Raw genomic sequence first — 72,089 nt, forward strand, 5'->3', positions numbered from 1 at the left:
ATAATGTATAAAATATGTATATTTTAAATTAATAGTCAAACTGTTTTCATGAGTGAATATTTATCTTTTCATTCACGAATGAAAATGAACAATCCCTTCTCTGGCACCAGAATTAGATGTTATAGTGAATTATTTAAAATTTAATTTTATTGAAGTTGATTTAATTAATAAATATCGGGATCGTCTTTCTCTAGCCTGACAATGTGTTCGTGACCATTTGTTGGCTAAAATAGACCTCACACTCCAGTCAATTCCCGTTTTCAACCTCTGGGTTGCAAAGTAGCTCAATGGTTCTTGGAACAGTGTAAGCACCTTTGAAAAAGCTGCCCCACTCCACAACAGTAGCCACTCTCCACATGCTGTAACTACTGTAGATACATACAACATTTAAATACATATTTACATATTTCAGATTGACCCAGCTGAATGTAATGACTCCCTAGGTGCCTTTTATAGTCTATTAGGTAAATAGTAAGCATCTTTGAAACTGCCTCTTTTCTTTACACAGTAGACTGTAATGTACATAGGATTTGAGCTGACTAGGTTTGTAGTGAGTATGTGCACTGTAGTTTGCTTTTCATGTTACTGTAAACAGTTCTTCCTTTTTCTCCGTTCCAGATATAGTTCTGATGTTTTTTCAGTTTTTTTAATGCAGACCTTTAGATTCTCAAATACTAAATAAAAAAGTACTATCTGTTTTCAAGTTCTTCCCATAATTTCTGAGGCAGTTTATATTATTATATATACATATAGATTGGCTGCCATGAATATGCGCAGTATTAATTTGGTTGATAAATCACATTTCTTAATTCATACTCATCTTTTAGACTACTTTGAAGATGACGTGTGAAGGATATTTCAAAAATGGACCGAAGGCCTTTTTTGATGCTTTATGAGAAAGGGCTTGTGGACTTTTTTGTTTTCTAAGAGATTTTTCTTTTGCTTGTTTTTTTTTAACAATACCAGCAGTGTTAAGTTTGGTTTTCCGTGGCTTTATTGAAAGACATTTAGGATGATTTAAAGGATCTATTCTGTGCATGCCTTAAATGAAGAGTTACTAAGTCTTTAACAAAGATGTTCTTTCTTCAACCTGTTCACTAGTTATTGATATTAGGTTAAAAAAACCCTACAACTACATTTTTTAAAAAACATCTCTACCAATTGCTGAAGCTTGCACTCTCTCGATTTTTCATTTCACTATTTTTAGTAGTTCTCCAGGTATCACACTGTCTTCTAGGACAGGTAAGACTTGAATGTCTAATGTATATAACAAGCTGAAACAAAACTGTTTAGAAAATAAAAACAATAATTCTTTTCAGGTCCGTCTTATAAATATTAAAGAAACAAAAAGGAGTTATATTCCCAATTTTATTTTGCACGTCAGCTTTTGATCTTAGATTTTTAAAAATGGAGCCCAAATAAATACTATTCATTTGGATATGAGTAAAAGATGCATTTGAGATTTTTGAACCAAAAGGAAAAAGGGCTCCCTCCAGATTTAACACAAGCCAATAAAGGAGATTATATTGGCGATATCTCACAGCATCTGTTTAAAAGTCACTAAGAATTAGATGTGCTGTGCAAGTCCAATATCTGAGAGAAAATCAATTTAATACTATTAAATAACAAGAAATAAAGGATATAATCAGACTAGTTATAGACTCAGTAATATGGGACATACAACTGTGAAGTTCTAAGACAGAGTCCTTCCCCTGTTTCTTCTATCATCTTATTGAATCAGTTTTTTGTTAATTCATCCTTTAGAGATTTCTTGCTGATTTTACATCTACCTCTGCAATGGCAAGGTGGAAATGTTTTCTTCGAAGCTCATTGGCTAAGGACAGGCTCTGTGGCAAGGTGGCTGAAGTGCAGAAGATTGATTTCTACAAGTAGCTGCCTTCATCCTTAATAGGAAGGTGTAATCTACAGACTGTATAGATTCCAGCACAATGTGATCTCTTCTGTTTCGAGTGGGTAGGACAGATTGCATGCTGGGACCTGTTGTGTACCTTGCACATGCTTCCAGATTGAAGATGAGACTGATTGCAGTTGGATTCATGATGCAAACAGTTTGGCCTTCAGTCTGCTCTCCAGTCATCAGTGGCCACAAAGTTGGACAGAAGTCGGTGTCAGTGGTCCATCTGCCCTCCTCATTATGGGGAGCCGGAAGTTTATGGAGCTAACTAAACTTCTCCTGGCACAGCACTACACAGAGGGGAATGCTTGTCTGTTCGATACGTATAGCAGATGGATCAGTGAAATGTTGTACTTGCTCTGCAGTTTTCTGCTCATATTAGAATAAGAAATATAAAGGTTTCTGTGCACCTCAACAAAAAAAGCCTAAAAGCCCGAAAGGGGAAATTACCCCCATTAAACACAGACTTCATAGCAATGTGGTAAAGGGAACCCAAATAATGCAACCCAGGAGGACTACGCAGCCAAACGTGAAGAGAAACAGAATAGTTTTGAGTCTCTTCGTGAAGAGTGCCACCAAGGCCCTTCAGTATTTGTTGCCGGGAAAAGAACTCCCGTTCTTAAATTGTAAATTGGTCCCCACTCCTCCCACCTCAGCTGCTTCAGTGGGACACAGGGTTTATTTTGTTTTGTTTTGTTTTGTTTTGTTTTTTTGGGGGGATGGTTATCAGAAACACTAGCCCTGTATTAATTAAGGCTTTAAATATATAAAGTAAAACCACTTGCTGGACACAAAAAAAACCAGGGCAGATCGCAGAGCAGAGGTGTCAGTTTATTGATGAAGACCTGTGAGCTGTCCTGTGACCATGTTCCACAATAGCTACAACTTGCAAGCTGATTTCCAGGGCATATATAGACTGAAGCACATTGTGCTAGCTCTGCTTAGGGACATTGAAATGTGGATCATTGGGACTAAGCCCGTGTCAAGAGGAAAGGTCCAGGATCACAGAGAGGGCAGTGGAAGAATTAAGAACAGAGCCCTGAACTCTTGACTGCTGTTAGTCACAGGGACACTTAGTTCTCATGTAGAGCTTGTCACCACGGTTGCCAATGTTCATGCGGTAAATAGGCACCCGACTTTCACAATAAACCCAAAATCAAGCTAACCCCCTTTCAAAACTAGGTTAAAACAAGCCAGTCCCTAAGAACCTCAACACTCTGTGTGACTAGATTCCCCCCGGCCTGCAGTCTGGGACTAGGGTGGGCCCACTGTGCACCCCTGGCTACAAGCCCAACAAGGTACAAGCCAAAAACTAGCCAGCAAACAATTCACAAGCCAAGTAAGCCAAAACAAATCCCAATTTCTGCATTTTTTTCACGGGTTTGGCATGTCTGCTTTTTAGCTATAGAGTTGAGCATTTTCCAAAGGAAGAAAAGCATTGACTCGATTTAATGAGAGAGGAGACTGAGCCACAGAAAAGTGAAGTGACTTGCCCATAGTCCCGCAAATGGTCAAGGACAGAGAACTGAAGTCTTCTCTGTCCCAGTCTAATGTAACATCACTAAATGCTGTTGCTGCCCATTTCTCTGCTCTAGCTGAGCCTCCAGGTGCTTGAAATGGCCCCTGAATTTTGTATTTGGTCAGCCTGATTAGCACAAACCTCCTCAGGGCAAAGATCTCCCCAGTGTTTGCACTGTCTCCTCACATTGACTACTGCCTGCAACCTCAGTCAGACTGACTCACTATACCCTGAAGAGAATCAATGTAAAAGAGATGCTTTGGACCACACCGGTTTCTCATAGCTCCACCTTAAACTTTTATGGTGATAGAACTTAACCCTCAAAAGGCACGGTGTGGAAGGGACCACACTGCTAATGGCCCATCACAACTGATTGGCCTCGGTGCACTTCACTGCAATCCCCCACCTTATCTCTAAGCCAGTGGGTTAGGTCCACTTATGATCAATAGTGTCATAAACATAGTGCCGGGGCTGTTTGTTTCATTTAGTGTTTGGGTGGCTGTTTTGGTTCGATTTGGGGTCTCTTTTCATGCTTTGTTCTGATTTTTCTTACACTTCTTTGGTTTGGTCTCCAAGTTCTGGTCATGGCAGTTTTACTATTTAAGTTGGCTCCTGTGTGTACAGGGTGACATGGATAATTTTTGTAACTGAAGCAGTTATTCCCATGCTATATAATAATTTCATACTTCAATCATTCACTCAAAGAAGATAAGCTACTAAACAAACTAATGCCACTTCCATGCACTTGTGTAAAGCACTTCCAACATTTCTTGCTTTGTTTTAGATCTGCATGTTTAGGTTTGTGCTTCTGACACATCAAAATCCGAGATCTGCGCTCCTGCTCGAAAGGCACAGAATCACTGAACTCCAAATGTCAGCAGTTTGTGATGAAAGAGACTGTACTGCTTTATATAACCTGAGCCGATTCTTCCCCTAGTGTAAAACCATGTAGCTCCATTGTTTTCATTGGGATATGCTGACTGATGCCAGGTAAGGATTTAGCCAAAGGTCTCTCCTTTCACCTTTTTAGATCTGTGAACGTCACATTTATTGTATTTTTATTCTTTTTACGGTGTGCTAGCTGGCTAACAGAAAGATGGGGAAAGCCAAGGCCTGTGCCCCAGAGAGCTTACAGTTTAATTTTAGACATGATATAGGACAAAGATTACAGTAATAAGACCCCAGATTCTCAGTTTTGGTCTGTGCCCTTTGTGGGGTTCCATTGCAAATTAAATTCTGTAGGGTTTCTTTTGAAGTGAAGTACTTTTTGTGGGCAATGATGCAGAAGTGAGTTTAAAGGCGAAGAGGTTTCAGCAAGAATTTCTGCTGTAAAACCCAGGATGGATGTCACAGGAACTCAGGATGAGGCGAGGGATCTGATGATCACGGATGCAGGATGAAGTGAGAGGTGCAGTGACTGGGAACATAAGCTATGTTGAGAGGTATGGTGACAGGGATACAGGACAAGGTGACAACTGTGGTAACAGGCACATGCCGATGTGACACTTATAGTGACCCTGGGCTATAGAGTGAGGTGACACATACTGTGACCAGGGGTGAGGTAGGGCAAGGGATCAGGTGTAGTGTCTGGGTGTGTGTGAATGCAAGGCCTGGTAACAGGTCTGGTGAGCTGGTGGGTATGGAGTGAGGGGATGGGTGGAGTTACTGGAGGGATACGGGACATAGTGTAAGGTTGAGTGTCTGGAGCAGAACAGGGGCTGATGGAAGACAATGCCGGGAGTATCATGGGCCTGCTGTAGTGCAGTGTGAATGGAATGGCACCGTACATTGATTTGCTAGCAGGCTTGTTTCCATTTGGAAAAATTCTAGAATGGAAGACAGGAGAGGAACAGTTTGATCCTAAGCTCACACGTTGCAGTAAAAACATGAAGTGAAGAGGTCTTTGCTGCTGGGAACATACATCACCTGCAAAGGATCTGTGCTTTCTTGCTTCCAATAATCACTAAATTGAAATAATACTGAAAAAAAAATAGCATCTGGAACTGGAGCCGCGATGTGTGAGGTGAAGGTTTGCGTTTGTACTGGGACTTTAAGTTTAAAGATAAAATCCCTCCACTGGACTGCTATGTTCTCCCCCTCACCACCCAAGGAATAGTTCACTTTGGTTAGCAAGACTTTGCATATGGGAAACCACATAGGAAGAGAATGGTCCTTGAATTTGCTTAAGAAATAATTCCCAAGAGATCAGTAGTTACCAACAATTAAGTCCCCGTGCTAGGTTAGCTTCTGAGACAGGAAGCTATAATGCATCAGGTATTAAACCTGAGGAGAAAAGCTTGTGTTCCTGCTATTAAAAGCCATTGTCAAGAGCAGTATGTTGTTTGTCTGTGCTGTGGAGCTAAAGGGCAGGAGCCTCGTTCTTAGGGGTCCTTGCCGCCTTGCTCCTATTCGAATGCAGGACACACTTGGCTGGACTGATAATATTTATTCAAGGGCTTGTTAAGGGACATGGAAAAATGTGCTTTTTCGTCTTGAATTTATCAGCCTCAGCCTGATAGCAAGAGGGGATCCGAATGCAGTTCAAAGAGTAAAAATGATAAAAGAAACATGTACAGGCTTTTCCAGGTATTCTGTAAGCTGTTTCCAAGTAACCTTGTGCATGGTAATGTACTTTGTCCTGAGATTTTGCAAAGGCCTGAATAGTGTCTTCTGTGCAGATAGGGGCATGATCTGGATGCCAAGAAGTGAAATAACTTCCTTTGCCTTCCCCATGCTGGGTTTTCTACCTCTAGAATAATCACCACACTCTCATTCAAATCAAAATGAGTTGGTGGTTTGGGGATAGAATCCGTAATGTCTATCTGCTGCTTTCACTTCACCCGATGCAGTTTGGCCGATGACATGGGGGGACAGAAAGAGCTCCATTATTGTTGTATATGGAAATTTTTCCAGAAAGTTTCTTGTTAGTTTCTCAGCTTCCCTGAATGGTACAAAGGTTTTAATATTTTTTGTATGAGTCCTATCTCTATGCATGAATGAATAGAAACCCAAAGATCAATAGACGTGGGATAGCAGGATAGCTGCAGAGAGATGTACACCTAGCGGATATACATCACAGGTTCCTTAAAGATGTGCTGCAAAGCTTTTTAAATAAAAGATGTTTAAGAACCTAAATTACTAACAGGAGATGTGTGCAGGCTTAAAAGTTCCACCGACATACATATTTTGTAAAGGGACTTGAGTTTAAGGTTCTGTGCCTCTTCTGTGAGGACTTGTACCTTCATAGACATCTAAAGCAGTGGTTCTCAACCAGCAGTACATGGGTCCCTGGGGGTACATAGAGGTCTTCCAGGGGGTACATTGACTCCTCTGGATATTTGCCTAGTTTTAAAACAGGCTACATAAAAAGCACTAGCCAAGTCATTACAAACTAAAATTTCACACAATGTCTTGTTTGTACTGTTCTATATACTATACACTGACATGTAAGTACAATATTAATAATCTGATTTATTTATTTTATAATTATATGGTAAAAATAAGAAAGTCAGCAATTTTTCAATAATAGTGCACTGTGACACTTTTGTATTTTTATGTCTGATTTTGTAAGCAAGTAGTTTTTAAGTGAGGTGAAACTTGAGGGTAAGCAAGACAAATTAGACTCCTGAAAGGGGTAAAGTAATCTGGAAAGGTTGAGAGCCACTGATCTAAAGCAGTACAGGGCTTGCAGGGGAGTACTCTGTTTGGGGTGTGGAGAATGGCCCATTAGGCTGAAGATATCAGCCCACAAAGCCATTGGGAGCAGGAGCTACCGCACAGCAGATTTGATAATTAATTTTAAAAGGTTGTGAGCTTCTGTCTTTGTCCCAGCATTTCTAAGCTATCGTAGTTTGTGCAGTTTGTGTATTCCCCACTGGAGGATAGCGGGGGAACTGAAAACAGGGAGTATTGGTGTTTGGGGCAAGCAGCTTGTTTATACAGCCCACTACTGCTAGTGTGAACCTGGTGGCTTTATTTCTTTTACTCTTTCATGGGTCAGACTGGCCTGTCTTCTGAAAAGGTCAAACCACTGCAAAAGTGACACGTGCAGCGGCAGTTTCTTAAGGTCTGAATAAGGCTCTTAGCAATTTAGGATCCCACACATTACAGGATTGCATTAGTGCTTGAGAATCAGAAAGTGAAAGTGACTCAGATTAGACCAAACCAGCTTCATTGCTGAGGGTGTGAGTGTGAAGTGCAAAAAAAATAAGCAAACCACATCGGTATTGGGAAGCGAATAACATTTCTCATATTCTTTGTTTTATAATCTGGAGTGATTGTAATAACACAAGTAAAAGTATTAATCTTTTTAACTAGTGTTTTTATTGTTCACTTTTTGTTTGTTGTACTAATTATTTGTGCCTTTCCCCTTGTAAGCCTTGAGTTATTTGTCCAGTTCATCCTATGCAGATGAATAGGATTAGTACAGGAAAATGGGAAGAGTTGTGTGTGTGTGTGTCCCATACGAGTGGAGTGAGGTATACTGTGAATTCCAACATGCCAAGAGAGAACATCCCTGTAAAATCCACATAGGTGTCACTAAGTATTGACACTTGTTCAGATGAAATACCACCAACATGGATTCTTGTAAATGGCCGTTTAAAAGTTGTCTAGCTGCATTGTGCCTACTCAGGATGCCACAAACAGAGGCAACATAAGAATTTTGAATTAATTATTGAATATTTGATCCATAACTCTTAAAGTTTCTGCAAATAAGGATCATCGTGCTTTTTTCTAATCATTAAAATCTACTATTTGCCTATTTATCTGTCTAGAATAGATGCCTAGGTATGATGAATTTAGTCGCAGAAGCAAAATGGCATAGTCATTTGATGCAGAATATATTCATTTTCTGTCCCTTGTAAACATTTCAGAATGCAAATGCAAAAATGTTTAAAAATACAATAACCCAAAAGGAGTCTTGAAGGGAAGAGAGAACACTTTCTGCAGCAAACTCTTTCCTTGCACGTCACTGGAATGTCTTTTTGCGGTATCTGTGCCCTGAAAATATATGGGGTACCGTTTCTGAAGAAAAAATAGAAGGTGTTTGCAGTGGAGTGGGTGCAGTTCTTGCATGAACTGCTTTTCAAAATCCCGCACATTCTCAAGAAATGTAGAGTGAAAAATTTCCTCTCTCACTGAAGGTTTGCCTGTCAGTGATCAGGTGTCATGGAGACCAACACTCGAAATGTATTCTTATTTCTCTCTCTCTCTCTCTCTCTCTCTCTCTCTGTCTCTCTCATACACTATATGTATATTGTATGTGTTTGTATTTGTGTATGTATATATATACACATACATACACACAGGATCCAATTTGCCCTCAGTTGTACCTTGGCCCCTTGTGTATATACATTGCAGCTGTGACCATCTGAATGAGAGATTTAAAAAAAAAAACCATGACACACATACACAAATCTTTTTTCAGAAGGGGAAGTTTAAAACTGCCTTCAGATTAATCCCAAAAGAAGGAATCTCTCTCCCCCTGAGTAGGACTTGGCAGGTGCATGTGTGATTTTTTTCACACACACACACACCCAGTAGGAAAATACTTTGTGTGTATGTACCGTGTGGGATATACTGTGCTCCAGGGACGGATCTTGAGAATGTTTAAAGGAGAAAATTTCAATCAAGGACTCTGAAATAAACCAACAAGTTTCAGTGGGTTGGATCCCTCAGCAGTTCTCTCCTGTCTGCATTCATTTCAGCATGTAATGTATTTTGAATGCTGTAAGGAAGGACTATTACCAGAGCAACTCAGCCATCTGGAGAGAGGCATGTTAAAAACTAAAAAAAATAGAAAGCTGTTGCCTGGGTCGCTGGCCACTGAACAGCCCCAGACAGGATGTGTGACTGTTGCTTAAAGCAGGGGCGTCACTTTCTTTTTCTTCCTCTCCTTTGTAATAATTCTTTATCCAAATACTTGTAGTAAATGAAACCTGCTGCAGTGAAAGGTGCATTATCTATTCTTGGCCACTCCTCAGGTCCTTGGTGGTCCTAATGTCTAGTGTGTTGAGGGGTAAATATTTGGCCACTGTGCTAGCCACTTCTGCACAGCCCCTGAGTGACCCTGCATTCATTAGCTGGGAATTTCAGGGCTTTGAATCTGATTGAATCAAAATATTGTTTTTACAAGTTGATGAAGGCTTGATTGATGTGGGTCCTGCTGATTCTTTAAAGGATTAAATTGTATGTACAGATTACAGACTCCTGTCTGTCACTGCTTAAATGGGAATTGTTTTTAACAAAGCTTTTAAAAAAAAAGTCCCATAATCTGGTGTGTGTGTGTGCGTGTGTGTGTGTGTTGTCTCTCTCTCTCTCTCTCAATTCCAGTCAAACTGAAAGTCTCCTTTTCATGGGAATACCATCCCCTCTCCCTGAGCAAGGGCAGGAAACAGATGGAATCTCTCGGTTCCACGCTGGACAAGGCTGGGAGGAGACGGAGAGCACAGTTCACCTCTCGCCGAGATGGCTATCGGAGGCACTGAACTGTACAACTTTGCTGCTGACCCACACAATCCCATGGGCAATAGCAAAGAGCTATCAGGTCTCTAGCCCTCCCTCATGCAGAGAGGGAGGGGCAGACGAGGAGCAAATAGATATACTGAAGAGGGTAAATGGAGATCTGGGGAGGATCTCCCGCAAGGTACTGGTGCTGGCAGTTGACCAGAAAAAGCTTAAACTGTAGGTTATGTTAAAGAAAGAATTCAGCGGGCAGTTATTTTATAAAGAGAAGAGCACTGCAGACAGAAAGTCCCTTTCCTTCATATGTGGGACAGGTTGAGGTTTTTGTTTTTTGTTTTTGTCCTAGAGACTTACAAAACCATAATCTCATTTCGCTGTAAACCCGTGAAATTGAAAAATGGCTTGTTCCTATCACTGCTGTCCTGTATAATGAATCAAACCCAACAAACACCTAAAAGAAACAATCAAAGGAAAACAAAACTTAGCATGGGCCCTGCTGAAGGATGTACAGGATGCATCACTCTACTAGCTGTTTAAAATGTGCACGTGGCCACTTTCAGAATTACTGCTCTTCGGATTTACTGTTGCCACTGAGTCTCTTTGGGAGAGTGAGATATGGCTGTTGCCGCCCTCCATTCACCTGTGCCAAGGGTGAGCTCCCACTAAGACAAGGGCAAGGGAGGAAATAGGGGAGATGAGTGTGTTTAAAAGCCATCAAGGGAAGAGAGAGTAATATAACAGCAAGCACATCACCATAATTGCCTGACATTTCACCCAAAACACATCAAACACAAGAGCAAGTGATTCTAAAATGAAGAGAAGGAAGCAAACTTTCCGAATGAAGATCCAAGGAAAGCAGCCACCAGAGCCGGGCCAGGGTGAAATCCTCCATGGCAGTAGATAACGCTCCCCATCAACTGGAGGCATTCTGGCCACTTCTTGACTTTTTTTTTTTTTTTTTTAAACTTTTCCTTGAAAAACACGGCGGCCCTTGGTTGGTTTGTATATGGAGATGTTTTACACCATGAAGTCCTTCCACCATTGTCTAACATTAGTGCATGAATAATGGATCTCGCCCTCCCAGCCAATTCTTACTGCCAGGAGAACCATGTTTGTGGAAATAATTAAATACAAGTAACAAAAATATAAATGAACACTAAGCCACCAAGCCTCTCATGTACACAAAAGACTCTCTCCATTGAGGGGGAGCCAAGCATTTTGTAGTTAAGGAAAAAAACAATTATCCAATGACCTGCATTGCTCTACAATAATTTGTTCACAGCACAAACTTACAAATGTGTGTTGTAGTGTGTGATCCTTTCAGGATTGTTGTTTGAAAATATACTTTGGAGCTCTTCTATTTCATCTGTTTGCACGGGCTGTTGCAAAGAATGGCATTTGATGGTGGGGAGTTCTGGGGGGAGAGAAGCGGATTGTGTTCTGTGTTTTGTAGGGGCCTGAATTCTGTTGGCTGTCAGGGGTGGCTGCTGCTGAATTTTCTTTTTGTTTTTGTAACTGGTGTCAGGGCACCTAGATCTCGTGGCTAAGCCTCCTCTTTTGTTGTAGATATCCAAATAAACTAATTCGTGCTGTTTAGTGTGGACACAGGTTACAGGATATCGGCACAAAACAAGAGATTTTCTCTAAACCAGAGGATGTGCTGTCACCCAATCCATCCTAAATCAAAGGGCCTTATCCTGGAGTCATTGTCTCCGTATTGTAAATTTACAAAATTCTAGGCCAAGTGGGCTCAGAGTATGGCCTACAGCTGACCTCTGTAGCATAGAGCTGTAAACAAATTGCAGACGCCTTCATTCACTCCTGCCCTGACAATTTGATCTGAGTGACCAGGCTACAGAGCATGTTAAGAACTAGTCACTATGGTCGCAACTTCATACTACAAGTGAGGGCCCCGTAAACTGCTTCATTTTATACAAAATATGGATGTTCTTCGGGGGGGGGTGTGTGTATGTGTGTGTATAGTTAATGATATATTTTATTAACCACCAAAACCTCCTCCATATGCTGAATGGATACAACCTAGGTTTGAAAAATGCACTGCAATTTGTTTCTGAGAGATTGCGTTTTTGTAGGATTGTGAAGTACGGGGAATTGGGTTTTGCCTTCTGGATGAAGCAGGAGCACTGAGGCGTCTGTTACTTCCATGCTCTGTCTCTCCTTTGACATGGTATAGCATGAGAACGTAATAATGAGTTCATGGAATGGTTTCAAGAAACATTTTGTCCAGAAGAGATATGCTGTCGAATAATCCAGTCTGGAGAGCATCCCTCTAGTACCTGGCTAGTTCTGTAATAAAGAATTGCCAAGATGAAAATAGATTTCCAGGGATTCATCTTGGTGTTTAGCTATAAACTGAAGTTATCATCCTTTTACCTTCAAATTACAAATACGAACCGGTTAACCTCACACACCCCTCTGAGGCAGGGAAGTGGTTTTATCTGCATTTTACACAAAAGGAAACTGAGGGACCTGCCTATGGCCAACAAAGGAGTCAGTCCTGGAGCTAGGAATAGCACACTGGTATTCCTGGTTCTCGGTCATCTGCTCAGACCACTTGTCCACACTTCACACTAAGAATACAAAGTACATTATAAATGTCTGTCTTGTAACTATGTATAGGCTTGTGCATTTTCCCTACCTATGCCCAATTCTAATAAACTAACTGCACTTTGTTGATTTCTAATTCAAATTATGGCTCAACACAGCCTTCCATTTTTCCCGACAGAACTTTCTGATAGTGATTGTAGCAATATAATTTTATTGGTTATAGTTATTCTGTGGATAAAGCAAAATTATACTGGAAGATGTGCCAGGAGGCTGTTGATTTTTGGTTTTTCCCTCTTCCTGTTAATCCTGTTAGGAACTGGTGGGCTTGTTTAGCTTTATACAGCTCATCGGTCATCACCTGACTCCGAGGATGAAGATTCTGCAGAAACTTTGTCCCATTTTGGCATTTAAGTCCTCAGATTTTTTCCTCGCCTAGAAGACAACTGGACTGCGGGCTGGGGCTCTGGTCAGCGGGTTGCACACTATATCTCCAGTATTTTCTTTAATCTAGGTATTTAGCAAAGCTACTGAATTCAAACTTGTTCATAATGTACCCAACAAATAAACAACAGCACAAGATTATTATACTCTGTCTTTCTCCTGCCTTGTGGTGAGGATTCAGCAGCTATGGTGAGAAAAGGTTTTAATGTATTTTTTATCCTCTACATGTTTTTCACAGTGTCCAATAGATATATTTTAAATAGGTGTCATATTGAAATGACCCTTCCAAACTCAGCAATTCTGCTGCTGCCCAAGCCATGCATTCATTGTCTCCGACCACTTGGCTGATTCTGATGAGGAAACATATGCTCCTGTTCTGTCTTTTAACACTGGACTGTTACCCACAGGCCTCTCCCTAAGAAATCTGTTTTTCATTCAGTAATTTTGTGTAATAATTGTTCATGCTGATTTGAACACATTTTAATTTGTTTTTGGATATGAATTGGTTCAAGAAGAATAACATTTGTAACAAATATAGATTTTTGCCATGGATTTTTTTCATTTAGGTAATCACTCACCAAAAAGTGAAATCCTCCATTTTCTGTGTAAGAAGTCTAGATTTAATAACGTTGCACGTATTTCAGCATATTTTAATATTTTCTTAAAGTGTGTGTGTGTGAGAGTGTGTGTGTGCACTGAGATGTGTGCAGTATACAGTTATGCAAGATGCAAACATACTTTAATAACAAATTAAAGAGCAGTCTGTATTCATGTTAAAATAGCCCACAGCTAAATGCAAGTAAATATCTCTGCAGCCAAACTGAAATGTGCATTTATCCTCCAGATTACAAGTTACAGAATTTTTAAAGGGTTTTTTTAAAATACAGACTCATACAATGGGATTTGCTTATTACTTGTATGAATCACAGTTTTATGTAATACAGAAAATGATTCAGATATTCTTTTTCACTCATGCTAAGTATTTAGATTTCCCTTTCTGCCATTCTTAACTCAGAAAAGAGAAGAAAAATGCATTTGTAATTGTTTAAAATTGTCAGTAACATTTAATTTCTATCAAAAATTTCTTAATTGTTGCTTTAAAAAGCAAAGCTTCAATGTGTCAGTCTAAACTGCACTACAAAAGGTTTTTTAAGAAATCACAAATTATGCTGTTAACATTTACCAATTTCAGTAACTACTGATTAGATTAGAGATAATTATTCCTCATAATTTCACCACTGAAAAAGCTATATGTCTAGTCATATCAGAACATCTAAACGAAATTATAGAGAAACAATTTCTTTGCACAATGTTTGCAGACTTATTCAAGAATGAAAGATTGAAGGTTTTAATTTTATCCAGTATTTCTTCAATTAAAATCTCTTACAAATCTAAAGTTTTAGATCTGATTTGGCTTTTCTATTGCAACACACCACAATCTCTTTAGAATAATTTTATAGCTGTGTTCCTTAGAATAAATGTAAAATAAAATATATCTAATTTTAATGTATTTCAAGTTATTTTTCAAATCATTTCTTTATAAAACTGAACAAGGTATAACTAATAGTAATATCTGCCATTTTGCATTTCCCCCCACAATTAAATGAAAAGCAAATGATATTAATGGGGTGAAATACATATGCAGAAGAAAAGTGGAGAGATTTAAACTGTGCATCTAGTTTAAAATGGAAATGTAGGTGAACTTCTTTGTCGTGTTTTAAATATTTCAAATGAAGTCTTTTAACAGCACTGTGAAGAATGGCTTTAGCCCTAAAAAAGAGTGCCCTGCTTCTTCAACAAAGAGCTTTGACTTTAGTTAAGAACTCAGGACTATTATCAAAATTAGAAATGTCATTTTCTGCATTATTTTAATGGCAAGCTTACCTTTAGTAGGATATGTCCTTTCTGACATGATATAAATGTTTTAAAATAAAAAAAATCATTGAGGGAATCAGAGAAACATTTTAATCTTAATTATTCATAAATAGCTACCTCAAGTCCATTTTCACAAAATGTCAGTTGACCAAAAACATGCTTATTTTGCATGAGAAAAAGAATATTTATGCTGTAAAAGAATGCTAAATCAATGTATATTTAAGTTAAAATGAAATTTGCAAATCAGAAACAACCGTCTATCACAAAAGTCCATTAACAGCACAGTATTTGCCACAGAAAATGCAACAATGTTATGAATTTGTTAACTCTTTGGCTAACTGAGTGAAGAAAGCTCATGATAAGGGACCGTTATTCTTTAGCAAGAATTTGTCAGGAGGTCTTTGATAACTTTATCTTAAATATTTGGTAAAAGTCCAGTTGTTTTAAAAATATTTATCAGTAAAGTTCCAAGATGCAAGTGCAAGTCATGTAAATATTTGAGAAGCTTTATAATAATTTTCCTAATCTCTGCTCAAGAGACATGGACTGACAAACAGACATTTGAATATACTGCACGCTTCTAAGTTTAACAAATTCTGTCTATAGAGATGTCTAGAAAAGACTTCCTATTCAATTGCTAAATAAATTTCACAGCAAATGATCCGTTTGTTCTTTTAACTATGCAGATTAAGGCAATAAAATGGGAGTTTGTGAAGTTTTCAGGAGGAATTAATTGTTCCTCTCAACCGTCCTAGTACCCATGCTATTTGTGTTCATGCTGTCCTGCATGGCTGCTTGTATGTTTGTGTATATATATACAGGTTTCATTGCCTGGCCTAATTTCAGAATACATAATGCATGATTTTGAAACCAATTTGTTATTGTAATAAAATATTTTTAGAAATGCATGGAGGAACTTGAGAGGCGAATGTTAAATTATACATGCATTGTGGCCGAGTGCATTTATTTAGCTCAGTGTGCAGGTGAATCTCCCCATGACCTTGGCAGTTGCATGGTAGCATAGAATAACAATCAAAGCTAGGGCTGGAAATCCTACCATTTCCAAATATTAACAACTTCTTTCAAAGGAAATGCTGATTTCAGCATTTATGTTAATGGAAACATCAGTATCCCTTTGAGACCTTAAAAAAGAAGCCATGATCTTAATAGGATTAAAAGCCATGCTTTTTTATTTTCAAAATGCTAATTTGTTTTCTGCATTCTGTTTTCATATCAGGTCTTGTTATTCAGTAGGCTGGGATCTAGGGGACACTGAAAGCTGCCAGAAATGCATTGGTAATGATAGGAAAGCTACATAAAAGGTTTCTGTCAGAAAGGAATTCTATATTCTTCCCAAGCAGAGTTCCTCCATTCCTGTTAGTCGGTTTGAGAAACTAAATGCAGTGGTGCTGTTAGGGTGGGGTGTGTGGAGGAATTTGCTTTGTATTTCTCTCTGTTGATCCTTTCACATTAAGGAACAAACATTAGTTATTAGAGGTGCATTAATTGACACAGTCTGTGACCCATATTAGTGAGAAGAACTGATTTGTCCAGAGAAGTTAGGCTGTGAAATTCCGAATAGCCTGAGGCACCTGACATTCTGTAATCTGCTTATTTTTGCAGGCTTTCACAAGCAGCTCTCCCATCGCTGTTCATGCTGAACAGTGGGGTGTAGAGAGGAGGCCAGAACAGAGATAATCATTTACCATGTAATTTGTTTTGAGATTCCTTTGATAGATTTCAAAACCGAAGCATCCTGCAAGAGAACATAGCCCTTAAAACCTTTAAGTCAAGCCAGTTCTGTGCTTGGTGGTGGGTTATGCAGTGTCTCAGCGGGAGACGACCCTAACGAGTGGACACCCAAGGCACTGACCACTATCAATGTGGACCCTCTATTTATTTAATGGCTTTTAAACATTGCTTCTATTCCTTTTTCTCCTACAATGACTCTTATACTTAATGCTGTCAGTGTGGGAGAAGAACATTGAAAGTACAGTTCAGTGCAGGTTGATGAAAACCATTTGCAGCAATCAAGAGAGGCAGGTAATTTTCTGGACAGATTTGTTTTGTAAATGAAGTGTTCCATTTGTGGAGCTCAGGCTTCATGCTTTGCTGGTTAGCAGGTGTGCTGATGTACCAGAGCTTTCACATGTTCTGCACTGGTTAGGGGATTTCCTTCTGTTCACAAACTTTTGCTTCAATGATTCCACAAAGGCATGAAACTGAGGGATTTTATATTCAGAATATCAAACCTTTCATCCAAATGGGGAAAGGATCTGAAGAAAAAAGTAGTGGGTTTTGTATCTTCTTGTGATTTTAATATTTGTTACTTGGTCTATAATTTGTTTTCTAAGTAAAGAAACGTAAGGGAATTTTGTTAAAGAAAAACCTCCTGTGAATCATCCCCAGCTGCCAGCAGAAACCCGGGAGGCGATTTTTTTTCACTTTTTTGCTTTCAGAGAAGATATTTGCATTCTTCCCTCCACCTTTTCTTTGTTGTTGAACTGACGTTGTTTGCAAGGATCTGTGTTGCTTCTCGTGCTTAACTGATTTCTAAAAGTTTTCTTCCCATTTAGAACAGTTGTTTTTGACTGTTTTCCAGTTACAAGGAGAGAGAGTCACATAAAAGAAACTGTCATCTTTGCTTTGTTACTTTGTATGGTGAAGTGGTTTACATTTAATGTTTTTTTTTTGTAATAACCTTTGGATTTCTCACAAAACTCAAGGAGTTTGTCCAAATTCTGGGATAATTACCAGCTTCTCTACAGGTCACATTTAAAGGTATTTAGACACCTTACCATGCAGATAGAGAGCTAGTGGGATTTTCAAAAGCACCTAACTTCCATGGAAATCAATCCTGCTATATGCATATCTGCATCTTAAGGCACCTAGACACCTTTAAAATATGGCTCTGGGTCCTTACAGAGATGACATAACAATCTGTGGCCATGGAAGTCTTTAGGGCTATGCCTTTCACTGGCTATGGTTGTGCTAGAAAAAGCACAAATCTGTGGGTGAATAAAGCTTTGGAAAGGCCCCTTAAACTTATAAAATTGTAACTGAATAAGTGCCTGGAGATGACAGGTCAGGAAACTCTTAAATTGGATGTTAGTTCCTCACAGCAAACTCTGTCTCTTCCTCTTTGATGCCCAGCACAATGCCCTGATCCTGAGTGGGGCCTCTGGGTACTACCCTAATACAAATAACGCTTGTCATAACAAACACAACATGCTGATTTTATAATACATGACTTTTCATTGAGGGCTTAAAATGGTCTCAGAAGTGAGGTCTGTCAGAGTTGGATCATGGAATAACCCTAGTTTGCAACAGTTCTGCAAGAGAGATGGGGGTAAGCCTATTGAAATGCATTTGTAATACTGCTGCTTGGTCTGCCAGCAGGCTGAGAACAGAAGGAAGGTGGATAACAAAGTGAAATTTGCTAATCAGGATGCTGTATGACTTCAGTAGTCACCAGGAGGGGTGTGAGGACAAACCCAGACCCATAACGGGGCACAGCATGCTCTGAAATACTGATCTGCAAAGTGCAAAACCAAAGTCAGCAGACAGACAATGAACCAATGAGATTTCTTACAATTTGCACTGAAAGTAGAAGCCCACTTATGGTGCATTTATGTATCACAATGTAGTGTCCTGAGAAGATCAAGAATCTTACAGGAAAATATTCCTGTCACAGATTCAGGAGCTCTGCTCTATGCGCTGTCCTTTAACCAGTTTTCTAGGAGTCACCCTTTGATGTTCTGGACACGAAGGCTCCCCACTATTCCACAGCAGTTGGCCCATGGGTGCCACAACTCCAAGACATGGCCTTCAGGCTCCAGTGATTCATGTCTCTGGCTCCCTGCTGCAAGGCCAGCCAAGCAAGATGACTCTGGGAGATTTGTTCTACCCCTTCAAGGTGCAGTGCAGTGACACCAGGCAGCCTTTCAGAGCAAGGTAACAATTTATTAGTCACCTGGCATACAGAATCTGAAAGTATTTGGGTTAGCGTGAGAGAGGCAGACAGAGGATTTGGCTCCTGTTGGAGGAAGCCAAGGTTTTGCCATTTCTATTTCCCTGATGCCCATCCTTGCCCGCTCTGCCCCCTTTGTCTCTTAGTCTCTGTGGCTGTGAGCCCTGTTCTTATCACAGGTTTCTGTCACCACCAGGCCATTGTCCTTCCACTGTAAAGCCATGCTGAGTTCACATGTTCAGCTGCATTACGTGTCAATTATATAAACTGAGGGTTCCCACGGTGGTCCTGGTTCCTCTAGAGGTATGTGTTGCTTCTAGGTAGCCCTTGATGACTCATTGATGCTACTCCAAAGAGCTGTGTGACACACACATCATGCTTCCCCTCTGTCCAAGGGAGAAAATCAGTGCCCCATTCCAAGGGGTAAATGGTTCCAAAGGGATGGGTACAGATTCATATAGATCATTCATAAAATATTACAGAAAATTCCCACATTTGTCACAGTCCCAAAGTGGGGATGGGCTGTGGTGTGCCCAAATGGAAAGCAGGACTTAAGATTCTGTCCTTACCAATTAGACCCAATTCAGCATGTCTGGACCCCTATACAGCCCATTTCCCAATGGGCATTGGTTTCTGTGACTGAGCACATAGCAGGATTCACCAGCCCCAAGAACTGCTGTTAACATTTGAGCACTTTAGTTTTTCATACCCTGTGATGTGTTTTTAAACAACAACATCATTCTGTGATTAAAGGATTTTACTGATAATTGCAAAATGAAAAAAACTGCAAACTCCCCACCTGTTTCCCTTTGTTGAGCTGCATTAGGCAGCTGATGTAACACCCCACCCCCTCCAAGATGTGTACTAACAGAGTGATATAGTTTACAAAATCATATAGGAGCTACTCAAATCCCTTGTAAATATTCTTAGTGAGGCTGTCTCGCTCAGACCTCTGCTGGAGATGCTATGGAACTAGAGATACTCTACTGCATTTACCGTAAATTTCCCTACATTTCACTCTGATTTTTCAGGTTGAAAGAGGTGGCAATAGCTCGTTTAACATAAGGCAGCATAATATTTAAGAACTTTAAAGTTGAGCTTGCTGTTGGTGCAAATCTTTTTGGGCAAGAAGTGACACTTTCTCTAAACTTTATTCTTGTGTCTGACACCTGAATCCTTCCAGCAAGGTGTAGTGTTAGCAGTCTTCAGTCTTCCTTCTGGTTTTCTGAGAGCAAAGTGACTGACAAAACAGTTAGTGCTATCCAAGTGGAAACAGACCTTTATCTCTGGTGTTCACCAGTGGGCGTCCTCTCTAGTTTGTTTAGAAAGGATTTCTCTTAGAATTTTCTCATAGCTCTGTGTGGAAGCTACTCAATCCCATGCAATATAGAGATGCATTGATATTGTTAAGAAAATAAGTGCAAGTTAAAGGATCATGTAATATCATTTCAGGATAATTAGTTTACGACACATTCCTCTTTAATATGTCTCACTTTATAAGAAGTACTGGATGCTGCTGTATAGCAGAATTTTTCCAGAGCCATATTTTGTGTCATTGGCTTTAGAAATGGAACTGAATGGTTTACAGTATCTCAAAAAAGTCTCCTTTATTTGTGGAAGGATTTTCTGCTTATCTTTCTGTAATGGTGCAGTAGCTTTGCTAGGGGGTGGATTCTGAAGTATCACTTAACATCCATCCATTTCCTTAAGATTCTTGATAACATGGTTTGTATTTTGCCACTACTAAATAGGCCAGGTTTCTTAGCACGGCTTTAAAAAACAGTAAATGAGATCCTCTTAATTGGTCTGCATTTTTTTCTTTTGCAGGGTGCGTATTTTCTTTCTGTCTGTCTATCTGTCTAGAGCAAGCTGTGTTTTCTCTTCTTCCCCCTCTACTCCTGGTAGAGCATGTGGGTCTCTGCTAGGAGGTGGTTGCGTGTTGCTTTTGTCTCTTCCCCTTCCTGTATTATCCATGCCTGCTGCCAGCCACATTGAGAGTTTACACAGCCCACCACTGGACAGGTCAGAGCATCCAGCTGAGAACTTTCAAAACCAAACTGCCCAGACAGAGAAATTCCCAAACCAGGTGCTTTTCGGACACATTCCAGAAACCACACTGAGAGAAATATGGTCCCCAAAGCCCTGATACTGATTTGACTAATAGTTCATTTTACAGAGAAGTGTTTTACTGGAGTAGCATGTGACTGGTCCCCCTTAGATGTTAAAAATATTCCCACTGTGGCAGTGACAGAAGCAGAAATGGGCAGAGGTTTCAGTTTGGTTTCTCTGTTGTGTTTTAGGCTTTGGACAAGTTACCCTGCTGCGTGCAAGAGTCTCTTGCTTTTCATTTTTTGAAGCAGAAGTATAAGTCTGTTTCAGAATATAGAAGAGAGACACAAAGCTGCAGCTCAGTCAGATACACACAAAGAACATAGAGACGGATCAAATCCTCAACATATTTGAAAAAAAAAACATATTGAAGAACTTAGCACAATATGGGAACTTTCTCTCTCCATGAAATCCACTTTCTAAAATATAATAAATAAATACAATTAAATTGAATTTAGCAAATCAACACAAAATAAAGAACAGAATTTTTCCATCTGCAGAAAAGTATTGAAAATGGTTACGTCTCTCCCTTCCAAGTAACACACTCTGGGCCAAATTCCTACCTACTCTAATACCATTAAAGTAAATGGAGTTGTCTCATGCTTCACTTTGGCCCACTGGTGTTTTATGCACTGTGTATCCCAACTGCGTATAGCTGCAGCTCTGATTTGAAATTGTTTGAAACAAGAAAATCTTTTTAATTTTAAATTTGATGATATTTAGTTAGGGAAAAAAATGCAAAGGAAAGAGGAATAAGAGGAAAAGCAGCTGCTCTGCGGTGGCTCTTTGGTCTGGATGAAAATTGGGAAATGGCCACCACAATCTTGTGATTTGTTTGATTCTGGGTAAAATTGGGTCAAAAAACACAAGTGAAAAGAAGACTCTTGTTGGACAAGCTCTGAATTATGTACTTTTTTCCCTTAGGTCTTTAATAGATGAAATATCAAATGAAACAAGCCTTTTTAATTTTGTGTATTATGTCTCGCTTTTAATAACAAGGTACCTTGGAATGGAAATAGACAATACTGGTCTTATAAAATGTAACAGCCAGTTCCTGTTCCGAACACAAATCTGCTTGCAGGACCTTGTTGTGGGCTTAGAGCTGACAAGTTTGCAGATGCTACCGCTTGTTCCCTAATCAAAGTCAGATGCTATTCCTAAGCAACTTTCTCACTGTCACCACATCTCTTACCACAGAGAAGGGCTAGCCTGAGTCTGTGAGAGACCTTTTTGTTCTGGGGACGTCTGCCATATTTTTTTTATCTTTGTTCTGTGTTAGTTTTTAATTTGAGGAGTTTTCATTGGCCAATGATACATGAGAGTGAATGGGGGAGTAATCTGAAGGGAGCTGGTGTCCACAGAACATCTGTTTAAATTCAACTTTCAGACAGAGAGAGAAGCCCGTGTGCCTTCAGTTTGTTCTCTGGAAACGGCCCGCAGTGAAAGGAGAGTATTTAGTTTGAGAATTCATTAAATAATTCTGCACACAGCACTTCAAATAGAACACAAGCCCAAGAGAAGAGTTTAGGTCAAATTAAACAGTGTGGCTACAGCTGTTGTCAGGGTATTCGGATAGAGAGAACACACTGAACTGCAGATTGAGTGCAATATTTTGTTGTTGTTTTTTTAAAGGCAGCAAAGGAATTTTGATTCTGGGGAGTAAAAGGATATTAATTGGAGATGTTTATATGGTTGTGTGCTTCATGTTTTGTATCTTCCTCTCAGTTCTTCCAAAGAGGAAAATACTATCTCCTATACACTGATTTCTTGTTATTAACTGTCCTGTAGCTTTGTGTATTTAATTGACTTGTTCTCCTCCGCTATGAAATTGGAAAGTATGCAGCCCTTGTCATCCAGCTCTATGCACTGTGGTGTGGATCTCATGCATTAAATACTGTGTGACAAGAAAAGATGCTCTGCTTCCGCATGGCAAGAGATGGCCAAAGTGTCATGTAGTGTATGCTGGCACAGGGAATTTTGTTTTAGGAGCTGTGTTCACATGAAACAATCCTGGTGCTAGACACTTGGTGCATAAACATTTAGCAGTTGGAGTGCCCCCCGTTTACAAAAGGACCTGATCTCCCTCTCTCTCTCTCTCTCTCTCAAGGAAACCCAGTAGGCAGTGGGCAATAAACGTGAAAGTAAAGATGGGAGTCAATGGAAATGTTGTAATGTGTCTGAGCAGAAGCATTAGAAACTGTCCAGAGACGATGAGCTATTCAGAAATTTGCATCCCAAGACCCTGCCCTGCAGCTCCTCCAGAACCTCTTTTCTCTACTGACAGATTTTTTAATTCCCAACACCTCGGCACTTTCAGACTGCGCTTGTGATCCCCTCCCCGCCCCTTGTCTGACACACTGCTTCTCCTTCACTAGTTGTGGATTTATACTTTTTGCTTTATTGCTGCCACTTTTGAGCTCGATTTGAAACGTAAACTTCTCTCCCTCCCCTTGAAGCCAGGAAACAGTCTGGAATATACAGCCCCTAATGAGCAGTTTGAGAGAAACTTTGGTCTAATTTGTACGGTTGGAAATGGTTATGATCTCTGATTTATCTCACAATGGGATCATCTTTTAGAACATGATTGTTGTGCTTGCCAGTGGCGTGGACCTTTTTGTTTTGTTTTTGGGATTGTTGTGTAGTGTTGCTCGCTTGCTTAGTAAGTTATTTCTTCACCTGTGTTACTCCCATCGTGAAATCCTGAATTGCTAACAGTTTACTGTGTGCACTGTGATTAGACAGTAGAGTTTGCAAAAGTCTGCAGGCCACAATTCATTGTAAATGGAGTTCATTCCCCCCACATGCACCACCCAGCACACGCACAGTGTACAGCAGTGATTGTCTCTTAGACAGAAGGCTCCATTTTTAAACAAACTTCATGTCTGCGGACGTTTGACAGAGGTCAGGAAGGTCTGCAGACTTATCCTCTCAAAACAAAACCCCTGAAACATTTGAATTAAGTCACCTCTTGAAACGCCATCCCTCCGGCCCGCACACCCCACTCCCCTCAAAAAATGGATGGGTTTTCTCTGGAGAACAATAAGCCTTCTCCTCTTTTGGTGCCTATCCAGTGCGGAAGGAAAAAGATGTGGTCAAAGTGGCAGGCTGTCCAGCTTTCTTTTGAGCCAGACAGATGGTGGAGGTTAAGTGACAGCTCTGTGACTGCCTCTTCTGAAGTAATTGGAGATAATTTGTATTTTGAATCAAAACTTGACCACTGTCAGAAGAAAGGAAGGTTAATATGCAAACGACTTTACATTAGCCCGAGTTGGGTTTTTTTTTCTTTTTTCTTTCCCCCTTTAGATCCTTGTTTTCTTTAATCCTTGCTCCAGGCTATCACTAGGCTAGTCTCTGAGCTCGGTGTGACTCGTTTTCGGCTGGGGTTGTTATGAAAGCCAACAACAGCTTATTAAATCCAGTGATAATCTCTGCTACTGATACATTGTTGCTTTCCTGAGGTCCAATTAAGGCTGTGCATCTGAAACAAAATCCTAGAAATATACGGCCTCTTACCTAGAACAGTTTGCAAACAAATGCACAAGCTGCTTTCCTATTTCTGCACTAGAACTCAGACTGGCTGTATGGTGCAGGTTATTGTATGTGTGCATTTAAGATGCCCCCCCACACACACTTCTTTTGTGTAGCACTGTGTAGTGATATTAATTGTGGTTTAGGCTTCCTGTTCTGTCTGTAGATTCTTCAGTGGCTCTGGATAGGGTTTTATTTGCCTAGTAGTAATACCAACAAGTGAAAATAAGAATTAAAGAATAATTTTTAAAAGGGCCCTTTAAATAAAGCACACATTGTTTGCACTATATCAGGGTTTTAGGAGCCTGATAAAAGGATTGATAGACGCGCATTCAGTTATCACGTGTGCTCTCAAGGTGGTAAGTGAACAGTGAAAGAAGTTTGAAATAATTATAGAGCCTCATTTCAGAGCAGGAAAGGGCACCAGAAATATTGCTTCCCCAGCCATTCTTGTTGCTCTGACCATACGAGCCCTACGAGCTCTTCAACCTCATCCTAGTGCTTTTGCATGTAGGCTGCACAGAAGCAGGCGGAGATCAGCTGGAATTTTTAGCGCAATCCAATTTTTTTAAATGTGGATGCTGAATAGAACAGGTAAGAGAGACACCTGCATTGGCTTGTTCATCCAAACGGGTGTCGTGAGGCCTTTGTAAGGCACAGGGAACAGGGTAGCTATTTTCATCCCCTTGTACCATTAGTTTCAATGATATCACTTTAGACGTGTCTGCATCTCTCAGATGAGGTGGTTTCATTTTTGTAGTCTGAGAATCCCTACGAATATGCTATCAAGAGGTAACTTGTACCTTCACATGGTACGATTAATAAGTTAATTTTTCTGTACTGACCCCAAAAGATTTTTTGTACACAGCAGTGGAGAGGAGACTAGAACAAAAAGTCAATGCTGTTTATAGTGCATTTAAGTGCTCTTTCCACAGGAGTACACAAGCCAATATTGTGCTTTATTCATATACATCAGGTTTATTATGAAGCACATTTTTTCACTAACTTGAAGAAGAAAAGGGAGATGCTGGCTTGTTATTCCTGCCTTTTTCTTAACCATGCAAAGTAAAGAAATGGTTGCAAAACCTTTAGAAGCATTCAAGTACCTCAGTGACTTTCATCAGATGTTCTCTGTACAAGAAAAAGAAAAAAAATCATTCAATCTTTTTATTTTTACTTTGCTTTAATCTTATTTGATGATGTCTCAACAGGCTGGGACATGCTTTCTTGGATGGCAATTTCACTGCACCATATGTGTCTCTCACAAGATAGCAGAGTGAAATGAGTCTTGGCAGGAAGAGAACTAAACACATCGACAAAGAAAAGAAAAAAATTATTTACTTAACTCCCTGTTGCCTGCATACATTTTTCCCTTGGACTGCATCTGGAGCTGTGATTCAAAGTTAGTTTCTTATAAACATTTCTGTGAAACACAGCCCCACATTTTATTACTCTTTCTAGCCATCTGCCCTATTTTCCCCTGAAATCATGGGTTAAGCATTTCAGTGGCTAGATGATGAGCAAGTTAAAGGAAAAGGAAAATCTCTTTTCACCCAAGAATATCCAGGTTGCATGAACATCAGGCCTGAGCTCAGGGAGAGAGATCTCGTCTTACTAAGCTGCAAGAAAGCTACTGCCTTTCTTTAACAACAGCAGCAACAACAAAACGTTATTTAAAAAAGTGAAATTCCTGATGTACCAGCCGACATTCTTCTGCCAGAAAAGCCACCATCGTTCTTCCAATGAAGTCCAGATCTGTTATTTAAACTGGGTCACTGACATAAGACCCACTGGACCGTCCTGGAGTTGCCAAAGGGCTCCGTATCAATGGAGAGGAGATTGCAGATATTTATCTTGATACTGAAAGATTCCATTTCTTGTGTGTATGATGAATTCATAAAATGTATATTTGATAAATTCATAAATAAATTTCAATAGATTTCTCTGGGTTAAAATATTACAGGAATTGTTTGTAATGCAAAAAGCAAGCAAGCAAGCAACCAAAAGCCACGTGTTCCTAAGAGAAATGTCGGGATGCCTCTCAAGGTGCCGGTGTCCATTCTCTACTGTAGTGGGCTTATTGTCATATGTATAAGAGCATTTTAGTGTCTTGTCCATTGTTAAGATTCTTTCTACACTCAGCAGAAAGAGGTTTCACTAAGCATATTTATCCTAAGATGAAAACTGTACAAAGCTCCATTTATGCTGCAGTATTCGGAAGTCTTTCAGAGCTGTTTTGTTTTATTTTTACAGTAGTTCCCAATGATAACTGCAGAACTGTTTGTAGAATATGTATTTACATATCTGGATATTTAGGGAGAAAATCAATACACTATGGCCTTGTTGGTTAGTATGAGAGAGTCCTCCAAACCAGGCTATTTGTATCCATAAAAATGCAAAAAGAAAATCAGCTCCGTAATCAGGCTTACCATATTTGATGTAACTAAAACAACAAGAAATGTTGTTCATATATGCTTTCTAAATGTCAGTATATTCTGTGAAACAATGAAATACATTTTCAAATCATTATTTTGAGATGTTTACATGCATGATATTAGTAAGCTTAGATCTGTTTTAGCTGAGGACATAATTTTGATATTGGCCTAGCAATGGGATAAGGAACATAGAACAGGCATACAGTGCGTGGGACAGAATTGTTAGGCTAGTGCTGCCATGCCCAGGGTTTCTAAGAGTGAATACTGGAGACCTTTTATGATGTTTTTCAGTAGTCCTGAATGTGGAGTACTTGTGCTTACTGGCCATCTTCAGATGTTGATGTCTGGTTTATTTTGTGAGAGCCTTATTTGTGGGGGAGGGGGCAGAAGGAAAGGACCTGCAGTGATCAAGGGCTTCCCTCAAGAAAAGCCATGGTAGCCACTTAGACTGTTCATATCGATGCAACATTTACATTTTTGATTACTTTTACTACTTGAACAAAATTCTTCTTCTGTACATTACTTCCAAACTCCAAGTTCAGTGCTAGAAATTTTAAATTCATACTTCCTCCTGTGCATTGTGGGTTTTTAAGAAGTGGACATATTGTGTGGTACACAAAGTATCCGTCACTGTGGGTTTTAAATTATTGTTTTAATAGAATTCCTGTGATAGACACCAAAATTAAAGCTCCGAAGTACGAATAACATTTTTATTGATTTATATATCAAATTGAAATTGCTAATTAGATCCAGTTAGTTTTGCTGAGAATAATGGAAATAGTTTAATGCTAATACTTGCTTGCTTTCGTGAATATTGAAGACTCACGGTTTGCCACTGGGAGTCTTGTTACCGTTTATCTAATTAGAGGCTCCGATCAGAGATCAGGGCCCCATTGTGCTGAATGCACACAACAAAAAGTGCTCACTGTCTACATCAGTGCAAGCATAGGCAGGGAAGTGAGATTTTAGCTCAGACATTCACCCAAATTTACAAAATTCAATTATAAAATTCATGATTTTCACTTAGTGCTATATTGCACTCAGACCTGCAGTATAGGGGTCTGCTACCGGGTACCTGTGTCTTCTCAGCAAAATTCTGCATGGCGCAGAGGTCCATAGGAGTGGGTTGCATTGCAGGATCAGAGCTTTGATTAGTGATTGTTTCTGGCTGGATGACGTATCTATCATGTAACAACTGGTGCTGTGACAATTTCCACAAATGATCTGCAGACCAAGAATTATTTGCAGATATTAGTGAACTATTTTGAAAAATGCATAAAGTCAAGGAATTTCACAGTGTGTTTGCAGACACTGGGAACAGAAAAAAAGAAAAAAAATCAGAAGATTATTGGTTGTGAATTATTTTTTCATATTTGTCAGTTTGTGTTCTTGGGATTGGTTGCTTATTTGGAGGAAATGTATTTCATGCCTTTTAAATTTAGTTATTAATCAAAATATTAAGCTACAATAAAATATCAGTGATGTAAATTTGCATTGCTAAGTATTAGATGTTGAATTTAATCAGTACATTTGTAATTATAAAATTGCAGGATATTGAAAAACAAAGAGGAGGTGTAAGAGAAATGTAACACGAAGAGGAGTGTAGGTAAGGCTCCAAGCACGATGCAGGCTCCCCTTTGACACTAGATTCTGCAGTTCCAAGGCCCATTGAAAATCACAGGATTTCAACCACGATAAATTAGAGTAGTTATAGTTTATTGTCTGAAAAGAACTTCCAAATAAATAGGACTGTTTTTAATCTGCTTTGCCTTTGTCTTCACATAAATATCTAAAGTATCCTTCACCAACACTCTATCTACGCATTCATGCCCACTCTGCAAGCATGCACAGACAGACCACACAGCAACCTCTTACATTATCTGAACATAGCAGTTCATACAGCAGAGGGTAACCGGGGATGATGTTCTTTACCTTTTACTCATATCAAAAAAGAATAACAGTTTCAAGTGATAATTACTGTAATTATCAGATTCCAGGTTGAAGATACTTATGTACTTTAAATAAATGAAGGAATCACTTTGCAAACTACTATACCATATATGATAGGAAAAAGGTTCAGTTTTCATATTCTTTGGAGAGCAACACAGCTAAATTAGTAAGAAATGTGGAGCTAAAGTGTTGGCTTTTTAATGGCATTTTTAAAGACGGCTCTAAAATTGAACATATTGCAAAAGTTACAAAATGCATTCGTCGCCAACAAATATTTATTTTGTTTTAAAAAAACAAAACTAAATACCCCAAACCTTTCAGATTTAACTGACAGTACAAATTGTTTGAATAAACTGGATTATACTCACATTTTCGTTAGCTGTGTCATTCTTTGTTAGAAGTTAGGTAAAGAAACATTCAACAGTGGTTTTATCATTTTCTTGTTAATTGTAGTATTTAATAATAAAGAATAGATTTTGTTTTAAATTCATTGTGTCAAATTATTTAGCCACTTGGTAGTGTTTGTCCCTACTAACCGCGTGCGTATTATTTACCCGGTGCTCAGATAAAGATTCTGTTCCAATTGAGATTTTTTTTGTAAAAATTGTCATTTTCCAGTTGTGTGGACTCTTTAAAATTCTGTATCATTTTCTGTGTTAACGCAGTATCGGTTAATTCTCCAGAGGAAAAGAGAGAAGGTGTTAAAATTGGGATAAAAGCTTCATAATGCCAGAAAATCTGCTCTGTCAAACCTGAGGCCCTTTTTTCTGGTGGAAAAGATGAAAAAGGAAACACTAGTGAGTTCTCATCAAGGGAAGATTTAAATTGATATATTTTTAATAGTAGCAACACAATTATTAATATTGTCTTCAAAAACATCAGTTAACCAAGGCCGCCTTTCTTGTTAATTTCTACTTTAGATTTATTTTTGGAGCTTGATTTTGTTTTAGACCAATTGGCCCCATCATGGGGAGATGCAGTTTTTAGTGTTCTCCCTCCTTGACTATTTTCAATTCTTAAGAATGTGACATTGACCACTTTTAGCAACTGCCTTGAAAACACTGCAGCCAAACCGCAGTCCATTCTGTGGAAGTCTTTTCTTTCTGAAACAATAAGAAATGATGTTTTCTTCCCCACAGAAGGCTATAACAAATGGATTTCAAAATGCCTGGACCGTAGCAATGGCGTTTAGAAGAATGAAATCAAAGACAAAATGAAAATTATAAAATGGTAGAGTCCATTTCTTTTAGCCACACTCAGAGTTTTACTCAGTTGCGGGGAGTATTTTATAAGGACTTTCTGCCCGGTTATTCTTCCTTTGATGAAACTTTCATTAAAGTGGTTTTAGTTTTGTATTTTAACCTGTTGTGTTTAAAAGGGACCAGTCCCTTGACAGCTCTGATAGAGAGATGGCTAACGCTCCTTGGAAGACAGGAAAACAGTCACCTGCTGTATGTGCAAGGAGCAGACCAAGGAGCAGTGTGCCATGGCATGCTGTCAACAGAGGCACATTCAAGAGCACTGTCCAGTCTGTCCTGTCAAGTTTATCGTCCACTCCATCAAAGGGTCTAATGGTCAGCAGAGAGGGCTAAATGTGTCCCCTGTGACCTGACATTAACAGAGTGGACTTGTTTAAGTGTTACTGAGGGTGTCTCCAAATGATTTGGACGCCAATACCCGTTTCCCTCAATGAGCAGTCATTTGGATCATGACTCAATACAGCTTTACACTGACATGGCCGAGCCCTGAAGTGCTCCTAGGGGAACTGCCCTCACCTCTGAGACCAGCAGACAGAAGGGCTGATCAATGCCCTCTGACAACAAGTGAAACAGTCACCTCTTCCCCCACCCCTTCCTGTCTGACCAGCTTGGAAATGATAAAGATAAATGATTTTATCTAAACATGGAGACTGATGCAGAAAAAGATGGGGAGGCAAGTCTAACTAGATTTCTGTACAGTCCCATAACCCTGCTTTTCACCTTTTGAATACCTAAAAAGTTAGGTTTATAGAGCAAATGTGGAGGTGGTTTAGTCCAGATTAAACCATTTGGAACCACCTATATTGCTGTAGCTTTTCTCTCAAGGAAGGCTGCTGTGTATGAATGTGTTTGTTTGTATAGGTGTGGATGACAATGTTGACAATAAAAAGCATTTGTTTGGCCTGTCTGGTATTGACAAAGCCAAACACTAAGAAAGCTGCAACCTTTAAAGGGAGATCCAAAAATAGTTAATTGGAATTTTTTAGGTTTTTCTTTTTAAAATAATCATACAATAAGTGTTTCCTTCATAATTTCCTACAGTCCTCCGGAAAAATCCTCATCTGACTGGCATTAGATATCCTTCATTAGATATCTTTAATGCTATAGGAACAGAATAAAAAATAGGCATATCTAACACCCTCAGATTAGACCAATTGTGAAATGTACAAAAATACTGGTATCAAAGATGAAAAGTATATTTCAATCTGTTGGTAATTATTCCAAAGTACAATCATAATTCTGTTTTTCATTTTCATTTTAAATGCTTATTTTCTTTGTTGAACATTTTTAAAGTATTTTTTTTGTGTTGGAAAATAAAATATTTTCTGCAGATTAATCTGATCATTGAAAATTTGACTCTTCTAATCTAACTGAGCAATTATATGAGGCAGGTAAATGTTTTGGAAAAAACAATTTTGAATGAAAAATCATATAGGGTTTTTTGGATATTTTAAAACCCATTTTTCCAGGTATTTTCTATAAATCTGAGATAATATTGTTAATGCACAATTAAAGAAAACTGTTTTTGATTCCTTTCATTTCTACTACGTTGCTCTCTGTTTCTAAACCCGTCTTCCTGTTTTCTGAGGCAAAACTAGGGATAGAAATTGCAGGGGAAAATGAACCAAATAATTTGATTTTTGATAGGGGTTTGTAGTTTGTCAAAGCTTTTTGTCATTTAGATGACTATTTGTATAAATAAGTCTGAAAACACATTGTATTAACATAATTATTTACATAAAATATCTTTACTTTTTTTGCTTTTATTAATAATTTTTATTTTGTTTACAACTTCCAATACAGTGTAGTAAATACTCTCTGTGTGTATATAAATATATCTCCATTTCTGTGTGTTGTCTCAAAAATGTTAGATAATATCAGTTTCTTAAACGTGATGTTTATAAAATGTACATAGTTGGGTGAATTATTTATAACAAAAGAATAAAGTAGGTTTTATGCTTTATATACCAACACTAACAACAGAGTCACTTCTTCTTTGGAAACACAAATATTTATTATAGTATTGTACTTAAAAAAAAGACCAAGCCTCTAAAGTGTCAAAAGTCAAGCTTAACAAATTTAAAAGCAATGAAATGAAAACCCAGTTAGGAACAAAAGGTCTTTTTTGAATTTACCGAAAGACTGTTGCAAGAACTAAAGAGGACAAGATCTGTGCCTCCAGTATCCTGTTTATTAGGTCTAATGATCATCTTCAAAGGAATATCATAGCTGTGTGGCATTTAAGAATTTAGAAGAATTCTATGAATTTTTGTGTTTTTAGCTGCAAAGTATATGTAGGTTAAAAAAAATGCTTTAGTGCTCCATTTTCTATATCTCTGCTATGCGGGTACAGCACACATAGTAAGTATTCAGTATAAGGACAGACATATACTCTGTGTGTCTGTATACATTTCATAATTTTAACATTTGAAATTTGGCATATATGTGTATGGTTAGAAGACATGAAACACTGCGTACTTTATATGCAAAAATTGCAATTCTTTCTTGTTCACAACCACTATCTTTTACTCATATCTTACACAGAGATGTTAGTATTTTTATAAAAAGCAATATTAGTAATTATTTAACCTGTCCACGGTACATACACTCCCCTTACTTTCGCTGCGCTTATGGAATAGAATCCATTTGAAATAGTGTGGCAGTAGTCTCTAGCATTTATGGAAGAAAGTACAAATTCAGGATAGGGTACAGAAATAGCAGCCAATGATTAGTTAGGAAATATAAAAGATGAGGCTGTTCTCTAATGTGGTTTTAAATATGTTTTGGAACCAATGTTGAGATAATTATACGGATATAAAATCAAATCTGCATTATGAAAATGAAAACTCTAAATAACAAAATCATAACCCAAAGCATTTTCCTCCCTGCTTTCCAAGGGGGATTCGTGGTCTTAGGGTTCCAGCAGAATGCAGAAAGATGACAGTGAATCTTAAGAGCCCACATTTAGGGAAAAAATAGTTATTAGAGGAGCTGAAGGAATCAATCCTAAGGAGATGGCATATCAGGAGTCAGAGTTGGAAAGAGGGAAATAGGAACTTTATATAAAAGAAATGAAGTAACCTTTCATCTGAACCATGGCTTCTGTATCTTTCATTAGCTGACTGTCCATAAGAAATTGCAGACTCCTTTTAAACTCAATTCTGTGGAAGGGGCTTCAATTGCAAATATAAAAATAATATGCTACAAAGGTGAAAGTATGTGAGGCCAAGGCAAACACCCGGCTAAACAGTTGCCTTAATTCTAACACAGGGAACAAATCTCTTAGTACCACGGTGTCATTAGAGTGGAAATTATTTTGTTTTTATCATTTTAATATTATGAACAGAAAATCAGCCTTCTGTGCTGAGCCTTCTGCTTTTGAGAGTTGAGTATGTTTTTATTATAAAGCATGGTTATATTCTCTGTCTCCTGCATTAACAATGAGGATAGGGTAGGGGGTGGGTCGGAGGGGGCTGAAATGACAGAATGAGAGAGGGACACACAATAGGATGACCGTGACTTTGAACAAATAAATAAAACATGTGAATCTCAGTCTCTGCTCTCCCCTACCCCCACTCCCCATCCAACTGTGATTAAATTTGCTGTGGTCATTTCCCAAATGTCTGCCTGATAAAAAAAAAAAAAAAAAGAAAAAAAAAAAGAAAAAAAGCACCCATACATAGCCTTTTCTCACACCATGGCCTAAAGCAAGGGCCCTTCCTGTGGCTATCAATCTGCAGTCCTGCCAATCACACACACACAGACACGCATGCCGCTTTCATTACCAAAAATGCTTCACATTTGATTGTGGGCCCCCCCCCCAAAATCTGTAACTCCAACTCTGCCCCCTTAATAAACAGCCGCTCACTCCCCTTTGACTCTCACTGTGCAGCTGAAATGGGGTTTCCTCAATCCCTCTCCCCACCCACCAGCTTCCCTGCAAACTGTGTGGTGTGCGGTGAAAAATAATACATTTTAATAAGCCTTCAGAAAAGCAAAATGAGTTTTGCTCTGCAGACCTGTTCTTTAGGAACAGAAAAAGGTGAGCATGTTGGGGGGCAGGGAGGGGGATTTAATATTGCAAGAGATAATGGCAACGATGTTAATATCCGGAATTTTCAATGTACCATACGTACATTTTGTTTTTCCTTTTAGCACGATTTATAATTAAAGATTTTAATCTGGCTTCACATTGAGTTAATAAGCCCTTTGATTGATTAGGATTCATAAAATTGCCATTTCCCGCTGACGCTTTGTGTTTCTGGGGATGTTCTTTGAAAAGCCGGGTTAAGGTGACTAGGAAGCAGCCATTGTTTAGGCTGAGCTGTGCCAATTCTGGGAATTTGGAACCGCTTTATTCAGAGTTTGTCCCCAGCAATATCTGGTTTGTTCCAGCCAAATTAGTGCAGATAGAAATCTGCTGAGTATGTTAGAGCCATTTTTAGGGAAAACTTTTTTTTTTTAATTTCAGCAGGTGTTCCACACAATTACTGCCTCTCTTACTGACCTGTTCTCGATGAAATCATACTGAATTTATAAAGGGAACGTTAAATTGTTTAAATATAAAAGAAAAATATTACAAAACAAATAATCTGGATACATCAAAGCCCTGAAAGCTGCATTCTCATTTCTCTCTTAAATTCAGTTTCCACTTATGTGCTTTTAGAGCCAGTACTGTAATATGGAGGAAGTGTGATCATCTGGTAAATACATATTATAATAACAGAGAGATGCTGTTTATTGCTATTTGATCATCTTAAAAGTACTTTATTTTTAAAAAACTTAAAAATAAATGATGGTAAATTCCAAAGTCTATAAGGAAGAATGAGCGAGGGAGAAAGCTGCTGATTTTAGAACTCCTGTCAAGTGGAGGCAGGCTGCTGTCTCCAATTTGTGTGTGTGTGGTGTGAGACAGAGAGAGAGAGAGAATTTCTTTCTTATTTTAGCTGGGGTAAAAAAGTGACCCTCTTTAGCTTCAGAGGGGCCTCACTGTGTGGATTGAATCAGAGCAAATTCCCTTTGTGTTTTCTTTTCTGAAGGGACATGCTATTGTTGAGAGTGGGGCGTCTTGTAACACCAAGTAGTGCTGGACTGCGAGCAAATCCTCTCCAGATAATACTCAAGTTATTTCCCAATCAATACCAGCTACCCTCCCCCATCATTTACCCCAATTTATTTGGCACAACTATCATTTCCTTAGCCCTTTATTACCATTCAGACATTCTACAAATGCAAACATTTAGGGCACAAGAGAAGACATGGGTGAAGCAGGGACTGTGCAGAAACAGCACCATCTCCAGCTAGCTCGGCTTCTGAATAGGAGCAGCAGATGCTCGGGACTGAAAACCGAGCGTTAAACGTCGTCATTGGCAGGAGGCTTAATTGAACAGCTTTTTAGATTAAAATATCTATTTCCTGATTCTATTTTAGAGGAAATAATTTAAAAAATATTCTGTATAATATTTGTAATCCTTCCCCATCCATTCTTCTGCAGTGACCAAGAGGATTTTATTTTTAAATACTTTGCACCGGCACAAATCGACAGTGATGAAAATCCTGCAGTAACACAGGATTTTGCTTACAAATCGACAAAAATGTCCCTGCCAATCCCCAGTAATTTCCTCCATCTCCATAACTGACCTCATGCATTTGGCATTTTAAGAGCTGATTGGTGGAGTTTTAATGTGAACAATGAAGAATATTTATCCTGAGGAAGAAAAAAAATAAAAAATGCACCACAAAAATAATTGACCCCTCTGATTAATAATTTTATGCAGCCAATATTCATGTATGTGGCATTACAGAATTAAAATAAATTTAAAACAAATTCAGTTTTTTTCTAAAGCAGGTCATAGGCAATGACGAGCAACGTAAGAATAATTCCCGGTGCAGTGTTTTACATCAGTTAAAGGTACCTTTGAATGAATGTCAGCTCCTTTCTACCTTAGTGCTGGCCGATCGATGCTTCATTAGGCCGAATTGTCTTTTGCCCATGCAACCTTGAAACCAGTCCCTTTAATTACCTGTGAGGAAGTCGGGGACCCTTTCTTTCTCTCTCTCTCTCTCTCTTCTCTATCTCATTCCTTTTTTCTCTCTCTCTCTTTCCAGCAGAAGGCTCGGGGAAATGGGGATGGGTGGATGGGGGTCACTTACATTTATTCACAGGCAGCCTGAGTACATCCCTGCTTGATAGAGAAGCTGGGAGAAGAGAGAGTGGGGGCAGGGGGAGTTAGGGAGGGGAAAAAAAGAAATACTGGACCCAGAGGTGAAAGGTCAGGGTTCAAGTCCAGACTACAGATCTATTGAAGAGGTTTCAGACAGCCAGGCCTCCACTTGACTTTCTCATCAGCTAGCCCCATGATTCTTCAGCTGCTTCCTTTGCACTACTGTTGCTCCTAACTCCATAGTGCTAATTACCGGGGGCTCTAAAATGGTGCAGCCAAGGGCTGCAACATCCAGGGAGACGTGCTGGGCTCCAATGACAGGCTTCCCTCATCCAGCTCACAAGAAAACAGGGAGCTAAAGCCAAATAGTTTAAAGGAGGAGAGGGAATGTATGTGAGCGAGCACTAAGTGTGGCCTAATTTAAGACCTTCCATTGCACGAGAAGGGGCTGCAAGTAATTGTCGGCCCTGCAAGTGGCGTGCTGAAGAAAGTGCATAAATAATCTTATTTGTTATGCACTATTAAAAATTCAGAAAGATTTAAATTCAGGTGGTAATCTGGCCATCCGAAGGGATAGGTTTCTATTTAATACCAAGGTGGTTTTACCTACATAATTATGATGGGAATTTTTATAATGAGGTAATAAACCTCAGCATAGAAATGGTAATTGTATGTATGTGCTCTACTAGCAGTCGTGAACCCCAACCCCTCACATTTATGCCAAGTTGTTCCTACCGGTACTCAGATGATTTTGGATAGTTTAGGATTTTGGACCCCACTTTTGTCCTGCAGCACCAGGGCGCAGTTGCTAACAAAGGGAAGCTGATTTGGCTGCTTTATTGTCTCCTCCTGCACTTCCCACCCGCTCAGGAGTTCAGTTTGTATCATCTGTTCTTTCATTGTTCTCCTTTAAGAAGCTGCAGAGTACAAATTCCAAGGGCCATTGGGGCCATTGTGTACTGAATAGAGAACTGGGGAAAGCCCCAAATAAATGAAAAGTTTCAGATGGGTATTTAAGTAACTTGAAAAAAATCATGCGTATTTTATTTTAAAGCAATGCTGTCCTGGCTGTTCTGTGATGCTGAAAAATGAGATGTCACCCAGTGCTCAGACACCTCTGCTCTGTGGAGAGCCATCTCATTTGGTCTATAACCCCACCCAGTCAAGGGGTTACAGTGGGCAAGTGCCCTACCTATTCCAGTGTGCTGCATAAAAAGGAACATCCTTAATAAAAGTCCTCCCCCTCCATCTCCACCCTCAGCTTACACAACAGTCACACATTGAGCTGTCATCCACCTATTGCAGCGCAATGCTCTAAAACCCAGAGCAGAGAAATCCACATGCAGTGTGCCCCACAGCACAGCATCTTAGATTACAGTAAATACTAGCCCTCACCGAATGCCATTATTTGAAAGTGATCAGTGAAGCTGTATTCTGCATTCACTGCAGGGCTTTATCTCACTCGAGAGCTGTGATGTCACTACGTTAAGCTAAAATAACCACTGAACATGAGAACAAGAGAGATGCGGGGGGAGAGAAATATGAGCAGCATATTACAACTCACGTATGTGAATCACACAGCCAGACTGTGAGCAGTCCCTGCGCTCAAAGTATCTTCTTAAACAGAAGGGAGAAAGAGGGAGCCAGAAACCAGTCTTCAGTCCCTACCACTGAGAGCTCTCGTGCATATACTTGGCCAGGGTGTCAGTGGGTCGTGTGAGTGCATTTTCATTTCTTAGCCTTTATATGGTCTGCCAAATAAATAGGGGTCTGTCTGTATTTACATGCGCTTGAGTAATTGATCTGTGTGGTTTTATAGTGTATCTGAGTGGGCATCACCACATCTCCTCTCCTCTCTCTCCACACATGCTCATACAGCCATAATGCAAATACTCCTAGATGTGTACATGCAGAGCACATTACAGCGAGGCTTGGATTCAGAGCCCCACATGCGCTGACTGCCTGACAATGCCCTGTGGTCCCTCCATGTGACATCTGTGGAAAGAAGGTTCTTCCTTCCTGGGGGAGCAGCTTTGCTAATCCAGTCTGTTCTTCGCTGCCCCATCAGCTCAGGGGGTGTTGTTTCTAATTATGGTGGTACTGACTGGAAAGGTGTCATTCAAACGGTGACTACCACCGGTTCTTACAGAACTCATCCATGGGGCCTTCAAACACCCTAGCCAGTTGGAAAAATGTCTCCAAACCCATGGCTCTGTGTGTGTGTAATGCTGCTGCAGTGTGTGTGGTGTGTGAGGCATGCCTGTTTGCTGCATGTATGCAGTATGTGCTACAGTATGCATAGCTGTGTATGGCTGCGGTATGTGGCACCAAGCGTATGCAGAATGGGGTGGTCACTAAGGAATATAGTTCCCTCATCCTTTCTAGTAACTATCATGTCTGGATCCAGGTTGATCAGAACAGTGGTTGAAAGAGCTTTTAAAAGAGTTACAGTGTGACAGAGTTAAAAAAAGAACTAGATAAATTTGTGGAGGACAGGTCCATCAATGGCTATTAGCTGGCTGGGCAGGGGTGGTGTCCCTAGCCTGTTATTGCCAGAAGCTGGGAATGGGTGGCAAGGTGGATCACTTGATGATTCCCTGTTCTGTTCATTCCCTCTGGAGCACCTGGCACTGGCCACCATTGGCAGACAGCACCTGGGATCGATGGACCTTTGGTCTGACCCGATCTGGCTGTTCTTATGTTCTAATGAGAAAAACCACGGGTTCCATGGCAGTAGATCAGCAAAAGTGGGGAGGAGGAGCCAGACGTGCTCGTACCTCAGCCCTGCTTCAGTAAGTATGGCAGAGGAGAAAACATCCTCACCTGACATGGAAATGTGACCTGCAAGGGAGGAGAGGGGATGGCCCAGGAAATATAGCAGACACCTAGGTCTCAGGGTAGGAGAAGGTGAGTGCCTTAGCCGAATGACTGGGAGAGCCCCCCCCGCCCCACTACATTCTGCTAGACCAGGGGTTCTCAACTATGAGTTGCAACCGCATTGTAATGCGGTCACCAAGGCTGGTGTTGGCCCTGGGCCCCCAGCAAGCCTGAAGCCCAAGCCCACCACATAGGGCTAAGGTTACTTGCCCCCCTGCCCAGGCAGAAGCCATTGGACTTCAGCTTTGGTCCCCTGCCCGGAGCAGCAGGGCGTGGGCAGGCTCAGTCTCCAGTTTCCCCTCCTCGGGTTGTGTAGTAATTTTGTTGTCAGAAGGGGTCACGGTACAATGAAGTTTGAGAACCACTGTGCTAGAGCCAGTGGGATTTACCCAAATGCCCCAGGAGACAAAGACACGTAACCCCCCATTCCCTCCAGCAGCCCCCAGGAGTCTGCTGGAGCTGTGGGATCCCCCACATTAGTCCCCAGGTGGCTTCTAGAGTCAGTGGGTTTAGCCCCGTTCTGCCAAGCAGTTTTCCCAAAGCAGTGAGGTTTATCCCTGACCATGAGGAGGGCTTTCCTAGGAGGGGGCAGAAATGGGACAGAGTTCAGAGACCAGATTGCTGTAGAGTCAGTGTTACAAGCTTCAAGTAATAATGTGTAACTAACAAAGGGATCCGGGATAGTGTATCAGTCAGATACAGGTGGGGGTGGGGAATTTGTTGTCGAACAAAATGTTTTTATCAATCCAAAACTAAAAAGTTTGGTTTGATTTTGAGCACTTTAAAATGTTTATAATTTTTTTGTAAATAAAAGGAAAGAACAGTTCAAAATGAAATGCTGTTTTGAACTGAAAAATCGAAATGTTTGGTTTTGAAAATGTCAGAACAAAATGTTTCATTTTTTTTAAACTTTTGGGAGTTTTTTTCCCTAAATGAACTGTTTAGTGAAACCAACATGAATTTTGTGAAATGTTTCAGTGTTGCCAAATCTGCATTTTTTACAGAAAAAGTTTTGTTTGGTAAATTTCATCTAGTTCTAATGACTTGGATATCCCCCATCTGTTTGTATCCAGACCCCCCTTCTGTCTCTTGTCTAATATGTTGATTGTGAGCTCCTCGTGGCGGGAACCATCTGTTTGTTCTGTGTTTGTGCAGTACCTAGCACAGTGGGCCCCGACTGGGCTTCGAGGCTCAATGGTAGTACAAATAATCAATAATAATAACGTGTCTCCTACCTGCCGTTAATGTGTGCAGTGGGGCCTGGCTGCTGTATGTGTGTGTGGCCTGGGTGCTGGCTGGAGTGTGTGTGCCTGCACCCCTAATGCTTTATGGGATATGTACACATCTACTACCGCTCCTATATGGAACGTGTAGGGTGGGTGCGCACGTTTTCCAGCAGCTGATGGAAGATGCCTGGTTTGTGTGTGTGTGTGTCCTGGGATCCATAGGGGAATGTGTCTTTGTCGTTGCATGCCGCAGTGTGACAGACTATGTGCTTTCATGTGTGTGTCTGATGCCTGTAGTTTCTCTCTTTGTGCCCCCAGGAAGTTCTTGCTGTACTACCTTCCTTGCATTTAGTCATCACAGTTATTTGTGTGTTAATTGCTGAAATAGCTTTGAAAGCCCCAGCCTAAGAGTTGGACTGTTTAGACAGTGCCTCTCTCTGCACATGCCAGCGAGCCTGGTCACACGCGCAGGCAGGCAAGGAACAGTCTCCCTTTATTGCACAGCATCAAATAAGGTCAGTGATGCTGTGTGTGCTGCCGCCACCTTTTATTGTCCGTGTTCTCGAGGAAACCTATAAAAGTTCCTGTTTTGATATCTTGACCCACGGCGTTGGTCACATGCTGCCTTGTGGTTTAGAGCTTTAAAGAAACAGCGAGGGAAAGGAATAGAGGGAGAGAGAGTTTGCCTTAGGTGATAAACAGCAGTGTAAGGCCCGAGGCTTTATAAAAAAAGAGGGAGGGGGTAATGCTCTGGGGCTTTATTTTCTTGCACTAAAAATCAGTTTTATCAAGAGTAACTGCAGAAACTGGGAGCGAGAACACATTCTTCTTTAAGCGACTCCCACACACATTCAAGCATGCACAGACGCACTCTGTAACACACCCAGCGTCACTTAAAACACAGGGACATACTTCTCTACAGTTATGCAGCTTTGCCCACAAGAGCTCATGTTTACCCCTACAAACAGCCTTCTCCCTCCCGTGCACATGGTGTGTGGACAAGTATTTGTTTATCCAGGCATGACACAATTTTAATGCGACTATCTCACAGTAATTTGTCTTTCACCTTCATCCCCTGGGTAGGTTAGCGTCACCCTTTCTTCAGGCTGATCCCCTGCGACCGCACTGCCCCATTATGTATTTCCCTGAGTTTATGTGCTTGTTTATCAGTCTGGCTTGGAATTCTGTAGTTTGTTTGCACATGCTAATAGTGTGCTGTGTGATCATACTGGGGCTGGTGCAGACAGTTGGCATAGGGAAGGAGTACAGTTGAGTGATTTGTGCTGGTGAGTTGAGAAGCTATAGATGGTATATCTATACTATCAAAAAGAAAAGAAACCCATGGCAGCAAGTCTCAGAGGCCAGGTCACCTGACACAGGCTCACGGGGCTCATGAAACGGCTAAATATAGCAGTGTAGACATTCCCACTCGAGCTGGAGCCCGGGCTCTGAGACCCAGTCCCTTCAACAGGTTTCAGAGCTGGGGCTCCAGCCCAAATAGGAGTGTCTATATTGCTGTTTGTAGCTGCATGGTGCAAACCCCAGGATCCCAAGCTTGTTGACCTGGGCTCTGAGATGCTCTGCTGCAGGTTGGTGTGTTTGGGGGGTGAGGCAGCAGTGTAGACGTACTCAGACTCTGTCATCTAGTATTTTGTCCTAGTGTTGCTGTTTCGCTCTGGCAGGCCAGGATGTATCGAAACCCAGACTGTTGATGAAGGGGTTAAGGAGCTGCTGTGGGTGAGTGGGCCCTGTCTCTCCAGCCCTGCAATCACCTCAAGGTGGAATATAACCTTAGAAGCTGGCTTTTCCCAGCATTACTTTTCTGGCTGGCTCTGGGAGAGAGCAGATGGTGGCTTTATGGCTCCCAAAGGAGGCTCCTGGAAACCTACAAGGAAACTGCCCTCAGGAAAGCCATGTACCAGCCCCACCCTGTGCCTACCAGGAGACAGCAACCCTGGTGTACGGGCCAAGTAAGGTAGGTTTAGCAAGCTCCAAGATGAGCTGCTCAGTGGGGTTGGGGAGTCTGAGCCCATTCAAAAGGGAGTGGGGGCAGGGGTGGGAGACAAGACCCCATCACCTTCAACACAAACAGACTATTAGCTCAGTTTGTATCCTAGAGATCCCTGCTTCAGCGTCCACACAATAGCAGGTGCCCATCGCAGCCGGAGAGCTGGGATGCCTGGGTGTGGTGAAGACAGACACTGTCCTGGAAGCAGCTCAGGTTAGTCTCAGCAGGGGGCACGGGAAGGGATGCATTGGCCAGGGTACATGGTTAGGGACACTCGTACATCAGGTCTTGCTTTGGCATTACACTGAGCTGCTTGTTCCATCAGGAAGGGGAAGAAAGCTGATCTGAATGTGCAGCTAGAAAACAATTTATGAATAAACATAAACTTTGGTGCAGAAATAAGAAGTTTGTGTCTAATGAGCACTGTCCACTTTGAGTTTACATTTGGGTAATTGGCTGAATTTCAGCTTTCAGCACTAGAGCTTGGGTCTCTGTTGGACATGAACTTTTCAACAGTCATTTGAAAAATTACTGTGAAGCCCTCAGCAGTAGATCATTAGAATTGGACACCGGATAAAGGGTTGAGGCTGAGGCAAGAAAGGATTAGTGCTTTTCTGCTCTCCATTCTAGCTTGTGCAAATTAACCCATAATATGCCTGTGAGCCCCAGCAAAAGAAAGTGAGATGCTGGCCAGGCATAATCCTCTCAATGTCCTCGTTTCGGGTTGTTTTTTCTCGTGGGTTATTGAGATTCGAAACAGAAATGCTGGAATGGCCAGCCAATCCTATTTCAGATTATTGGTATGGCTTGTTCTGTCCCACCCGTATATGAGGGAGGATTGTTCAGAGGACAAGCCTCTGTCTCTGTCACCCCGGTGACATGCTTGGAAATGAGGCCCAAGCAGGTAAAATTGATGGACCCCAACTATGTGCCCATTCAAGGGGCATGTGAGTAACTTGTGAGGATCCTAAGGGATATACCTAATTTTTATAAAAGACATCCAGTCCTGTCTTGAATATGAAGGTGCAGGCCACAGAGATCACAGCTCCTAACTGCTGGTGAGCCATTCAGACTGATCGAAAATTGCATGCTGGGACCTGGACTATCTGTAGGCTCAACCTCTGTAGAAAAATGAGAAAGGCCTGCATAGTAGAATGCCGTTGGTCAAATTTAGCTTTCAGGGTACACTTGGGCACACCTTAGATAAAGGAGCTGGTTTATCATGGACAATGTAGGATAAGATACAGGAGGATGTCTCTCAGCTTCCAATACTGCTGCTGGCCATCAGGCAGACATCAGCACTATGTGGGAGGAAGGCATGATTAAACCCCTTTCCAAAATACCAGACCTGAATTTTCAGATCTGCTGAGTGCTTCCATTGACTTCGTTTGGAGCTGTGGGGCTTCACTATCTTAGGGTATGTCTTCACAGAAAAAACCCCCCCCCAGGGCTTGCCCATGCCAGCCGACTTGGGCTCATGGGGCTCAGGCAGCAGACCTGTTTCATTGCTGTGTAGACATCCCGGGCTTGGGCTGGAGTCTGGGCTCTGGGACCCTCCCTCCCTGCAGGATGCTAGAGCCCGAGGTCCAGCCTGGGCCCAGAACTCTACACAGCAACGAAACAGCACCACAGTCTAAGCCGGCTGGCACAGGCCAGCCACGGGTGTCTACTGAAAATCAGGCCCATTACGTTCACTCAGACCCTGAATATTTGTGTAAACTCTTTTCATACAAAAATGCAAACTTCAGGCACATCTCTTAGGAGCACCTGGTGGCAATAGGATCATTCATCAGTCCCTCTCAGTCTCTTAGGACACCTAAATCAAGCACAGTTTAACCTGTGGGAACCTGTACTTACTGACTTCTAGATTTTTGTAGGGAAATCTGGTTTTGAGCTAACATGCAAACACATTTTCTCCACGCAACAACTATAGATAGTCTTAGCTCCGTCTGTGCTAAGTGTCTGTCTCTTGCTAGGTTTAATACCATCAAATTAGTTTAACATGGCACGGCGGGCGGGAGATGTCTCCAGACAAATCGAGACCTATGTGTGCAGTGCTGTGTGCAACAGGCACGTTAATCAGAGGGTGGATTACTGCTTTAGAAAGTCTGACCTCCTAGTAAGCCCAGTTATTGTTCCTCGGGAGCCCAGTTATTGTTCACAAACAAGAGAGGCAGAGGCAGAAGCACTGTAAACATGCAGAAGTACAAGTGAATGGTTGGGGAGCAATGAAACCATGTGAAATGGCAGATGGGAAAAGAGCAGGCAGGACATACCACAAGGGAAGCAAAATGGCAGAAATTAATCTAATTTCTCTCAGAATAAAGGGGATTATAAATGTGCAGGGTAACCAGAGAAATAGGATTGGAGGGATTCCAAGCTGTGGGTGTCTGTTCTCCCCAGCCACACTCCTCAGAGGGGTAGAATAGTATAGTGGTTAGATCACAGAGGTAAATGTCAGAGAAGTCTGTTTTCTTAATCCTGTAATTTATATCACTGACTTGCTGAGTGGCCTTTATTATTAATAATAATTATAATAAAAAATTCTTAACCTGCCTTCTGTTTCCCATCTGTAAAGTTGGATACAGAATATCTACTTTTTTGAAGTGTCTGAAAACTTTGAATGCAGAGTATAGCATATGTTCAAAATAGTATTATTACTTCTTGTAGTATATCCATAATGACCAGCTTCAAGAAGTGAAGGCACACCGGAATAATGGCTTTTCCTTTCTGCATGGCTGAAGGCCTTCACTGCTGTCTCTCGCAAGTAACCAAGGTGTTGGTGTTCTGGCATAATTACAGTACCTGTTACACTTCGGAACTTGCAGCTTAGCAGTAAGGTTAATGGAGACCTGCCCCCTCGACCATCCCCCCCAATTTTTTTTTATTACGGTGGCTGGAAGAGAGTTATACCTGTTCTCAACACCAACTGCAACTTATTCAACAAAAGAATCTTAGCTGGATGGTCCCAATCCCATGCAGATTGTTATCTGATGGCCAGATTAGGCTAGATAATGAATTCTTCCCATCCCTGGCTGATTCTGTGGTATGATGCATGGCTGGGGCAATGCATTCCTACAGCTGGTGTACCTGGCAATGGGGAGGAACCCCAGGGCAAGGGGGGCGCTTTCGGGAGTAGAGCTGGCATAGAAGCTCCTACAGCGCCCACCTCACAGGTGGCTGCTATCATTAGGATACGGTTGAGGCTTTCCTGCAACCCTAGTGATCAGCAGCTGCATATCAACCCCTTGGGGCTTTGGAGGCTGGCATAATTAACAGCAGCCCCAGGGTAGAGAGTGCAAATGGGACTTGGAACCACTTTTCAACCCCCTTCTGAGTTGCCCTCTCAGTTCTAGCCAAAGATCTGGGCCACTTTGTGTGCAGCCTGCATACCACCTCAGCTCAGACTAAGACAGAAGAACCCTTGTGGGCTGCCCAAGCAGGTAGGAGCTCTGCTAAGCGTTACTCAGCTGGAAGTTGCTCTTACACGCTGTACATCAGACAAAAGAAATCTGCTGAACTGGGTTCTTGGTGGGATCTGGATATTTTTAATCTGCTCAGTTGAGTGGCTTCAAAATTCACAAAGCTTCTCCTCTCCCCCTCCCCCTCCCCACAGTTGTGAACTCCCCAATATCAAAATGCAAAGAGGAAGCTTGACATGCATCCCTTTGGCGTTGGTAGAATCCCAGCTCACAGGCATGCCTTACGCTCACCTTAAAAGAGATGCGACTGACATGGAGAGACACAATTCTTTCACGTTCACAACCACTATCATTTACTCATGTCTCACACCGAGATGTTAGTATTTTTATGAAAGCAATGTTAGTAATTATTTAACCTGTCCACGGTACATACTTTATTTGCCTGGGGTCATCAACAGGCTAGGATCATTTAGAGCAGTGGCTTTCAACTTTTTTTCATTTGCAGACCCCTACAGTTTTTCAAATGGAGGTGCAGGCCCCTTTGGAAATCTTACACATAGTCTGCGGACCGCAGGTTGAAAACCGCTGTTCTATGTTAATGACAGCAAAGAATCCTGTGGCACCTTATAGACTAACAGACATTTTGGAGCATGAGCTTTCGTGGGTGAATACCCACTTCTTCAGTCATGCATCTGAAAACTGGGTATTCACCCACGAAAGCTCATGCTCCAAAACGTCTGTTAGTCTATAAGGTGCCACAGGATTCTTTGCTGCTTTTACAGATCCAGACTAACACGGCTACCCCTCTGATATGTTAATGACAACCACTCATGGACTCCTTAGACATAATCTGGGGACCTCCAAGTTGAAAAGCACTGTTTTGTGGTGGTGTTGGAAGCAGCAGCCCTGATTTCAGAGTCTGTAGAGAGGACAGGCCCGTTCTGAAGGCTGATTATACTGAAACCTCTCCTCTCACACTGCAGAAAGAGGCTGAGAATTAACCAGAAGCCTTGGGGATTTTCTCTTGCTGTTGGGTTATATGGGAAGCGGTCAGGAATGCCCATCTAACACCTTACTCAGGAGTTTGGGAAAAGGGTGGTTTTGATTTTTTCAGAACCATTCAATTCACCAAATAGTGTGTTGGCTCATCACTGAAACCCTTCAGCAAACCCACAGTGTTTTGAAGAATATCAACAAGGGCCCCGTATTTGCCATGGGGCTTTGAATGCTCTAGCCTCAGCTAGTTTAATAGGGCTTAGGTAATATGTTTTGCTGCTCTTGAGGTATGTAATTAATTGGGAATAATTCTCTCTCATGTTATCACTCAGTATTCAACAGTACATTCAGGTAAGGAGGAAAGAAAGCTTAAGACAAAGACCCAACAGAAACTTGCGGTCAGAGAGCTGGTTATTTCAAACAAGACATGAAGCATGCTTTATGTACCATGTTTTGTAATTTCTAAAATCAAAAGTTTAAGGCTAATGGGGGAGGGCAGGGTGTTGGTTTTGGTGAGGGACGGGGAGACAGAGATCAGGTTTCACATGTGGCCCCTCCCTTCTTGGCAACATTTATTTTCCAGTGGTTCAGTCTAATTAATAAAAGACCTGCTCAAGCACACCAGCCCTCATTGGACATGTCACTCGTTAATCATGCGACCCTCCTAGCCTTGGGTAATGACCTTGAAAGAATATATCAGCCCATGATGGCGGGAGTGAAGAATTAAATTGTTTCTCTGAGTGCTTATGGTCATTGCTGACAATTTATATGAGACAGCTGCCCTAAGCCATGCACGCTGGCCTTTGTGTAGTAATCATTTTCCCAGGCAAGAATGGATTGCTGGCCAGACAGTGAGTGGTCCAAGCCATCTTGCATCTTGGTTTTATTTTGGGTCTTATTTCTTTGTTTGACGGGGAGGGCTATACACACGGGAAATCCTCGTGAATGTTCTGAGATTGAAAACTCTGGGTGATATTTTTGTTGGCCTTCCATCTCATGCTGTACTCAGCTTTCCCCTCTGGTTTACAGGGTTTACATGGAGGGAGCTTGACAATGACCGAAATAGTAGAAAAAAATTCAAAATCATTATAAGGCAGCAGAGACTGTGTGAATGACTAAGGTCTCTGCCTGGATAGGGCTCATGAGTCCCGGGGAATGTCAGGAAGACCTTATAAAGTTTCCTGTCCTGTGGGGAATCAGGTGGGGACATGTGGTGCTGTGTATTCGGGTAGTAGTGACATTTGGGTAAAATTCTGCCACAAATGTACCATCATGTATAGATAAATGTATATGTCATTGAAAGTAGATGTTACCATTGATTATAATGTGAGCCCGCTTGGCCGACACTTGGCATCCCTCTTGGGTGTCAGTAAGTACATTTTAGGAAGCACCCACATGTGGGCTGAAAGATGAACATCATTTTTTGTTTGCTTGCTTCATTTATGTTAAGGAGTAATGGGGAGATATTTTCCATCTCGAGAGCTGTAATGAGTAAATGGCATGCCTCGTTGTTATGTATTGATAGCTATCTAGTTTCAAACGGATTGAATAATTTGTTACAATTACTGGATTTCATAAATTATAGAAAATATGTAGCTGAGGGGCTAAATATCAGATTGCCCTGTTATTGCCATATCTGCTGTTTTTCTCTAAATATAGACAGTCAATAATTGTCACTAGAACCATTGCTGAAATCAGAGTGGATCAAGAACAAATAGGAATCTCAGTCTTTATTAACATTTTTTAAATGAAATAAGCCTACTTGTTTATGCCTTCCATAAATTTGGCATTGTGTTTTAGGTCACCTTAATTCAGCCATAAGATTTTGTTCCTGTTTAAAAATATTTATACAAAAAGTTAAACGCATTATCTTAATCTGCAGCATTTTGCAAATCCTAATAGGATACATTTTATTATCCCTAATTTTTGCCAAAATTCCTTCCTAAAGGTAAAGGACAAGAGATTGTGTGTGTTTTCATGGGCACGTGCGTGTGTGTGTGTGAGCACATCAGCCTGTTTGTGGTTCAGTGTGGGTACAAGTGTCAGTTTGTGCTTGTCAGAGTGTTTACAGGTGTAGTTGTGTGTATCACTGTATTAAATACATGTTCACAGGATTTCCGGGTCAACTATAAAACATTCTGCATCTCTTTCCAGTTTCAAACCTCCTCCAGTCTAGGCATTGCTCTCTTCTCCATAAACAGTATGTGATGGGTTACGGAGGCATATTAGCATCACAAGAGTTGTGAGTTGATCAGGTTCCAAACGGGATGTGTTAAGTAAAGAAGTATTTTCTTTTATCTGTTTGAACTGTGTTGCCTTTTATTGTAAGGGAGTATATGTCAGTGCCCAGTTTACCTTTTCAGTACTGCTCATTATTTTGTACTCTTCTCTCATGCCATCTCTTATTCACCTTTGTGTTGACACACTCAAAGAGTTCTGATAGATTAGAGAGGTACAATTTTCCTTGACAGAAATCTTGCTGGTTTGTCCTATCATACCATATTTATCCAAGTAGTTTATCATTCTATTTTGATAATTTCAGCCAATTTACTTGAAACTTAGTACAAAGCCTACTGGTCTGTCATTTCTGGAATCACTTCTAGTGGCTTTTTTTTTTAAGATAGGTGCATGTGCTACTCTCCAATGCTCTCATATGGTAGCTAATTTTAAGGAAGGATTGCATATTTTTGTTAGCAGATCAGTCACTTCATTCTTAAATTATTTCAAAACTCTTACCTTGCAATTTATTGCTCCTTAGCTTACACTGCTCTACAGCCAAAATGCTTCTGAAATAAGTGTTGTCCAACTTTACTAATTCTGGGTCACTGAGAATGAAAATAATGCTTAAAATTGTTGATTGGCTCTAGTTTTCAAGATATGCTATTGGGTCAGTATATACAACCCTTGACTTGGGAATGGCGGAGGATAAGTGAGTTACAAAGGGAAGGGATCTCAATTTAAACCAGAAATGACTAAAATACATCTTTGACTGGATCTATGAATAAATCTATGACTGGGTTTGGACAGTACTTGCTTTTTAGGCAAAACAATGAATGCTGCAATCTGAAGCTGGTATTGCGTCATACATGATATGAATTGCGTCATGTTATTCCTAGAAGTCATGGATGATGCAATCATAATGAAGCTTACATCACTCTGCTGAACAAATTGCCCTATATCAGCTCTAGAAATCATACAGTGTCCTGCTCTCTTATTTGTCAGTGTTTGATTTTGCAAAGGGACACATTTCTGTTTAGCCAAAGTGAGCAGAGATGCCTCGTACTTGTGTGAACAGTGCAGATAAATTCTGCTATGTTTGTAGAGAACTGACTTTTGCATCACAAAAGCGCAGTATAACCACTCTGGTTAAGAAAGCCTATCACCTTTATTTTGGCTGCAAAATTGGAGATCAGGACAAGAGGTGGGCCCCACACATATGCTGCAACACTTGTGCAACAAATCTTCGCCAGTAGTTGAACTGGAAAAGGAAATCTATGCCTTTTGCAGTGCCAATGATTTGGAGAGAGCCAACAGATCATACCAGCAATTGTTACTTCTGCATGGTGCCTCCAGTTGGGAAAGGTGTGTCAAAGAAGAAAAAGTGGACTGTGCATTATCCAAACATTCCATCAGCTATATGCCCCGTACCCCACGGAGAAGGACTGCCGGTTCCTGATGCACCAGAATCATTCTCACTTGAGTCAGACGAGGAAGAGGAAGAGGATGAAACTTCTGGTCCTGAACCATCAATGTCACAGAACTCACATTTTCTCCCATCCTCCTCCTCTGAACCACACCTCATAACCCAAGGTGACCTGAATGACCTTGTCAGGGATTTGGAACTACCCAAGAGTAAGGCAGAGCTGTTGGGCTCCAGACTACAGCAGTGGAATCTCCTGGCAGGCTATCAGGGCAAATGGAGCCCATCAATGCTTGCAGACTATTGCTGGACAGTGACAAGAGATGCTCCATTTAATGAATACAAGAGACAAGCCCAAGAAGCGCCAAGTAGACACTGAATAGGACTAAACTATGTACATAACAGGTTTTTTGCCTTTTGTTTCATAATAAATTTTATTTATATAACCCTTTTGCTGATTTTTAAAATGTTACATAAACAGGACAGGTGAAATATTATCATGTAAAGCAACCATAAACGCATGAAAAGACCTAGGTTTACAATTTATGATTAAAACTCTACTATCTACACAATATACATAGACATAAAATGTAAAAACTTAAATATCTTAGAAACAGTAGCCAATCAGTTGTTTTAATTGTCATATTTGAATTCAGCACATCAAAATACATAATAAATAGCACATTTTATCTCTGAAGCAGACAACTTCTCAAAAATTGTAGACCAGTGTTATTGATGTGTTCTAGTACCTCTTTTCTTGTCACTTCCATCTTTATATCTTGAACCTGAAAGAGAACGTCTTGGGTCGCTATTGCCTAAAATATCCTCTGTATGTTTGTTACTTGTAGAGGCAGTTATGAAGGTGAGCAGCACCTGCACATAAAACCCATAGTAAAACAATGAGGGATTGCAAGTGGTGAGACTAAGGCAAGGTGACCATGAGGAAAATAGCAGAGCTTGTCAAAACACAGAATTTCTATTTTGTGAAAGATTTTGAGATTTGTTTCCATTTTGATGTGGAACAAACCTGAAACCTTTCCAATATTTTCATGACGAGAAAGGCCCACCGTGGAATACCCAGTAGCCTAGTGGTTAGAGCACTCAACTGGGATTTGGGAGACCCAGTTTTGAGTTCTTGTTGACAGGAAATTGATCTTGGATCTCTCACGTCCCAGATGAATGCCCTATCCATCAGGTTACAGAGGCAGTCTTTCACTTGCTTAATCTCTCTTGTTGGAGCTGTTCCACTTTGTATAAATCGTTAACTATTCAATGGTCCAGAGAGCTGCAGACTGATGCTATAGTGCTGTGGTGAGGGCACATTGGGTTGGAGAGAGAGTGTCACCACAGAGTAGCCAATACCCTGGCACTGCCTGGGAGGTAACAGACCCAGGAGCTGCTCTGAATTAGGGATAGCAAAGACGTGAACCTCTGATTCCAAGATGAGTGCACTAACCACTGGACTCCTGGCTATTCTGGGGTCTCTGGGTCTCTCATTTTGGCCAGAAAGTCTTTCTTGGACCTGGAACACTTTCCCAACAAACATTTTTTCGAAATCAATATATTTCCAGGAAAAATTCCAGTTTTGATAAATCAGCATTTTTTGGCAGAAAAACATTTTGCTGAAAAATTCCCCAGCAGTTCCAGAAAATAATCGTCTTTTACTATGAGAGATGTATGACATGAAGCAAAGTCAAGTGGTTAGAGCAGCAGACTGGAATTCTTTTGGATTCCTTTTCTAGCTCTATTACTGACTTCCTATCTCACTCATTGTGAGCAAACAAACATCTCTCTTCCTCAGTTTCCCAATCCCCCTTTGGTTTTGCTATGTGGGCAGAAGGTGTGATAGAAGATTACTAATGGTGGTGTTTTTTCATTCTCCAATATTTTTTCTTTTTAGAAAATCCTAGAAAATACCGTATAGGGAGCTGTTTTAAGAGATGGTTAGGGGTGCAGGTGCATGGGTAAGGACTAAGAGTCAGGAAATGCCAACATTAGGGTTGCACAGGAAGCCTTACTCTGGCCAGTGTTTTTGTGCAGTACAATACAATCTTTTTAATTACAGGATCACACACTGTTTCTCAGATAATCCAATATATTGTACCAGTTTTTCTACCACCTTGGATACCATCTTTTAACACTATGTTATACACTGCATTTGTCAGACAAACAGAGTCCATGGCAGAGTCACAGGAAACAAAACATACCCAACCGACTACAGATTAGGCATGCAACACAGAGGAATAGTGAAGATTTGCTGGCATATATAGGATCATTAAGATTGCAGCCATATTAGCTTTGAATACTAGCTCTAGCTTTTACTCCTGGGAATAGTGAGGAGATGTAAAGTCTGTGGAAAGCATCTTTTATCTCCTCTGGGTGGCAGTGGTCTGTGAAGAGGCAAAATTTGGTGTTGAAGAGCAGTCAAATGTTGGTGGTGCCAAAATGCATAGCTTGTACAGTAGGCTCAATTCTAACCCTGAGTGGCAGTGTTGGGATCTGAGTTCTGTGGTCTTGCAGGAAGGGGCAGAATGGAATCCCTGTACAATCTTATCACGTTTACAGAGACTTTTTTATTTTTACAATAATCCTGAGTGTCATAATCAATGTGGATGATGCCTTACTAGTTGGTTAGTTTGTGGCTAGACTTCCCATGAGAAGAGAGCCTTAAATAACCCTCGATATTGCAACCAAACCAGACTTTATAGTTCTTTTTTTTTTAAATCAGTTAAAGGGAAAGCAAGCACACTGCAGGCTCCGTTCCCGATGCTACGCTCTCCACAGTGACGTAAGCCTTCTCAGAGAGAGGAGAATATTTTTTAATTTATTATCTTGACAATATCAGGTGGTTCAGTCGCTGGTGTTCTACATTAGCACAGCAAAGCAGCAAGTATATACATATATATTTAGCATTTTTTTCTAGTATGTTCAGCTGAAAAGGCTTGGCTTGATTAATTTTCCGCTGTCCGGTAACCATGGCGATGGGGTCAGCAGATATAATACTTAATTTAATCTCCGACTGCTTCAGTGTGCATCACCGGGTCACCGAATAATAGAAAGCCTTTTGCTTCTCTCTCTCTCTCTCTCTCTCTCTTTCTGTTGCCTCGTATATTATTATCTTTGCCAGTGGCTCTCTCACATGACCCAAAAGGAATAAACTGTTTTCTTCATTCAATATATGCAGCTAAAAAAAAATAATTTCTGAACAACCCTCCCCTCCCAGCGAATCCCCCCGCCCCCACCAAACCACCAGCCAGTCCACCCCCCCACCACCACCACTCCAGCAGCCAATCTCCACAGTCTGACAGGGAACGTGGGATGATTCTGAGAGCTTTCATAGCAGCACTGTAAAGGTTTGTGAAACACTCTTCAGCCAAATGAACCCATGTGGATTTTCCTCCCTGTCGCAAACCCCAGGTGATTGGCTAACACAGACTTGATGCCCTGTTTTTCTCTCCAGGTGGGTTAAGTGCATTGCTTTGTCTTCATATGGCCCAGCTCCCCTGTTTCTTCTTTATTTTCACTTGCTCTTTCCCTCTAATAATGCCTTCTCTTTTTTTTTTATGCTGCCATGTTTTGCACAGTGAACACATCACTTGCTCTTGGTTAGTTCTGGGGATTGGGGCAACCTGCCTTTTGGATGCTAGGCAGACTTTGTGATAGTAAAAAGCAGACAAAATGCAGTTCCTTTTACGTGTTCAAAGAGTTGCTGTAAATTCTGTAATACAGGCTACCCTGCTTCCTCCCCTGTGCTCAGCAACAGAGAGAGAAATATTATCTTGGATTAAAGAGACACTTTCTCCAAGATGGAGAGGCTTTCAAAGGAGGGAGGAACTCCTGAACTCTGGTCATGAGGAATCTGCAGCCCAAATCCTTCAGTTTCTGCTTGTTTACTAATTAACTTTTTGTTAGTATTTCTTATTTAGGTTTTTTTTTTGTTTTGTTTTTTTTTTTTTTTTTTTGATGGCTGAAGTTCAGGGATAGAATAATTTTGAGGGCAGGACAGGCAGACAAGTGATTTTAGTTTTCCTTTTCCCGAGTCAGGGACAGCGAGTTTGTATGTGTCGCTTGTTAATTGTCTTCAGTGTGGTTCCTTCAGACGTAAAGCACAGAAGGCCAAGGAGAGGCTGTTAAGGTCTCAGCAGAGTTTTCACTCTGATCTTACTCACTGCAGTTTGTCAAAGAATATCAGTCAAGTTGTTTTGACTCATTCTGACCTGGGTGTTGAGTGGCAGCTGGAAGGACTGAGACTTTGAAAGAGCCAAAGTTCATTGCATCAGCGCAGGTCTGAACACTGATCTGTTAGCATGCTTGGTCCCAGCAGCTCTTCCTGTGAGGGAACAAAACTCCCTTTTGGTCTCTGAGGAATACTCTTGGCTTTTCCCTTTATCCTAATCACATTGCCATGACTGTGATAATGTGAGCAGGTTTGAAAACATCATTAACCAAAACCAGAACCCAGGCCAGTTCAGCTGCCCAAGTCCCTCCATACAGTAGGAGTGGCCAGTCCTTTGTAATAGCTGCATTCTTTATTCCTTTGAAATTCATAAAGAAGCTGCTATTTTCACAGTACTGTGAAATTTCGAAGCACTCTCTAAAGTGCTAAGCATTCTTTTTATAGTTGAACTCATTTGCTCTTCATTTGTAACTACAGTACTTTCTGTTTGACACATCTGATGTTCCGTCCCAGGATATTTGAACATCTCTCTCTTCTGGGGGGATGATCCTGCCCTTACTTCCACGGGTGAAGAGGGTGCCTTGCAGTAAAACTGCCATGGGTTTGCCTCAGGGAATGGGGAGGCTGGATTTTGTGAGGCATACAGAGTAGAAGCACTGTCACATGGTGGCAGAACCGTGTCCTTTGGGGACTCTCTCTTAAGCATCACAGACAAATAAAGGACATTGTGCATACATGTGACTGCACTGGCACAGACTTGCTGCCGCCTATTCACGACCGTGTGTATTTGTGATTGCTGTCTTGAGATTAACAGACAGCACTGCACATGTTTGTGACTGAAGCCACATGCATGTTCAAGAAGTCAGGGGAAAACGTGGGCAGTGGTCAGAACCGTGTGCTCACAGTGTGATGTTTGAAGATATTTCTTTTGGTTCAACAACTAAATGAATCAATGCTTCAATGCTATGATGATGGGTGCTATCGAAAACCTTACCATAGATAGAAAACATGAAACAGTGCATTTATGGATAGTTATTATATATCTTAGATATTGTTATGAGGCAAGATACCAAAGGATGAGTAACTTTAACACCTTGACACTTTAGTAATTCCTTAGAAATGTATGGCCTATCGGTGGTGGTATGGTTTGGTAACCAAAGGAAGTGAATATTTTAAATACATTTAGTGGCATTTTTCATCTTGGAGGACTTGAAAACCAATCAGAATGACAAGGTGAGGGAGGTATTTTCTTTTAGAGGACCAACTTCTGTCTCTCCTTGTTTCTCTAATATCCTGGGACCAACACAGCTAGGACTGTACTGCGCAGAGCCAGTCAGAAAGGCCATGCTCAGAATTCTAAAGCAGTGTGTCAGGGTTTTAAATGCTATTTCCTCAACCTTTCTTTACTAACTTTAACACCTGGTGGAAAATCAGCACACAGCGACAACCTGGTACGTCCGGGAGGGACAATTATTAAAGTAAACAAATAGTTTATTGTGCAGAAAAAAGTACTGTTATTTTCTGTAACCCAAAGAAAGAATTTTGTTCAGCTGTAATGAGTCACTTTTACCTCAGTTGAGAATGAGTTGCTTTTTTATGAAGTGTTGCCTCATGCCAAACACAGGAGGACATAAGGCTAGATGGTTCTCCCTAAAGTAGCAGCTCATCAGCTGGATGAACTTCCATTCCAAAGAGGCTTTTCTTTCAAATTTGTTTTAATTTTTCTATTTAATTTTGAGAGCTCTTTGAGATTTTCCATTTTGTTCACAGTTTGATTCTTGCTCTGAGGTGTTCTCAATAAATGCCATGGAATCTTCAGCAGAATTCTTTCATTTAAAGGATCCTTCGAAAGAGACTCCAATTCTGTTTAATTTAGATGCTTTCTCTGATTTTCAGTTTCTTTCACAGTATTGGCTTGATTAATGACTGATAGCTATAAATTGAAGAAATTGTATAAATTAGTAAATCTGTATATATGTAGGAACCACATACTGTTATGGTGGAATTATTCTGGGGAATTTCTCTGGCCTGTATTCTACAGGAGGTCAGACTACATGGTCACAATGGTCTCTTCTGGTCTTGGAATCTAGGAATCTATGGTATAAGTTTTAAGGATGTGATCTCACCACAGACACTCACATATCTTGTATCTGCCATATACTTTACTAGAAAGCTGTTCTGGAAACATTTGCGAGGGTTTTTTAAATGTATTGTTACTTTTTCTTGTATCCTCCTACCTATAAACCTAACTGCCTGAACACCCATGAGCCCAACTGAGGGAGAGAAAAATTAAAACTATTATATTTAAAATGGCTCTAAACATTACCTAAATGTTTGTTAAAAAGTCTCAGTTTTAAAGTCATATGTCTCAGCCTACCTGTGCTTTGGAGCAAATACTATAACCATTGGCAAGACAGAGTTTCCTCTTTCATGGGACAGATGCTCCAATTTCTAGTCATGATGGGTAATGAGATACTGTCCTTAAACCTCACTGGTACAGGACTGAATCTTCCCAACCTGCACATCAGGTGAGTGCAATTATGGGAGAAAAGTCCATACCTGGGGGAAGGAGGGAATGTTTCTCTGGCAGTTTTTACGTGTGTGTGCGCACATGCTCACGTGCACAGGTGTTTAATGTCAACTTCTGAAGCTTCTTGGAAGTTTGGAATGTTAGAATATGTTGCAGTGAGGATTGGGGGAGTGGGCAGAGTGCAGGTGAGGCAGTCAAAGGTGCATGATAAATGCCGTTTGCTACATAGCTCTGAAATTAATCACCTGGATATCATCACACACATGCTGAGTTTGTATAAATATAACATATATAAATAGATCTCCATAGACAGACACACACCTGTGTGTGTTTATCTATCTTTATATTTATGCCATAGCAATGGGATCTGACATGCTAATCCCAAAATATATAGGAGAAAAATGTCTGTTCCATAGTGTGAAATAAACAAATACCCTCCTACACTTCAGTGATCTCTTGTCATTCATCTGCTACTTGGTCTAAAAATAAACAGCCAAACATACAGACATTATTTATGTATATATGTTAGATTGTTTTATAAACAATACTTTGATTGTATGGCTATTATACATTATTATTATTCTATATATATAAAACCTAAGCAAAAACAAACAGACAGCCTAATACATTTTAAGATAGCCATACAATCAAAGTATTGTTTATAAAACAGAGGCTGTGTGATGTGTCTGTAACACAAACATGTACTCTCACTACCTTCTGTTGGGTTACCTCCACCACGTCCTCTTGCCCAGTGCCTTTTCTCCGTCTGGTGATGTCCTCTTAAGGCTGGATCCTGCTCCCACTGAATCCAGTGGAACTTTTAATAGCTATTTTAAAGGGAGCACAATCTATATGGTTTTTCTGGCACAGACTCTTTCACTTATTTGTCTGTAACGTGCTATACATATCTATCATGCTGTATAAATAGTATGAGAATGTGAGGATGCTTCCGTCAATCTGATCTGTGGTATGACAGGGGGACCTTTGCACTAACATGGAAACCCACCGATGTCAGCCAGGCTCCATAAGGGGCAAGAGTCTCACCAACATAGATCTGATTCCAGGGCTGGGGCCCAGGACCTTGAGCTAGATGCATTGGAATGCAAAGGTCAAAGCGTTCACCAAAACCAGGTTCCTACAGTGTGAGCAGGAAGCTTCCTCAAGTTTTCATTATTATATTGACATTTGATATTAAAAATTCAAATTTGAACCAAAACAGAAGAAAGCCCTTTTCCTTCTCCTAGGAAAGTGACATTGTTTAAAACAAACGTCAATAAAATCTTTGTGGTTCTTCCTCCCTCCTATCAACCACCTTCTCTCCGCCTGCATTTTCCATCTGCTCTCCATCCCCCCTTCCTTCCCATGGCGCAGCCAGCTTCTGTTCCCCAGAAATGCTGTCAGCTATGGTTCTTTCATATTGATTGTTAAAATGGACACGAGAGGGAGGAGCTGGGATTCTCCCAAGGTAACCATGTAAACACATCACTGCAGTTGTGGGGCTGGAGCCCTGCTGGCCTGTGGGGATGGAAGGTGGGTGAGGGCAGAGCCATTTGAGGAAGGACCTGGTCCTGATCTCATGCTGGCAAAACTCTCTTGATTTCAGTGGGAGAACGGGGTCTGAGGAGGGAAATGAGTGAAAGGGGCTTGAAACACCTTCCTGACTGTGATTTGACAACCCCATTCTCTTGACTCTTGTATTGGGCATTTTTATGCTTAAGCTGGTGTGAGTGAGAGGTTGAGATGGCATCTTAATTGCTGGCAAACAGCTTGAAAATTCTAACTACAGGAGCCAATTAGAGAAAAAGATCTGTAATAATCAGAGTAGATAGATTTGCATATTCAAAGTGATTGTGCGTATCAGACTTCCAGGTGGAATCAGCATGCCGGGAATTGCATAACTAGGAAGAACTGTTCACCTAGGGTTCAGTGGCTGTACGGCAGTCCTGTGTTCTGATTGGCTGAGACAATTTTATTTCATTGTAGTAATAACACACGTGGAAACGGGTCGACACCTTGGCAGGTGCAAACACTATCTCCTATGCAGGCTTCCCAGGCAGAGCACACTGCAAGCAGCCACGTGCAAAACCACCAACCAGCCGGGTAGCTGGGAAGTGGTGCTATCGCCATTTACACACGGAAATGGAGACCCAGAGAGCGACTTGTCCAAAGGCCCAAACGGCATCCAAGGCCAGTGCCTCACCACTAGACCAGTCCTTTCCCTTGCATCTTGTGGGCAGCTGCACCCCTTGGCGGCAGGGGATTGAGCTCTCCTTGTTCCTGAGGTTTCTCCCCATTGTAAGATGTGATTGGGGTCTCTTTATCTCTGTGATCAGCAGAGTGCCCTTGGTACATTCTCAGTCGCACATCCTCCAGACACAGAGTCCCAGGCGTTCCCTGACCAGCCAGCTCTGGAATTCTGGCCATAGTGAAGGGAAAATCCCCACTCTGGGCAGACCTTTACTGGGCATGGCAGCCTGCCCTCCACAGCTACTTGCAGAAAGTGACATACCCTGATCCTGAATCAAGACAAAAGACTGCATTTCAATACCCTTTGTGCATGCAACCACATTTGTGCCCCCATTCTTCTCCCCCACACACTGGCCACGTACAGCCAAGCTTTCTCACGTCCCCTCCTTTCCCACATATACCACAGCCGCATGCTTGAACCTCTGTGCACACACCTCATCCCCTCGTACCCACATTTGCACACACAATTCCCCAACACCACACACATGCCATCTAAATGTGCATTTTACTATGGCTAAGTGTGTACATGTACATCTAGGATCAAAGAACATAGGCCATACTAACAGGAGGGCAGTGACTCTGAAAAAGATCTGGGGTCATGGGGAATAACCGCCTGAATTTGAGCTCCCAGTGTGATGCTGTGGCCAAGAGAGCCTGGTATGTGTAAACATTGAAATCTTCAGCAGAAGGAGAGAGGTTATTTTACCTCTATATTTGGCACTGGTGTGACTGCTGCTAGGATAATGTGTCCAGTTCTAGTGTCCACAATTCAAGATGGAGGTTGATAAGTTGGAGAAGATTCAGAGAAGAGCCAGGAGAATGATTAAACGATTAGAAACCTGCCTTAGATTGAGCTCCTTGAACATATGTAGGTATATATTTAGAGCATCTGCATTTAGATAGCAAAAGAGGAAGGTTAAGGGGGTGACTTACAGTCTGTAAGTATCTATAATACTTAATATTTTGGGGAACAGAGATTGAGTAATGAGCTCTTCAGTTCATCAGAGAAAGATATAATGTGATCCAAGGGCTGGAAGCTGAAGGTAGACATATTCAGACTGGAAATAAGATGTAAAGGTTTAATAGTGAGAATAATTAACCATTGGACCAATTTACCAAGGGTCTCCATCACGGACACTCTTTTTCTAGAATATATGCTGTACATTATTTTTGAGGTCGTTCTCTGACCTGTGCCAGAGACAACCTGAGCTAGCTGATGAAGGAAGGGGCACAACCCTGGAACAGCTTGAGTCACACCTCCCTCCCTCAGCCCTCCCCCACCCCCCGGAAAGCCTGGCACAGCTCGCTGATACAGCTGCCCCGCAGGGAGGAGGCCTGGCCGCACCGTGTGACTGAGCAAATTGGGGGGGGCACGTGACCCCAGATGCCCCCCCATGCATTGCCTCTGGCCTGTGCTAATCAGGAGGTCAGACTTAGATGATCACAATGCTTCCTTCTGGCCTTGGAAGCTATGACTCTGTGAAGTATATCCACCCTTACATACACCCCCATTGCTTCTGACCACCTGCACCTATGCCTACGTAAATCTCTCATACACACAAGTTTGCATATGGTGCCCCATCCACATACACCTACATGTGCATCCACCTCACCACACCACACCACACATCTGTATACATATGTGCACATCAGTGATTCCCACACACATACATGCAGTACAACACTGACCGACATACCATATACAGACACACCTGCATGTCACTGAACATACACACTGTGTAAATGTGCATATCACACTTCATGTGCACACACACCTGCAGCTGATTCATTGTAGGACCTCTTTGCATAGTTTTCTTGGGAAATCTTGGTGCAGTGAGTTTGTTCATCCTCAACTCAGACTGTTTTGAAGCTCAGTGGGTCTGTGTAAAATGCTGAATGTTCAGTGATCTGCTCCACTCGCCCTAGGGCTTTCTATTCCAGGGAAACTCTGGTGTGAAGGGAGTGTGAATCAGCTGAACATCATGGCTATTGCATTTGTAGTTTCATGCTACCCTCTTCCAAGCAAGTAGATACAAGTTGCCGGTTGTACCCGTTAATATCCCAGCAATACATGGCTAAAAAATCTGAAGGAATGGAGCTGTTGTTCTCAGGTAGGTGGGTGACAGGAGGCTGCAAGTCCAAGCTTCTTTCTCCAGCTATTCAGCAGTTTATGAATGCAGCACCATACTTTGGAATTTATAGACTAGCAGAGTTTCATAAATCAGCTGTGTGTGCTCAGCGTGTGATAGTCTGCAAATTCTAAACAGTTTATGGAAAGTTTCCATCAATTGTATGCTAAATGCTTGCAGCACAGATAAAGACAGACGATGATGAACAATTATAAAGCAAATAATAAAAAATAGTAAAAAACTATGAGGAAACAAATCACTGTCACTACTTGTCTAAAGAGACTGCATTTAGAAACATTTATTAAATCTCCTGTAACCATCTGCGGACAGTTCCAGCACCTCGCACTTGCCTTGGTGGGACACCTGAGGAAGAAGAGCCATTTGTAGAAGCCAGAATGTTCATGAGTAACACTGCAGTGGTGCAGTCATGTAGGACCTGACCCTTTCTTGCCTCTGTGTCCTTGTGGATTGAGATCAGTGGTAGTTTTTGTGTCCAAGGAATGTGGGATCGCATCCAGAGTTCTCAACAGTGTCTGCATTTTTCAGAAACAAGGCCCCTGGGTCATGCCACCAGAGCAGGATGAGTTGATCAGAGGTCACGGTCAGGGCAGGAAGCACAGCCGTGGCCGTGGCTTGGGGGGCAAGAGGTGGGTCTCAGAGGACATCCCCCGGCCATTGGAGCCAGGAACTGTTTAGTGGCCATGCTAGTCAGTGACTCCACTGATATTCTGGGATTTGTCAGTGAATTGAAGCAGCAGATCTCAGCCATGAAAAACTGCTGTTGTGTTCAATAGACATCCTAGATTTTTAGGTTACTTCATGTTTGCTTGTGGTATATGAAAAATCTGCTAAGTATTTTACTTTTTGGGTGTGAAGGCTGAGTATGCCTCGTGCACTTTGTTACAGTGTTTTGGTATTTTGTTTTAAAATCAATTTTATGTTCAGAAACTACTGTGTTGTGTAACATCAGGATCTCCCAGAGAGAGAGAGAGATGGGGGCAGAAGTCAAGTAGCTAACTGGGAATCTGGAGATAATACAAGAATTAATGGATCACAGTTCTCAGAGTTTTGCCATTGACTTAAATGGGACTGGGTTTCACCCACAGACACTGCCGCCAGTAATGGTGACAAAAGATGTACAGGCCATGCTCATATATGCATACAACACCCCGTGTAACCCCGATTGAATGACCCCTTCTCTCCTCAGTCTATGGGAACCACTTGGCCCATTAATCCAAAGATCTATCCTGACTAACCAAATTTCCATAAATTCCTCTGATTTGTTGTTTTTGTTGGCACTAATTCTCGTAAGCAGTATGATTCTAGAAATACAGAGCTCTCATGAACACATGTATCCTCTCTGCTCAGGGCTGTTTGATCTAAGATGAAAGAAAAACATGGTCAGTGAAGAAGTGATGTGGCTTTTGGTGCATGGGACAGGAGACCTGGGTAGAATTCTCTCTCCAGCCCCACAGGTGTGAACCCTACAGAGAAATTAAACACATAATAGAAGTCCTTACCCTCTGGGGCCCGTTTGTGTGAATAATACAATAGCACTCCAAAGCCCCCAATAAAATCCAGGCCCCATTTGTGCTGGGCACTGTACAAACACCTAGAATGTGGCTGCCTGTGCCCTGAAGCTCTGACAGTCTAAGACAAGAAGAAAAATCTGAAGGAACAAGGAATAGGTACAAGGGCCTCACAGAGGAGTGAGGGTGAGAATATGTCCACAGCTGGCTTGTCCAGTGTTGTTTTTAAGTGTTATTGTTTAGGTCTAACTCTTGTCCATTTTTTTTTTATTGTGAAACTGTGCCTGTATTAACAAAATGTGTGATAACTTTAGCCATTTTCTGCCTTTGTTTATGGTTATCACTCGTGGTTTTTTTTTGTTTTTTAGCCATTTTCCCTTTTGAGGTGTTTTAGTTATATTTAGTTATATTTAACCATAGCGTTTTCTGTATTTTTAAAAATTATTTGTAACTTTTTCTTTACTTTTACTTTTTTCTGGGAGGCGGAGATGGTAAACGGAAGACTCCGGTTGTTTTCCCTTTGATTGTTAGGGCTAAGGCTGAAGAAGCAGTCAGGGAGCAGGGCAGGAGTGGAAGGCTCACCGGAAGGTTTGTGTCTGGGGGGGGGTTAGAAGGAAGAGAGTGGGTCTGAGAAGTGCCTGTCTGTCATCTCCAGTTAGTCGGATGTTTCTTTAAATACAGTCGCTGTAAAAGCAGCACTTCTGCTGTGTCTGTTCTTTTTTCAGCCACATCTCCATTAGCTGAGAGAACCCTTGGAGGCAGCCCCCTCCATCCTTCTAGGCATTTGCTTTAGTAAAGCAGCCAGCAGACCGCTCTGTTAGTATTGATGTAGACATTACCACAAATCGCCACTTAGGGACCTGAAAGAATTGACTAACTGGTTTCAGATCCAATACACATAACTTGATCAGACGCAAAGTTTAAGTACACTTGCAGGCATGCCAACTGCACCTACACGGGAAGTGACTCTTCTGTGCACTGGTTAAAGAGGCCCTGAGGGGAAACCATGAAAAAATAAAGATCTGGGGTTAAGACATTTACTGTAGTGGTTTTAAAATGGAGTTAGTCTGAGTATGAAAAAGTTAAACATCAGTTGTGCTCTAGGAGATACATTCTGTCCTATACAGATTGGTTTTAATTCTTGTGAACACTTAATAAAACTTTCTCTTGGTTCAGGTTGTTGTCATTGTTACAGCAGCTCTGGGATCCTGGAGTCATGTGGACTGATTCTTATGTACATTAAGGCCCCTTTAGGCCTTTCTGGCACTGACCCCCACTTTCAGGCCCCTTTCCACCGCTAGCCTGGTGTGAAGGGGGGTTAGTGTACAGGAGGGTAAGATCACCTGGGAACAAGTGACCTCCCTGGCAGAAAAGTCTCAACTGTTCAACGTGTCACGTCTTCCTCCATCTGTCTATCAGGCTGTCAGAAGAAGCAAGATCGCACTGGATGTCTGTGTTGACTACACCTCTACCCTGTTATAACGCTGTCCTTGAAGCCAAAAAATTTTACTGTGTTATAGGTGAAACCGCGTTATATTGAACTTGCTTTGATCCACCGGAGTGCGCAGCCCTGCCCCCCCCCCCCCCCGCCCCCGCTCCGGAGCACTGCTTTACCGCATTATATCAGAATTTGTTTTATATAGGGTTATATCGGGGTAGAGGTGTATTTTCTGGAAACTGACTATGGGAAGGCCAGTGAGCAAGCTCAGAGCTGAATGGAGATGGGCATTGAAAAGAATGGAGTTAGAGAAGTTAGAAAAGTTAAGTTAGTTAAAGTTAGAAAAGTTAAAGTTAGAAAATAAGTTAGAAAGTTAGAAAAGAATGGAGTTCTTGCAGGTCAGGGTGTACGTCCGCTGATGGTGCTATATGCAGGGAGCTCTGTAGGGAATAAACATGGAAGTTGATTTCCAGTCAGCCCCTGAACCTGGCACAGTAATGCTGACAGGAGGCTCATGTCTCTGATGGTTCCATGGAATGATATAAATCACATGCAAAGGGTGGCACAGATTACTGGAATATATTCCAATGAGCCAATGATTTTTTTTGCCCAAAGTTGAGGTACGCCATGAAAGAGAGTTGATAAAATTATATTCAGGAACTTTGGGGAAGACTTTTAGCACCAGCTTTCTGCCTGAGCAGAGGTGATAGGTCAGCACTCTAAACCCCTGGTAGCTCTATGAAAGAACAAGAAAGGATGCACTGGTGGGAAGTGACCGGAACCCACAGTCCCTGGGAGGGATGAGTATGGGAAGCTCCTGAGTTCAGAAGGAGGCCTTCATCCTTCATTCTGTAGCTCCTCTCTAGACAATCTCATCTTCTAGTGCGTGATAGGCCTCTTTGGAAACAATGAATGAGAATACACTGGTGCTTCTGTGTGTTAAGTCTAAAGCATGAATAACCTCTCCATTTGTATGCTCTAGGACTAGCTGTTCCAAGAAGCAATCATTTAAGTTATTAAGAGATTGCTTTTATATACTTTGTCCCAATAGGACATTTGACCAGTTTATATGCAAATAGCTGAATTGACCTTGTATTCTTTATTAGACTTAATTCATTCTTTATTCTGCCTCAACACTGCCTACTCAATATCCTTTTCTGGCTTTGGTTTGGTGGTATAACAAGACTAGTTATTTACAGCCATACAAATTCTACGGTGTAGTACTTTGCATTGAGAAATGTGATTTCATTAAAGTCTATGGACTTTTTAAAGTGTAGCACTGTCCACCTCTATGTCTGACTTTGCCCTTCCTGTAAAGTCTATAGCCAGGTATTAGAGTAACCCATTCTTTTTGTCTTTCTGTTGTGTTTTATAAATGCCTATTAAGCCAGGGGCCTCTTCCATTGCCAGGCATTCTAGCTCACCTATTGTTGCTTTTAAGTAGGGCTGTAGATTAATTGCAGTTAACTCATGTGATTAACTCAAAAAAATTAATTGTGATTTAAAAAATTAATTGTGATTAATTGCAGCTTTAATCACACTGTTAAACAATAGAATACCAATTAAAATTTATTAAATATTTTGGATGTTTTTCTACATTTTCAAATATATTGATTTCAATTACAACACAGAATACAAAGTGTACAGTGGTCACTTTATATTACTTTTGATTACAAATATTAGCTCTATAAAAATGACCAAAAAAAGAGTATTTTTCATTTCACCTCAGACAAGAACTGTAGTGCAATCTCTTTATCATGAAAGTGCAACATACAAATATAGATTTTTTTTTGTTACATAACTGCACTCCATAACAAAACAATGTAAAACTTCAGAGTCTACAAGTCCACTCAGTCCTACTTCTTGTTCAGCCAATCGTTCAGACAAACAAGTTTGTTTACATTTATGGGAGATAATGCTGCCCACTTCTTATTTACAATGTTACCTCAAAATGAGAACAGGCATTCACATGACACTTTTCTAGCTGCATTGTAAGGTATTTATGTCCAGATATGGTAAACATTCATATGCCTCTTCATACTTCGACCACCATTCCAGAGGACTTGCTCCATGTTGATGATGCTTATTTAAAAAAAATGTATTAATTAAATTTGTGACTGAACTCCTTGGAGGAGAATTGTATGTCTCCTTTTCCAAGGTTTTACCCGCTTTCTGCCATATATTTTGTGTTATGGTAGTTTGATTTAAGAACACTTTCACTGCAGATTTGACAAAACACAAAGATAGTTACAGCACTCAAGCCAAGGTTTAAGAATCTGAAGTGTCCTCCAAAATCTGAGAAGGACAAGGTGTGGAGCATGCTTTCAGAAGTCTTAAAAGAGCAGAAACTACAGAACCCAAACCACCAAAAAAGATTTTTCCCTCTCTTGTTATTGACACCTCCTCATCAATTATTGGGAGTGGACCACATCCATCCTGACTGAACTGGCCTTCAACATTGATTCTCTACTTGTAAGGTAACTCTCTTCTCTTCGTGTGCCAATATATATTTATGCCTGTATCTGTAATTTTCACTCCATGCAGCTGAAGAAGTAAGTTTTTTACCCACGAAAGTTTGTCCCCAAATAAATCTGTTGTCTTTAAGGTGCCACCGGACTCCTCATTGTTTTTTTGGATACAGACTAACACAGCTACCCCTCTGAACCTTCTGTTGGTGGCATCAGACTCAGATGATGAAAATGAACGTGCATCGATCTGCACTGCTTTGGATGGTTATTGAGCAGAACCCATCATCAGCAGGGACGCATGTCCTGTTGAATGGTGGATGAAGCATGAAAGGACATATGAATCTTTAGTGCGTCTGGCACATAAATATCTTGCAACACTGGCTACAACAGTGCCATGAGAATACCTGTTCTCACTTTCAGGTAACATTGTAAACAAGAAGCAGGCAGCATTATCTCCTGCAAATGTAAACAAACTTGTTTGTCTGAGCGATTGGCTGAACAAGTAGGACTGAGTGGGCTTGTAGATCTTAAAGTTTTACATTGTTTTATTTTTGAATGCAGTTATTTTTTACATAATTCTACATTTGTAAATTCAACTTTCATGTTAAAGAGATTGTACTACAGTACTTGTATTAGGTGAATTGAAAAATACTATTTCTTTTGTTTTTTACTGTGCAAATATTTGTAATAAAAATAAATAGAAAGTGAGCACTGTACACTTTGTATTCTGTGTTGCAACTGAAATCAATATATTTGAAAATGTAGAAAACATCCCAAAATATTTAAATAAATGGTATTCTATTATTGTTTAACAGTGCGATTAATTGTAATTAATTTTTTAAATCGCTTGACTGCCCTACTTTTAAGCTTTTGCGTTGGTATAATTTTTGGCTATTGTGCCTATTTTTTACCATGTTTCTTTCCGGAGCATGCATCTGGAATCTCAGCCTATCCGTTCTCCAGTTCAGCTGCAGCTTCTGTCCTATCCTTTAGTGCTGACACTTAAGAGAAAAAGAAAAGAAAATTTAAAATATTAAAGACTTCATCCCTGCTTTTGTTAGAAGTAACATGATTAAATAAAGCAGGTACACAGGGGAGAGGAAATGGAAATGAATAAGACTTTGCAGTTTAGAAGGTTTTTTCCTATGATGCTTCCTTCTGTTGTTGTTGTTGTTGTTGTTAATTTCTTTGTTGAAGCAATGAGAGACCAGAAGAGTGAGACTTGGATCTTATCATTCATATCTTGACATGTATAGAAGGGAAGATGAGGAACAAATCACAATTCCTTTACCAGATCCCTTATCGCTGTGCCTTCCAACAACTTTTTGGGGTAGGAAGGGATTGCATTTCTGGCATCTGGCAAGACTGTGCCAGTGAGTCATGTAAACTTACACGTGACACGACACAGCAGTGATTCCTAACCTTGCAGCCCAATCAGCACACAGCTGCGGCCCATGTGACATCATCAGGGCTATACAGGTAGTAAATATCTTGTGTGGCTGCAGCCCACATAACACAGAGAGAGCTGCATATGTGGCCCACAATGGTAAACAGGTTGAGAACCACAGAGACCTGATCTCAGCTCAGGGTCACCTACTATCTCAATGAATCCATCTGGGAACCCAACAATGAAAGCTCCTGGTAAACCTGGACTTCACAGTCTTAGAGGGGAGCTATGGAATAAGGTTCTGGATGTTTTTGGTATGGATTTGTGGCTTCACAGCCTATGGGTCCAGGTCAAAAAGTTGGAAGCTGAGATTGTGTAGGGGGTCTCAAACTGGGCGGGGGGGTCGGAGCCCGTCAGGGGGTTAGGAGGTTGTTACATGGGGGGTTGCGAGTTGTCAGCCTCCACCCCAAATCCTACTTTGCCGCCAGCATTTATAATGGTGTTAAATATATAAACAAGTGTTTTTAATTTACAGAGGGGGTCGCACTCAGAGGCTTGCTGTGTGGAAGGGGTCACCAGAACAATAGTTTTGAGACCCACGTTCTAGAGGATCACAGCAGTTATGTGTCAGTCTGCACACTGGAACTTAAGAACTGACAGGAAAAGGTGGAAGAAGGGAGGACAAAATAAACCACTGGCTGGGAAATGCAGCTGCATGTGCATAAATCTAGGTGCTGCACGAGTGACAGGAAATGTCTTTTTCTCTGACTTTGGCTCAAGCAGCTAATGTCATGAGTGGCAGAGGCAGAATTGTCTGACTAATGCAGTGTCTGACCATGCGACTTGTGTTCTGGGAAGCTGGGATTGCTGCTGCAGGCCCATATTTGTATTCCCCAAAATGTACTATTGCTATGAAAGCCCAAGCATGGTTCAGCAGGGAACTGAAGACTGTTTTCTTATTACTAAACAGAGAGGTATTAACAGCACAATCTAGAAATAACAAAAATAAAAAAGGTGGGGGTGGGAGGAAGAGAAAGCAACTGCACAGAAAAGAAAAGACGGCTGCCTGCTCTTTTCTTCTTGCTACTATTATTTGTGACAAAGCTCTTGGTCCATTTTTCTTCATAATTTGCAGGACTCCTAATGGGAACAGTACCTCCCAATTACCATGGCTGCCAAAGGCTAATTTGGTTACCCTCAGAATCCACAATAGAGTAACTGTGTCGGCCCTTTGTAGATATTTGCATACTATACATACCAGGAATGTAAAACAGCTGCCTGGCCCCTATTCCACTATCATGGCAATTATGGGTCATTAGCTTGCTTGCTTGCTTTCTGTCTTTCTTTCTTTTTCTCGTCCTCCAGACTCTGCCAGGCAGTAGAAGAAGTTAATGTTTTTGCAGGGACAGAAGCAGTGAGAAAAGAGGAACTGCCTTTTCTTATTTGAAGAGTTGGAGGCTGAGTGGTGTTAGCACAACTCTATTCTTTTATTTCTTGATTACCGTCTCCTTCATTCTTTTCTTTTTAGTGCCTTCCCCAAAAGAGTGTGTGTGTGTGTGTGTGTGTGTGTGTGTGTGTGTGTTCTCAAGAGGTGTGGATGCGTTCAAGGGGTACGTGTGCACTTTGTGCTGGTTGTTAAGGGGTTTCAGTTGGTGACTGTGAGGAGCAGCTTTCCCAGAGGTAAAGCAAAAGCACAGGGCTTTGAGCGGAGGTGTGTGCTTGCACTTGTCTTCTATGTTCCAGTCAGACACTTTCTGTCAACACTTTCCTTCCGCTGGGATACACTCAAGGGCTTCTGCTGAAACTGTTGCAGATTTTCTGTGGGCCCAGGAATTACAGAAGTGGACAGAGAGAAGTTTATCTTAATTGGTTTTGCATTCAATTTGTCAAATGATCAGAGGCTTTTAATAGTTTCACTCCTTTTTCTTCTGAACAATATTTAGAGTCTTGTGATAGTTTATATGGAAGCGAAGGGATAGCACATACGTACTTTTTTTGGGGGGGAGCTGGTAATTATATTGACAATATGAATAGTTTGAAAGGCCCAAAGCTTTTTTGTGTTGTTTTGTTAAAGCAAATAAGGTAAAGCACAAATGTAAATTGCATTTCCAGGTTCACATTAGAGGTTTGCAAATAATCCTGAGCTAATGGTTATTGCAAAGGCAAATAGCACTGGGATCAATAGTCTATACAGTAGAATGCAATACCTCTCTCTCTTTTAATCACCTCATTGCAGAAATGGCATTGAAATTTGAAATCTCATTTTCTTCATTTGTACAAATTGAACATAAATCATTGTGAGTGAGGGGAGGTGGCAGGCAACTTCACTCTTTGTGGGATTGCATCACTAATTAGGGCTGGGGGAAGCATGGGGGAGAGAGAGCCATAAGCAGGTGTTGCTGTAAATACAGAGCTGCGGAGGAAGGAGGGCTGCTCTTCCTTCATCTTTCTTTGTGTCCTGTTCTCTGTCCAGGGAAGGAAAGAAATAAGCAGAGATGGACAAACGATCACAGCAAAAGGCTCAAATTATTGTTTGTTCAGTATGTGAGTGCGGAGTATGTTTGCCTGACACTGAACAAAGCACAAAGGCAGATGCTGTCCCTGTCCCAAGGAGCTGGTGTTCTGGGTGGGGAATCTGCTGTATTGACGGGGAACAGCCTCAGCCCCCCACAGAAACCTCCCCATGAGCTGGGATATGTCTGACTGCACACAGAGATGAGAGGGGAGCCCGAAGACAGCAACATTCCTGCCTCGTAGAATAAAAGTCAGCCTGGACTCCTCACCGGCTTTCTCTTCTGCTTGAGAAATTTATTTCAGAAATATGGAAAACTCTTTGCTCTCAATCACTGTAACCCCTTACTTTCTGGATGGGAGCAGAGCAGCCCTGGCAGCCTGTGACTGGCAGCATGTGGTGTGTATGCGTTTCCTCAACACCCAGCTTGTCCGACATGAGTCAGGACATCAAAACACTCAGATAAGTGGGGTAGCTACTGGGTAAGTGATACAGGCTGAAAGAAAGCACTGAGATTTGGATTAAAGGGGTTTTATTTGTCTATGCAAAAAGGATATTGCAGTGGGCATTATTAAAGGAGGAGTCGGTGACTAGCAAAGGTTCGTGCAGTGTGACCAGTATCAACTATAACCCCATGCATAATGACTGTAACCAATTCACTCACATCCCGGGGATTTGTCACGATCCCTGTATTGTTCCATCACTTTTCTGCATTCTCAACCATTACAATAGGGGATAAAATAGATAACTTCATGGGAGAAACTGTCGTTAGGACTTACAATCTAAATTAAGTCTCGCCAGTTGCAATAGCTGAAGGAGAACAAAATAAAATAATAAAAAAAACAAACTGGAAAATAAGGCGCGAACAGTGAGCCACTCGGCGCTTCTAGCAGAGAAGAACTCAAACCATTTGAGGGGCCAAAGTCAAACTACATGGGCCACCCAGGTTTGGAATGATTGGTTCAAAAAGAGAGAGGCTGAAATAATTTCAAATGCTGGGTTTCAGAAAAGTTATTCTAAGGGTATGTCTGCACTACGGGATTATTCTGATTTTACATAAACCAGTTTTGTAAAACAGATTGTATAAAGTCGTGTGCACGTGGCCACACTAAGCACATTAATTTGGCAGTGTGCGTCCATGTACCGAGGCTAGCGTCGATTTCCGGAGTGTTGCACTGTGGGTAGCAATCCCGTAGCTATCCCATAGTCCTTGCAGTCTCCCCCCGCCCATTGGAATTCTGAGTTGAGATCCCAATGCAAAAACAGTGTCTTGGGTGATTCTGGGTAAATGTCATCACTCAATCC

This window comes from Gopherus evgoodei, chromosome 12, assembly GCF_007399415.2.
Source record: "Gopherus evgoodei ecotype Sinaloan lineage chromosome 12, rGopEvg1_v1.p, whole genome shotgun sequence".
NCBI classification, from domain to species: domain Eukaryota; kingdom Metazoa; phylum Chordata; order Testudines; family Testudinidae; genus Gopherus; species Gopherus evgoodei.